The 72,089-nt window shown below is 36.4% G+C and overlaps 1 non-coding gene across 1 annotated transcript; it reads right to left on the bottom strand.

Moving 5' to 3' along the window:
• Positions 1-27,263: 27,263 nt before the first annotated feature.
• On the bottom strand, positions 27,264-27,375 carry LOC116527484. The gene has a single exon (XR_004258566.1). It is a non-coding gene; the product is annotated as a U5 spliceosomal RNA (small nuclear RNA).
• Positions 27,376-72,089: the final 44,714 nt, after the last annotated feature.

The raw sequence follows: 72,089 nt of genomic DNA, 5'->3' as shown, positions 1-72,089 counted from the left end.
TTTTTTTTTTTGGTGGTGAGAACAATTAAGATGATACTCTTCCTTCATCTTAAGGGGGCTACAGAGGGGCAGAGGTCCATCTTCTATAACTGCTTCCTGCTGAGTTTATGGGCATAGGACCTTCCTAGCACCAGAGGAGTAAAATTCTCTGGACACCTGATCTAAGAGGCCCAGAAGCAGGACCTTTCATTCCCCAGGTCAGCAGATAGGATGGAGTAGAAGCCTAGTGCCAGCATTGTCTGTACCTGGAACTGTTGAAATCTAGAAGACACAAACTTTACTAAGAGGTTAAACTAGCAAGGACCAAAGATTAGTGATAACAAGACAGCAGTAAAAACCAAGTGAGAGGTAAAAACCAGGTGATATTTGGGAAGACATTTTTGATAGTCAACCAGATATAGGTGGGGGTCAGTGCCCTGATTATATGTATGTAACAAAGTAGCTTGTTGTTGTTAATATATGTTCAGCAGGTTTTATTAATAACTGCATAGACTCTACCTTGTTCAGCTAGTTAATACTTTAATGCTAGCTGTTGTAGAGAAATACATTTGCCAAAGAGCCTGGGGTCATTTGAATTCCCTTTTAATGCCTGACTTGTACTTGTCACTAAGAATTTTAGGGTTTCACTTAAATTTTCTTTGGGTTGACTCATGACAGAAAAAGCTACCCCAGGATACTGCTTGTCCTATTGCTGCCTTGATTTTTGTCAGACTAATTTTATTAATTAATCTTATTGCTCATTTACTTCTGATATTATGGGTCTTATGGTTTAAAGACTGTACTCTCGGAGAAGCAAAGATGGACAAGATATCTTTGGCTTTATTCCAAGTTTTTGATATACGAGAGAAAGCTACTTCTAAAAGAACAGGTGGCTCCTGGAGTAGCCAGGAGTGGTCATGAGAGAGGACTTTTTTTTTTCCCGTTCATGGCCACAAACAAAAGTGAGTCCAGTTGAGGTGCAAATAGAGGCCCTACAGGGTTTGATTTCTATCCATTGCTGCCACGTTGGGTCTATAGAGATGATCTTTCCCTGCTTCAATCGGGCTGGGAGAACAATCTTCATTTTCCAGAAGGGAGTTGTACTCCCACCTTCCCAGATTAGGAAGTTGCTCTTGTTGTTTCCTGTATGTTCTGATCTGGGAGAAGGCACCATATATGGTCTCCTCACAAGTGGAATCCCATTTACCTTGCTGCAGCCTTGGGAACTTGGCAACTAGAGTTGGATCAGGGCATTGCAGGAAAATTTCTGCTTTTGTGTCACCAACATAACAGTGGGTAAAAAAGATAGAATCATTAGTACACTAGAGATAGATACTCAACTTCCCACGTTCAGGTAATAGTGTCAGTGGGATAGGGGATTCAGGTGGAATCCATTAAGTGGGGGAGAGTTCCATCTAACAAGTAGGGGTCTGGGTTCTTAGCATTTGCTGTGGTTAGTTAGGAGATCTGGAGAGATGGCCATGGGATTTTCTGGATAAGCCAGAAGATGGAACCCTCTATCCTGGGGATGTTGATGACAAATCTAGCAATCACGAAGATGATTCTATGATACTGTAACTTTTTAAATACTTACTATAGAGTTTCATTTCTATACACACTGAATTAGGGTAATTGGGGGAGCAAACAGGATTTACAGTGACAGCATGGTTTCCAGTTGGGCCTTAGATTATGGGTCTTATGGTTTAAAGACTGTGCTCTTGGAGAAGCAAAGATGGCCAAGACACCTTTGCCTTTATTCCAAGTTTTTGCTCTAGGGGAAACCCCCAAAGTCTTAAGCTACCTGACAAGGGAAAAAGAGATGCTTTCAAGGAGGAGGCAGCTGGCTAAAGTGATAGAGAAGAAGCATTTCAGTAAGGAAGAAGAGAAAAATTAATGCTTCTATTCCTATGCACAGCATCACATTATCACTCCTGGCTGAGTGTTGATTATTTTAAATAGGTAGTAGATGTCATCCAAAGATTTACAAGTGTAGGTCATGGAGTCCTACCTTTGTGCCTATGACCCGTAAGAAACAATTTTAATATTTTATAGACATACTCAAGTAGTTTTTTTCCTGAGGTTTAACAGTAGTGGGGGTGTTTAACAATACCTGATATGGCCTCTTTTAGTTTGGTTATAATCGATTTTCAGAAGGAACTTGGAGTTAAAAGACTCATAGTCAACTATATATTTTAGGTCAGATAGCATTGGAGGTGGTAAGGCACTCATTAGCCCTGAAAATTCTAAGTAATATGAGTAAAAAATTAAAACCTCAAATTAAGTTGACACATAAAGAAAAGCCAAGAGCATAGAATTAGGTTATATTGGGGAAAACACTACTCCCACAGATCTCTAATAAAAAACAATTTAGCATCAAGCCGCAGCAATCAGAAAAAAAATCTCAGGTGCTCATGAAAAAGCTAAAGGAGAGAGTTACATGAATCTGAGAAGATTTCAACAGAGATTTTTTTTGTGGAGATAGGGTTTTGCTATGTTGCAAAATTTATAGTAATTTAGTAAATTGGTACCTTAAAAACTGGTTTTAACATGTTAATACCAATTAACATTCTCAGAAATTGTATAATAAAAAATTTTCTTTTAATTACAGGTAGCTTAATCACATACAAAATGCCTTTCATAAATTCCCCTTTGTGAATCTTACCCCAACATATACATGCCTTCTCCAATATGCTGGGACTTTCCTAAATAACCAGTCATTTTACTGTAGGACAAAAATTTACTCTGCAAGATCCTTCTTCACACAAAATTATGTATTCTTTATATTTTTACTTGTAAAAAATGCAGTTTTATCAGTGACATTTTTTACAACTGTCTTTTTTTTTTTTTCTGCTCACTGGCTCCTTTATATTTTGCATCCCCATTTTAGTAACTTCCCAATTACACAGAAATTATTTTTTAACAATAAAGAATACATTTATTTGGCACATTTTATACAAACCTAAGAAGCAAGAAAAATTATTGGCATTTTATCAATGAGAATCACTTTATAATGTTAAGATTTTAACTGTATAAAAAACTCACTAACTATATATTCCACCTCCGTATATTTAACATTTTCACTTTTAAGAGTTTTATTTAGACCATCTCCAAGAACCAAGATATCACACAAAGCTAGTCACCACTTAAAGCCATTTTAAAGCCTATGAACATTAGTGATTTACATAGGTAAAATATTAAAGTTTTATTTTACAAGAGGCCCACAACATTCTCTCAAACTAGTAAATTTAGAGTAGTCTTGTTTAATTTATGAGTGATCTTTTATTTATCGTGTAATTTGAGAGCATGCTAGACACAACACATATCACAATACCTGCACATACACCTAAACAAACTCATTAAATAAAACAACTTATAAAAGACAACTGACTTCAAGTTATTTACAAAGTTGAGACCTATCTATGTGGTCAAATTTTGTTTTCCCCAATAGGTATGCAAGACAGAAAGAGTCAGGAAGAAGATCCTATTGAATCAAATAAAGAAGGGAGGGGGTAAACTGTGTTGCACTAGGGGAGACCCCCAAAGTCTCAAGCTACCAGAGAGTTCAACCAGCAATGGAGAGAATGAAGAAAGATGTGCAGGTGGCTGCTTGTCTGCCACTGCAGGAAGCTCTCTATTGAGCTTAGGGTGCAAGACTCACAGTAAACTTACCTGAGCAAGGCAGCTCACTGGAACTAGTGGAAGAAGGTTAGCTCTATTATTGATGGGGAGCTTTTCTCTCTCTCACAATTAGGACAGTTAGGACATTCTCATTGTCAGTGACCCTTTTGCTTATACTAGACTCACTGATTCTGTCCCAGAAGTCAACGAGTTGGGGACTCTTGTCTGAGTATCCCAGGTGCCAATCTTGTGACACTTTTTTGAGACAGGTGACCAGGAGGAGGTAGGAGACTTAAAGCATTTGCTAATAATTGCACTTTTTCCTCCTAATGTCAAAGGCAGATTGAGTAATGAAATGTATATCCAGTAGTGCTTGCCCTTCTGGGAAGCCTGGGCCTGCAGTAGTATATTGCTTGAGTGCCTCAACTAAACAATCCTGAAACAGAGATAGAGTTTCATCTTTTCCCTGAGTTCTTTCTTTAATCTTATTATAACTGACTAGCTAAACCATACACTTTTTTTCTGTACTTTTTTCCACGGTGCAACAAACAGACAGCAATACTTACAAGTCATCACAAGTTAAATCAAATAACACGGTCAACTTAACAAACTATTCTATAAAGTTTTCTGTATTTTCTGAAAACTGGACAAATGTTTCCTTGTGTGAAGCCAAATTATACACAAAAATGGCACATGTATTCAAAATGTTCCTTTATTTCCTTTTGTTTTTTCTATCTTTTTCTTTTAGATTTTCACCTAGCGAAGAGAAGGTATAATTACATGTAACAAGACAAAAGTGGATTATAAGTGTTTGCCAGTGAGTAGAATATGAGACAAGTTGTATTTTTAAAGCAAAGTGTTGAAGGTAAAATGTAAATAAAGTGACAACAGGAAAATGAAATGCAAGGTCAGGTGCAATGGTTCATGTGTGTAATCCCAGCACCTTGAGAGGCTGAGGTGGGAAGATTGCCTGAGTTCACAAATTTGAGACCAGCTTGGACAATGTAAAAAAAAAACTCATCTCCACAAAAAAGTACAAAAATTAGCCAAGCATGGTTACACATGCTTGTAATCCCAGCTACTTGGGAGGCTGAAATGGGAGGATCACTTGAGCCCAGGAAGCAGAGGTTGCAGTAAGCAGAGATTGCAACACAACACTCCACCCTGGGCACTACAGGCAGATGGTGTCTCCAAAAGGAAAAACAAACAAACAGAAAATATAATGCTGTTACAGAAAATGATAACTCAGGGCAGAAAACAAGAAAAAGCAAGACAAAGATCTCCCTAGGGTGGTCCTCTTATCCACAATCCTAGAAAAAAAGCCATTGTCAAAATCCCAGAGCATTCATGGGGCAGCCAAGAATATCAAATGCTGAAAACCCAGAGTACCTTAATGTTAGCCAATGAGGACCCCCACACCAAATGTCAGAAATGTCAGAGTGTCTGGGGGCTAACCAAATGCCGAAAACCCTGGAGCCTCAGGAAATGGCCAATAGTAAACCCAAAGGCCTAGTTAGGACCACAGAAAAGGGTGAACCTGGCATCCCAGAATAAATCCAATGGAAGACCTCTCACAACTAGGTGTCCCTCTGTTAATAATTGCCCAGGGAGTTAAAGGAAAAAAGAAGACTTCAAACAGGGCATTCATTTTAGGACTGAAAATAAAATAGCTGCTGTAGTCAGAGGGGAAAAGACCAGGGGAACGGGTGACAGGGACATATTTCAGGACACTTATCCCATCATCTTGCCATCTCTCACAATCTCACCATATCTATCTCTCTCCTATCATTTTCTTGACATCTTGTCTCTCCACTGATTGCTGCTGTCTCTACTGTCTCACTGCCTCTGTCTTGCTGTATTCATCCCTTTGTGGTTGCCAGATGATGCCAGACAGGTGAGCCCCAAATCTGGAGCTTACCCTGGAAGGGGTTCTTGGCTTTTCCCAGGAAACAATTCAAAGGTGAACCAGTAGTATTAGCACCTTTTATTGAAGCAGTAGTGTACAGCAGCAGCAGAGGTACTCTTCTTGCAGAGCAGGGCTACCCTATAGCCAGTTTGCCCAGAGTAGCAGCTCAGTGGTAGTTCTGCAGTCATCTTTATATCCACATTTAATTCCGTGCAAATTAAGAGGCAGATTATGCAGCAATTTCTAGAAAAAAGCATGATAACTTCCAGGTCATTGGTTTGTTGCCATAGAAAGTGATAGTAAATTACGGGTGTTGCCATGGCAATGGTAAACTGACATGGCACTGGTGGCCATGTCTTATGGAGAAATGCTTTTATTTCTTCCTTGTTTCAGCTAGTCTTCATTATGGTCCAGAGTCTAAGCCCTGCCTCCAGAGTGAAGTCCTACCTCCTACCTTGGAATTATTCTTGCATTCCAGGTAAAGAGCTGATTTGGTCATGGTATATTATCTTTTTAATGTGCTGTTGAATTAGGTTTGCCTATGTTTTCTTGAGGATTTTTGCATCTATGTTCTCATCAAGGATACTGGCCTATAATCTCTTTTATGGTATTGTCTTCATGCAACTTTATTATGAGAGTAATGCTTATCTAGTAAAATGAGGTTGGAAGTGTTCTCCCTTCTTCAGGTTTTTGGAAGAGTGTGAGAAAGATTATCATTAATTTTTCTTTTAATGTTTGTTAAAAATTACCCATAAAACCAAGTAGTTTTGAGCTTTTATGTGTTGGGAATTTTTTGATTACTGCTTCAATCTCCTTATTTGTTAGTAGTGTGTTCAGATTTTCTATTTCGTTACAATTCAGTCTTCATAGGTTGTATGCTTCTAGAAATTTATTCATTTTGTCTAGTTTATGTAATTCAAAGGTATATAATTGTTCATAGTAATCTCTGATATACTTTGTCTCTCTGTGGAATCAGCTGTAATATCTCATCTTTCATTTACAATTTTGTTCATTTGAGTCTTATGTTTTATTGCTTAATTATATTTGGCAATTGTGTCTGTCTGTCTTCAAAAAAAAGTAACTCTTAGTTTCGTTCTTTTTTTGTTGTCTTTCTAGTCTGTTTTAATATATATTACATTCTTTCTTCTACCTTTTGACATTTTTTGTAGTTTCTTGAAGTATAATGTTAGATTATTTATTTGCAATCTTTCTTTTCTTTAATGTAGGCATTTCTTACTGCATAATGTCCTCTTAGAACAGCTTTTTCTTCATCTAATCAGCTTTGCTATGTTATATTTTTATTTCAGTTTCCATTTTAGACTGGAGTTGGGTCACAGAGCACTGCAGAGTCCACTTTCAGGATCAAGATTGGAGAACTAGTTTCCTAAGTCATGGGTGAACATGACTCTTCTTGGGTTCCTTGGCAGGTTGTGCTAGTATCAAGCCCAAGGCCAAATGGGGCTGTACCTTAGTCCACATGAGGATGGAGCTATTTCTGGGTCTGTAACCAGGACCATGGTTGGTGACCTTTCTTCCTGGGTGCAGACCTGATTTATCAAAATGGCCTTCTATGGTCTTGGCTCCACCATGATTCTACAGCCTCCTGTATGGATCCCAAAGCTTCCATATGTTATTTTTGATCATAAACAGCTGCAAAAATTTTGCTGCTGTGGGGGAATATAATTGGATATATTCGGTTTCTTAGGTTTGTTGTTGTTGTTGTTGCTATTTTACAGAGATGTTATTGAATGCCAAGAGTCAGAGAGCAAAAGAGAGTGAGAAAATGACAAAGAGAAGGAGAACAAAAAAGAAGACCATCTTACTGAAGTATTCTGCTCTTTTTGTAATTTTGATCTATTCACTGAAATTTATATTTTGTTTATACATAATTTTTCATATTTCTTTTTGTTTTCTGACCAGGTTTTTATTTTGTACTTTGGGCATATTTAAGACAGTTGTTTTAAAGTCTTTAGCATTGGACATGCTAAAGACTTTAAGATGAGGCCATCCTTGGCCTCACCAAGGATGATTTCTGACAATTTATTTTGTTTCTGTTTTAAACGTGTATAAATTTAAGGGATACAAGTATGGTTTTCTTACATGAATATATTGCACAGTGGTGAAATCTGGATGGATTGTTTTGTGTGTGTGTGTTTCCTTTTATAGGCCACACTTTCCTATTTGTTTCTTTCCTTAGTATTTTTGTTGTTGAAATCCAAACATTTGAATGTTAAATATAGTATGGTAACTCCAAACATTTGAATGTTAAATATAGTATGGTAACTCTAGAAATTAAATTCTCTCTCTTCCACAGTTTTTTTTTTTTTTTTCATTTTTATGATTGTTGAAGGTTGTAGGAGTCCATTTGTTTAAAGACTTTTCCCAACTATATTTACAGGGTCTATATTTTTTTGTTATGTGTGGTCACTCAGTCCCAGTTAGGTAGTTTTTATTTGCTGTTGTTGTGATTTTACAGAATTGTCATTGAATGTCAAGAGTAAGAGAGAAAAAGAGAGTGAGAAAATGACAGAGAGAAGGAGAAAAAAAAAGAAGAAAAGAAATAAAATCTCTACTGGCCTTTGCAGATTGGCTGTATACTGAGGACTTGTTTCAAAAGTTAGGCAGGCTCCACTGAACCTAGCGATTAGCCTAATATGAAACTTGCAGTCTTCTTAGGTCTTTTCTGAGCATGTATCTTGCCCTGGGAGTGCATGGCTTTCTAAATTCCCCCATATACACAGATGCTTTTGAATGCCCTACTTTCCAAATGCATCTCTCTCATCAGATTTTCCTTTTAGGCTGTAGGAAGCATATTACATGTCTCAACCATAATCTTTTGCTCTGGATAGCTTCAAATTATCTGATTACTTACAATGTTTTTGAGCAATGCCCCCTGCGTTTCCAGCCTTCCTAAGTTGTGCATTAGGCAAAACAGACAATCACGTTGTGCAAGTTCTATAGATAGACACCAGGCAGGTTATAACAGACATAAGCCAGAATTGCCAATAAGATCTGCTCTGCTCTCTCTGAAACAGGGATTCATACCACTCAGAGTATATGGGTAGATGTCTGCAAGACTGGTGCCACATTACAGATGGGATGAGGCCTGGTAAAGGAAACATGCTATAAGACTTTACTTCCATTTTTAATTTTGCCTTTTTCTAGATTTAACAGTTACTGGTTGCTTAACCTTTGACTGTTTTCCAGAATTCTGAAAAAGTTGGTTCTGATAGTTTTTGCCTATCAGAAACTTTTGATGTTTCTGTATGATGTATCTACTCCATTTTGCTGATATAACGTTGCCAGGGATTTTTGAGTAGTTTATTTTCCTGTATCAGGCAAAGATATGAGAGGTTGAAGAAGCTAACTTAGGACCAAGACCACGATGAATATACCAAAATAATGTCTTTAAAGAGATCTTGAAAGCTCCCTTATTAAAACTTTATTGAAACAGATAACAGCATGACTGATATAATAGCAAGAATCCCAGATTCAGAACAAACAGAACTGAGTTATGCCCCTGGTCTCCCTGCTTACCACTTGAGTGTTCTTCCTTATATACATCATGAAGCCTTTCAAGCCTATTTTCCCTTTTCTAAAATTTCAATAATATTAATTACTTAACACTCTTATAAAGATGAGCTGAAAAGAAGAAAAAAATTGAAATCATGGTTAACATAAAAAATTCTATTAAAAGTAATTTATAATAACCACAACAATACATTCCTTTACCTAAGTGTTGTCACAATTTCCATCATAGCACATTAACTTATTCATTTATATTTTTCAACTTTAAAATTTTTATGTGAAGCTTATTTAAAAAAATCCAAGTGACTGTGTTAGAATTACGCAATGTTTTATATGTAAACAATCTGGTCAATTTATTAAAATCTCTATAGCTACAGGAAAAAAAAAATACACAAAAGGAAAAAGACTCAATGGACCTGTTCCTGAATCTCTGAGTACACTAGCTCCTCACACTTTGTTCTACTCGGGTACACATAACTAAAAATAGAAAAGAAAAAAAAAAGTAACATCAGCATCAGTGAATTATTTAGGTTTGGCTCAGAAAAGTTCATTTTAATTCACTTTAAATTGTACAGGGAACTTATCTCAAATAGCTCTCAAATTTAAATAAAGAGCTTACTTTTTTTGAGTTTACGTAGAGCAAACAATCCTTTCCATGTATGAGAAAATCAATGGCAAAGGAAATGTTCTCATAAAATTTGCAATACTTAAAAAATACCCAAGAAACAATTTTAATGCAACAACAACAAGATTCTTGGTTTATAAATGCTTCACTGTATGAGGGATTACTGTATCGCTGCTGTGCCTTTATTGATACATGAATTAAATGAGAGGACATTTCATGAGATCAGCAGGAAGTGATTGGCCTGCTGGCTTCAAATCACGAAGATGATTATTTCTAATAGCAGAGAGTACTATTGGCACACCAGTGTTACAGTGTGACAATAAAGGACATTTTTTTCAACTTTCTACTTCAGATACATTTTAAACACCCTAATATTCACATTTTTATTATAGAGGAAATGCTGAAATAGTTTCCCACCAAAGTATGTCCAAGATTCAACAATGATTTATAAGGATCAATCTTGTTTTGAAATGAACTAACCTGACTCCATCATAGAAACAAGCCTGACAAGCTCCAGCTTAGCTTTGCCCTCCCTGCCACACCCCCCTCAGGTGCATTACTGTGTCACGCTGTACTCAGAGCCTTGAATTGTTGAGGTTTGGGCCAAGCTGTTCTCAGTACCTGTAACTGTTGTAACCACATCCTGCTTAGCAAGTCTACCTGCTATTGTGAAAATCTCCCCTTGGTGATTGATTGTATGGAAAGCCCCCCTGCTACCCCCCTTGATGATGGTATGGAAATACTCTTAGTAACCAGCAACATGGGAACCTCCTGCCTCCTGGTTGCCAGCGTCCTCCTACTAACCTGCTTGTTCTGCTTGTAAAATTCCACTTCAACTAGAATCCCCCTCCCGTCTCTTCCAGGTTAGATATAAAAGGAAATCACATCCCCCTATTTGGGGCCAAGAAACTTTGAGCAAGAGCTGACTCTCAGTCACCAGCAATAAAGGACTCTCAGTTGGAACTCAGTATGATGCTTTCCTTCTAACTCGCTCAGGTATAACAGTTTCATCTTGTCTTCCTTATTCACCTCCACCACCAACCCCAGCATTCACATACACAGTGGATTATTTTGAAACAAATCCTAGAAAGACAATTATATAACTACTTCAAAATGTGTCTCTTATAAATCATTCTAATATAAGGACACATGCACACATATGTTAATAGCGGCACTGTTTACAGTAGCAAAGACCTGGAGCCAACCCAAATGCCTATCGATGATAGACTAGACAAGGAAAATGTGGCACATATACACCATGGAATACTATGCAGTCATAGGAAATGATGAGTTTGTGTCCTTTGTAGGGACATGGATGAACCTGGAAACCATCATCCTCAGCAAACTGACACAAGAACAGAAAATCGAACACTGCATGTTCTCGCTCACAGGCAGGTGTTGAACGATGAGAACACATGGACACAGGGAGGGGAGCATCACACACTGGAGTCTGTTGGAGGCGGCAATGGAGGCACAGTGGGGAGGGGTGGGGAGGTTGGGGAATGATAACCTGGGGAGAAATGCCAGATGTGGGTGACGGGAGGATGGAGGCAGCAAACCACCTTGCCATATGTGTACCTATGCAACAATCCTGCATGATACGCACATGTACCCCGAATCTAAAGTACAATTAAAAAAAGATAAAGGATCTATTTTCAATACAATGTAAAAACCATCATAACAACTAAAAATAATATTTCTATATTGTTTAAAAATATTTAATCGGTACTTAAATTTTCCCCATTGTGGCTTTTTTAATCTACAGATTTCTTCATTATTCTTTATTTTCCCTTGTAATTTATTCATTTAATACACTAGACAGTTTTCTTGTGGAATTTCCTGCCATATGAATTTTATGGTTGCACATCACCTTGCGTTATTTCATAAGTTCTCTGTCATAGGTATTGCTTGCAAAATTGTTGTTAACTTTATAGTCTTGAAATGATTCAGGTTGATTTTCATTACTAGGAGTTTCTGGATTCTACCAAGTCAGAAAAATGTAAAAGTAGATCATTGATGAAGGTTTAGGTAGTAAGGTCAACAATGAAATAGTAATTCAATGTACAAGGGGAAAAAAAGATGATATACTCTTAGAGAATACAAATCTCAGTGCACAGGCTCCAATTTACAAAAAGGGACTTTGTTCTTTACAATTCAGCATTAATTCTGACTTAAGCTTTTTGTCTTCGGCTGGTAAAAAAAAGTTAACTTTATCATTTTCAAGCAACTAGGCAAAATAGAGAATTCATAGTCAAAAGTAACATTTATCAGAGTAAACAGATGTTATATGTCTTGTACACTTATATTTGCAAATGAGTCACACTAACTCATGAGCAATATTTTCCTACATTTTTACCCAAGCTCCTTTTCACATTATGCATATATTTATGTAACAATTACCTAGAAGTGGAACTACTAGATTTCAAAGGTTGTGAATCTACATATTTATTGACTATCTAATATCTTTCTGAATAGTTGCTTTGGTTTACACCCCATTCAAAATTATCCCCATTTTTGGTAACAGTATTCACTGTTAAATTTTTAATTAGAAAAGAAATTACTGAGGGTCAATTTCTTTCAAATATGCCATCTCTTATTGTTATTATAATAATTTTATGAGTTAGATTACAAAGTCAGTTTGTAACTCCACACAACTTCAAGTTTTTAAAGTGTTAGTTGAATTTTAATCTGTCAATTCTAAACTCATACCCTAGGTACAATCCTTGGCTACTGTCTTAGGACTAACTGCTAAGAAAGTTTTTGAGAGTAGAAGAACAAGTAAGCTAGGCTTTTAGGAGTTGCTTTAGAAATAACAAGGTATAAATATGTAAGCTTATAGACTTCTATAATGTAGAGGACCTGAGATGATAGTAATAACCTTGACCTTTATCTGACGTTCCAGGTTAGGGATTTAAGTAAATAATCAAAATTCCACATTACAAAACTCTAAAGACCTTTTCATCTGGCATATACTCTGGTCAACAAAGAAGGGTGTGTGTGTGTGTGTGTGTGTGTGGGTGTGGGTGTGGGTGTGGGTGTGTATGTGTGTGTCTAAGAGACAGTGCTTAAGATATTTAATGCTTTATTCCCTCATGGAGGTGATTTTTTCCGTTATTTTTTGAAATAGGTGTTCTTTGAGGGATTTCAGACAATTTTTCCTTTTTGTCCCTACAAACAAATAAATCATTCTTTCCTGCAAGTTCGGCTTTTCATTTGTGGCAAATTTAAAAACCTGACTGGCTGAAAAATGGGAGGGTTTATTTTGCTTTCCTTTTTGTGAATGAGGCATTAAGTCTAAAATTGCCTTCGATGACAAATTCCTTTCATCCCTAATCCTTCATAGAAATACCTTAGTGAACTATAAGTGACAGAAAGCTTCAAAGAAACAGGTGAGCTCAGTCTTGTAAATAAACCCAATTGAAAAATAGAAGAAACAAAGATAGGCTTACCTTATAGATTTTTATTTTTTAATTGGGCTTAAATGGTTGAAAATGTAAAACAAAGTATAGTTAGTTGCCTCATCTGCTAATTATTTTGCCACCTGAGCTTAATTTTTTACCCTCTTTCTATTATTTATTTGGGAATATGAAGAAAAAATAGCCATGACTTTTAATTTCCTTTAAAATTGTCTGTGTCGTTTACAGAGAAAAATCTTTTAAGTGTTAGTATAATGATCAGCTCCGCTAAAATCTGATTAACTAACGTCTTAAGCTACTTTTATACACATTTACTTATTGGAAGATGTGTTGTTGACCTGTTACATTGTGCCAAGCCCTGAGAGATGTTGAGATAATTAAGATGATGGCCCTAGTCCAAGAGCTATACCAATACCTACAGACTTAAACATGGAAAATTGACTAGGAGTAGAAATAAAAAGCAAGTATAGTGAATTGTTTTGAATGACAATTAAAAGTTTTTTTTTCTTTTTTTTTCTTTTTTTTGCTTTTAACTAGACCTAAAGGAATGAAGAGGTACATGTGCTGAAATTAGAATAGAAATAAAAGTAAGGCGATATAGACCCAGGAAACACATCTGTAAGGTAAAATGAGTTTTAAAAGCACTGCAGAAATTGTTCTCTAAGACTGTGTGAAGTAGTTGATAAAGTGGACGTTCATGTTAATTTTCTCAGGTCAACTTGAAAACAATTTAAGGAGCAAAATGTAAATTTGAACTTGATCTCCGACAAAGGGAGGCAAAGATTGAAGTAATCGAAGAGAATTCCGAACTTCTTTATCAATATATTGGTTTAAACTAGCTTAAATTTTGATAAAGTTTATTTTCAAACATTCAACTTAAAATCTTGAAAAAAAAGTGAATATAAGCAACATTTTCTTTCATTTTTAAATATTTTAATTGGTAAATGAGCACTTATGTTTTCTAAATGGTTTGAGATATAATTCACATGTAATAAAATTCTTCAACTTAAAATGTATACTTCAATAATTTTAGTATATTCACAAAGTTGTGCAATTATCACTAGGACCTAATTTATAACGATTTTTTAATTTTAAAAAGAAACCCTCTACCCATTAGCAGTCACTTTTCATCCATTCCCAACCTCCAGCTACAAATCTACTTCCTTTCTCTAAAGATTTGTTCACTTGGAACATTTCATATAAAGAAATAGTACAATGTAAAGGTTTCCTGTGATTATTTTACTTCACATAGTGTCGTGTTTTCAAGGTTCTTCTATGTGGTCGCATCATATAAAAGTACTTTATTATTTGTCATTGCTTAATCACACTAGATTGTTTGAATACACTGCATTTTATTTATTCATTTATCAATTGATGGAGATTTGATGGGTTATTTCCACTTTTTGGTTACTACGATTAACACTCCTGTGAACATTTATGCATAGTTTATTGTGTGAATGTCTGTTTTAATTTTTCTCATAGTGGATTTTCTTGACCATGTGATAACTCTATGTTTAACGTTTTGGAGGAATTGCTGAGTTATTTTTCAAAGTGGCTATGCCATTTTACATGCCCACCAATAATATAGAACAGTTCTAATTTCTCATGTTCTATCTAATTGTTATCATTTTGTTTTACTTATAGCCATCCTCATGGGTGGCAAGTGGCATCTCAGTGTAATTTTTGTTTCCATTTTTCCTAATGACTAATAATATTGAGTATCTATTTATGTACTTATTAGGCATTTATTTTTCTGATTGACATGATTCTATTCATATAATAGACTCATTTTAAAAGAACTTTATTGAAATGCATTCATACTCCAAACAATTTATCCATATAAATGTGCAGTTCAATGGTTTTTAGTAAATTATATTATTTTTAGAAATTTCTGTGAAAATATCTACCATATAAAATTTCTCAACTTAGTCACTAAGTGTATAATTAAGTAACATTAATTGCATTCATAATGTTGTCAATTTATATGTTGAAATCCTAACCCCCAAAGTGATGGTACCAGGAAGTCAAGTGTTTGGGAGGTGATTAGGAGCTAAGGGTAGATCCCTACTGAATGTTGTGTAGCCATCACAGCTATCCATTTCCTCACATTCCTAATAACCCTGAAAAGACTGTAATCGTTAAGCAATAATTCCGTTACCCTCCCCCAAACCTGGTAATGTGTTTTGTAGTTTTTGTCTCTAGAAGTTGACCATTTATGTATCTATATAAGTGAAATAATAGAATATTTGTTTTCTTTGTCTAGCGTATTTTACTTGCCATATGTTGTCAAGGTTCATCAAGTTGTAGCACATTTCAGAACTTCATTCCTGGAGGATCCAAGATGGATGAATAGGAACTCTGGAGTGCAGTTCCCAGCAAGAACAATGCAGAAGGTGAGTGCCCACCACATTTCCAAACAAATTTTCACTGCCCATAGACCAAGAGATTCCTGGGCTGAAAAGCACCATGAGTTTTCAGCACAGAGGTTTCAGCCAGTGCCAGGTTGGCACACAGAAACTCAGACAAATCTGGGCAGCCATTTCAACTGGTGCCTGGAACGCCTGGGAGACAGAGTTGCCCATTCAATTGAACGGGAGGGGGCAGAGAGAGGGAGCCAGGCGATCTGGCTCAGTGGGTACCATCACCACACAACAAACAATCTGAAATACTCTGGATTGAGACTTTCACAGCAAGTTCAGCTGGACACAGGATGGTCCAGCTCAGTGTGGGGAAGGGAAACCACCACTACTAAGGCAGTTCACACAGCAGCTGGGCAGAGCCTGTGGCAGCTCAGCAACACCTCTGCTGGCAGACCATGACTAGACTATTCCATGTGGGGCAGCGCATCTATGAAAAAAGGCAGCAGCACAACAGGAACTTATAAATAAAGCTGACCTTCCTAGGACAGAGCACCTGGGAAAAGAGGTGGTTATGAGTTCCACTGCAGTAGACTTAAAAGTACCTGCCCAGCAGCTCTGCACGGAACAATGGAGCTCCCAGCATAGCGTTTAAGCTCCTATAAGGGACAGACTGTCTCCTCAAGCAGCTCCTCAACCTCCATATACCCAAAGAGACACTTCATAAAGGAAAGCTCAGGCCGACACCGGGCTGGTACCCTTCTGGGATGAAGAAAACAGAAGAATAAACTGGCAGCAACACTTACTGTTCTGCAGACCCAGCGGGTGATCCCCAGGCAAACAGGGTCTAGAGTGGACTTCCAGCAGTCCTGCAAGCAGCGGGCCCTGTTAGAAGGAAAACTAAGAAACAGAAAGAAATAACTATATCATCAACAAAAAGGATGTCCACTCAGAGACCCCATCGGAAAGTCACCAACTCCAAAGATGACAGGTGGATAAAGCTACAAAGACGGGAAGAAACCAGCCCAAAAAGGATGAAAACACCAAAAATCAGAATGCCTCTCTTCCTCCAAAGGAACACAACTCCTCAACAACTAGGGATCAAAGATGGATGGAGAATGAATCTGATGAATTGACAGAAACAGGCTGCAGAAGATGGGTAATAACAAACTTCTCAGAGCTAAAAGAACATATGCTAACCCAATGCAAACAAACTAAGAACCTAGAAAAAAGGTTAGATGAGATGCTAACTAGAATAAACAGCTTAGAGAAGAATATAAACAACTTGATGGAGATGAAAAACACAGCATGAGAACTTCACAAAGCATACACAAGTTTCAATAGCTGCATCGACCAAGCAGAAGAAAGGATATAAGAGATTGGAGATCAACTCAATGAAATAAAATGAGGAGACAAGAATAGAGAAAAAGAGTGAAAAGAAATGAACAAAACTTTCAAGAAATATGGGATTATGTGAAAAGACCTAATCTACGTTTGATAGGTGTACCTGAATGTGATGGAGAGAATGAATCCAAGCTGGAAAACACTCTTCAGGATATTATCCAGGAGAACTTCCCCGACCTAGCAAGCCAGGCCATCACTGAGGTCCAGGAAATACAGAGAACTCCACAAAGATATTCCTGAAGAAGAGCAACCCCAAGGCACATAATCATCAGATTCACCAGGGTTGAAATGAAGGAAAAAATGCTAAGGGCAGCCAGAGAGAAGTACCAGGTTATCCACAAAGGGAAGCCCACCAGACTTACAGCAGATCTCTCTGCAGAAATCCTACAAGCCAGAAGAGAGTGGGGGCTATTATTCAACATCCTTAAATAAAAGAACTTTCAACCTAGAATTTCATATCCAGCCGAACTAAGCTTCATAAGTGAAGGAGAAAGAAAATCCTTTATGGATAAGCTATTGCTGAGAGATTTTGTCACCACCTTAGGTGTGTAAGCCTGTGTAAGCCTACCATACAAAAGCTCCTGACAGGAGCACCAAACAAGGAAAGGAACAACAAGTACCAGCCACTCCAAAAACATACCAAATGGTAAAGACCATTGACACAATGAAAAAAAAAGTGTCAACTGGCAAAACAACCAGCTAGCATCAAAATGGCAGGATCAAATTCACACATAACAATATTAACCCTAAATGTAAACAGGCTAAATGCCCCAATCAAAAGACACAGACTGGCAAATGGAATAAAAAGTCAAGACCCATTGGTGTGCTGTATTCAGGAAACCCATCTTATGTATAAGGACACACATAGGCCTCAAATAAAGGGATGGAGGAAGATTTATCAAGCAAATGGAGAGCAAAAAAAAAGCAGGAGTTGGAATCCTAGTCTCTAATAAAATAGATTTTAAACCAACAAAGATCAAAAGATACAAAGAAGGACATTACATAATGGTAAAAGGATCAACACAACAAGAAGAGCTAACGATCCTAAATATATATGCACCCAATACAGGAGCACCTAGATACATAAGGTAAGTTCTTAATGACTTACAAAGAGACTTAGACTCCCACACAATAATAGTGGGAGACTTTAACACTCCACTGTCAATATTCAACAGATCAATGAGACAGAAAATTAACAAGGATATAGGGGACTTGAACTCAAATCTGGACCAAGCAGACCTAAAAGACGTCTACAGAAATCTCCACCCCAAATCCACCACACCACATTGCACCTACTCTAAAATGACTACATAATTGGAAGTAAATCACTCCTCAGCAAATGCAAAACAGCGGAAATCATAACAAATAGTCTCTCAGACCACAGGGGAATCAAATTAGAACTCAGAATTCAGAAGCTAACTCAGAACCACACAACTTCATGGAAACTGAAGAACTGGCTCCAGAAAGTCAACTGGATAAACAATGAAATGAAGGCAGAAATAAATATGTTCTTTGAAACCAATGAGAATGAAGACACAACGTACCAGAATCTCTGGGACGCATTAAAAGCAGTGTCTAGGGGGAAATTTATAGCAATAAATACCCACATGAGAAGTGAGGAAAGATCTAAAATTGACACTCTATCATCAAAATTGAAAGAGCTAGAAGAGCAAGACCAAAAAAACTCCAAAGCTAGCAGGAGATAAGAAATAAAATCAGAGCAGAACTGAAGGAGATAGAGGCACAAAAAAAAACTTAAAAAATTCAATACATCCAGGAGTCGGATTTTTGAAAAGATCAACAAAATAGACAGACTGCTAGCCAGATTAATAAAAAAGAAAAGGGAGAAGAATCAAATAGATGCAATAAAAAACGATAAAGGGGATATCACCACTGATCCCACAGAAATACAAACTACCATCAACGATCACTACAAACAACTCTATGCACATAAACCAGTACACCTGGAAGAAATGGATAAAGGCCTGGACACTTGTGCCCTCCCAAGCCTAAACCAGGAAGAAGTTGAAACCTTGAACAGACCAATAACAAGGGCTGAAGTTGAGGCAGCAATTAATAGCCTACCAACCAAAAAAAGTCCAGGTCCAGATGGGTTCACAGCCGAATTCTACCAGATGTACAAATTTCTTTTAAATGTAGATATCTAAATTTTATAGCACCATTGCTGAAAAGACTGTTCTTTCCACCGCTGAGTCATGTATTAGTTTGATAGGACATCAATAACAAAATACAACAAATTATTTTTTTTAAACAATAATTTGTGTTTTCACAGTTTTGTTGGCAAAACCATGCTCCTTTTGAAGGTCTTAGTGAAGAACTTAATTCAGGTCTTCCTCCTAGCTTCTGTTACTTTCTTGGCTTGTAGTAGTATGACTTCAATCTACACATTGCATTATCTTGGTATCACTATGCCCAGATTTTCCATTTTTATAAGGATACCAGTCATATTGCATTAGGTGTCCACTCTATTCCAGAATGGCCTTATCTTAACTCATTACATTTGCATGGGACTTGCTATTGTGCAAATGTTTGTGCTCTCCCTTACAATTTGTATGTTAAAATCCCAACCCCCAAAGTGATGGTACCAGGAGGTGAAGTTTCAGGGACATGATTAGGAACTGAAGGTGGACCCCTATTGAATGAGATAGTGCCTTTATAAAAGAAGCCCAAGAGATACCTACCTTTTCCACCATGTGAAGATACAAGGAAAAGACAGCTATCTGTGAACTAGAAAGTTGTCCCTCACCAGACACTGAGTCTGCTGGTGCTTTAATCTTTGACTGCTCAGTCTCTGAACTGTGAGGAATACATTTATCTTATTTATTATTTGTTATTTATTTCTGTTATATTTAATACATTGGTTATTTATTATTTATTATGCTCTTGCTTATAAATAGTATAGCATACTATATTTATATAGAGATAAATATATAGCGTAGTATACTATAGATATGCAATCTGTTGTGATTTGTTAGAACAGCTCAAATGAACTAAAACAGGCCTTATTTCTAAGTAAGGTCACATTTTGAGGTACTGCTATTAGGGTTTACAGTGAATTTTGGAAGACGGAATTCAACCCATAACACTCTGCACTCTGGTCCTCCCAAATTCATGTCCTTCTCACATGCAAAATACATTCATCCCATTCCATCATTCCCCAAGTTATTAACTTATTTCACCATCAGCTCTAAGCATAAAATCTCATTGAAATATCTTCTAAATTCGATGTGGGTAAGACTTACGTCATGATTCTTTGTGAAGCAACATTTATCTCTATCTGTGAAACCAGGCAACAAGTTAATCCACTTCCAATATGCAGCAGTATTTAAGGAGGATTGATTCTAGGACCCCTGTGGATTACTACGCCTATACATACTCAAGTCCCTTAGCTGGATCCATAATCACAGCTATAGGAGGCAGGCTGGCCCACTGTATAATGATAAGACACATATAGATATTCTGATTCATATCACGGTAAATTGGAAGAAGGAAAGGGATCATAGGTCCCAAGAAAGTCTGAAAACTGTCAGAGAAAACTCTGTTAGGTTTTAAGGCTTGAAAATAATTCTCTTTAACAAAATGACCTGAGCTCAGGCTCACGAGAGTGACAGCCACCACCTGCCCTGGGTTGCAGCCCCACTTACTGGAACTGAGGAGGTAGCTCCAATCATTCTCATTCTTCCCTTTTGTGAAGGATAACGTGGATCAGCCTGTTTCTTACCAATAGTATCCCCAAAATCTAGCAGCCTTTCTTCATTGTGTCTCAGTTCTCTCTCCTTAGTTTAACCTGTCAGGGTTTCTGTTGAGATGGTTGATTAAATCCTCAGGTTACAGGTTATATGCCTAATCTTTAGTAAATGGTTGTTCAGCCACACCCTTGGTGTTTTCTCCAGAGTACATTCTTTCAATTTTTAAAAAATGGTGATAGACTGGTAATTGGCTATTTACATTAAAAAAAATCTTTGAAGTTCTGGTTTCTTTTTGCTTGTGATTTCTTTTTTCAATTTGTCTCTCCCTCTCACATAAGTAGCAAGGAGAACCAGGCTGTGAATTAAAAACTTGGGTTATAAATCTCCTCAATTAAATATCAAAGTTCTTCAGTTACATGTTTTACTTTCCACAAAATGGTAGAACACACATCAGCCTAGTTCTCTGTCACTTTCTAAGAGGATTACGTCTCCTCCAGAGTCTAATAAAATTTACCTTATTTCTGCCTGAGACCTTACCAGAAGTAACTTTAACATTCATATTTTAGCAGCATTATGTTTATGATAATATGTGTATTCCCTAAGACCATAAAAACTTTCCCTCCAGGTTTTTTTTTCTTTCTGAGCCCTTAACAAAATTGATTTTCACATCCATATTTCTATCAACCACCTCTTTATCACAATCTAGGCTTTTTCTATCATGCATCTCAAAACTCCCAGCCTCTATTGATTACACAATTCCAAAGCCACTTCAATATTTCTAGGCATTTATTAGAATAGTACCCCAATTCTTGGTATTCATTTTTTTTTTTTTTTAGGACGGAGTTTCACTCTTGTTACCCAGGCTGGAGTGCAATGGAGCGATCTCGGCTCACCGCAACCTCCGCCTCCTGGGTTCAGGCAATTCTCCTGCCTCAGCCTCCTGAGTAGCTGGGATTACAGGCACGTGCCACCATGTCCAGCTGATTTTTTGTATTTTTAGTAGAGACGGGGTTTCACCATGTTGACCAGGATGGTCTCGATCTCTTGACCTCGTGATCCACCCGCCTTGGCCTCCCAAAGTGCTGGGATTACAGGCTTGAGCCACCACGCCCGGCCTCCATTTTTTAATTAATTACATCTGCAATCACCCTATTTCTAAACTTGGTCACATTCTGAAGTACTGTGGATTAATACTTGCACATATAAATTTTGAGGAAGACAAAATTCAAACCAAAACAAATTATCTTGGCATCTTGGTGAAAAATTGCTTGACTACATATTTGAGAGTGTATTTCTGGGTTTTTAAATTCAAGCTTTTGGTCCATATGCCTATTCTTATGCCAGGGCCACATGGTTTCAATTACAGTTGCTTTGAAATAAGTTTTGAAATCAGCAGGTGTGTTTTTAAACCTTGTTCTTTTGTTTCAAGATAGCATCTGTTTTTGAGAATCCCTGTACATTCTACATACATTTTGGACTGGGTTTTCTTAATTTGCAAAAAAACCCAAAAACCCAAAAAAACTGTGTGTTTTGATAGATATTAAATTTAATTTGTATAGCATTTTGGGTAGCATTGCCATCACAAAAACATTAAGCATTCTAATGCATAAAATGGGATATTTACCCATTTATTTACATCTTTAATCTCATTCTAGAATAGTTGATAGAAGTCTTACCTACCTGGTTATATTTTATATGTCTCACCTCCCTGGTTACATTTATGTCTAATTATTTTATTTTTTAGATTAGATGCTATTATAAATTGAATTGTTCATTTAAAGTTTTTTGCAGATTGTTTCTTTCACGTGCATAGGAATATGATTATTTGTGTGTTGGTTTTATAATCAGAACTTAGATTAATTTATTTATTAACTCTAATAATTGTTTTGTGGATTTTTTGGGTATTCCACCTATGACCTATAAGATCATAATGTCTGTATCAATTGAGATAATCATGTCATTTTTGTTCCTTGATTCTATTAATGTTATATTTCATTCATCTTTGTATATTAATCCATTCTTTGCATTCCAGGAAAAAATCCCACATAATCATGATGAATTATTCCTGTAATATGCTGCTAAATTTTATTTGCTAATATTTTAAGCAAATATTTGCAAATTCATAGGGGATATTAGTCTGAATTTATTATTTTTTTCCTTGTAATATCTTTGTCTAGCTTTGCTACCAGGATAATGTTGACATAATAGAAAAAAAGACGTGTTACTTTTTCTTCAATATTTTTGTAAGAGTTTGAGACTAACTGGCATTAAAGTTTTCTTTACCTGGCTGAGTTCGCCAGTGATGCCAATGACCCTGGGTTTTTCCTTCGCTGGGCATGCAGTTTTTGATTATTGATTCAATCTCTTCACTCATTGTATGTCTATTCAGATTTTCTATTTCTTCTTGAGTTAGTTTATACAGATTGTATGTTTCCAAAAATTTGCCCTTTTCACATAGGTTGTCCAATTTTTAGTGTATACTATTCGTAATATTCTTTTAGAATCCCTTTTACTTCTATAAAACTAGTGGCAACTTCACTACTTTTAGTACTTGTTTGCTAATTTGAGTTTTCTTTTTTTTAGTTTAATATAAATAAAATTTGTCATTTGCTTTTCTTTTTCAAAGAACCAATTATTTTTGCTTATTTTCTCTATTGCTATTTTCTCTCTTTTTTATTTATCTCTTCAATAACCATTATTTCTTTTCTTCTTCCTTCTGCTAGATCTGGGTTGAGTTTAATTTCTCTAGATACTTAAGGTTGTAGTTAGGTTATTGATTTGAGATTTTTTAAAAGTCTGATTGTGGTATACTATTTTGATTTCCTTATTTTTCTCTTTCCTGTATATTTTTCCAGCCTTAATGAGGAATAATTGACTAATAAAAATTGTATATATTTAAGTATATAAATTGATATTTTAGTATAAATATGCATTATGGAATAATCTCAACATGATGCTAATAAACATATCCATGCCCTCACATAGTTATCACTTTCATGTTCTTTTCTTTTTCTCATGGTGAAAACACTGAAGATCTACTATTTTAGTAGATTTTGAGTATACAAAACAATACTGGTAACTATAGTTACATTGCTGTAACTTAGCACTCCGGAACTTTTTCATCTGACATAACTAAAACTTTGTACCCCTAAGTCAACATCTTCCAATTTACTCCTCTCCCCAGCCTAGAAACCATTATACCACTCTGTTTCTGTGAGTTTGGCCATATAAGTGAAATCCTGCAATACTTATCTTTCTGTATCTGGCTCATTTCACTTAGCATAATTTTCTCCAGGCTTATCCATGTTGACATAAATGACAAAATTTCCTTTCCTTTAAAGGCTGAATAGTATTTGTGTGTGTGTGTGTGTGTGTTTGTGTGTGTGTGTGTGTTTACATAACATTTTCTCTATCTATTCATCCACTGATGGATATTTAGCTTGTTTCCCTATCTTTGCTATTGTGAAAAGTGCTATTGTGAAAAGATATCTGAGAGCCCAGATACCTACTTACGACAGTGATTTCATTTGGATATATGCTTAGAAGTGAAATTTCTGGATCACATGCTAGTTTTATTTTATATTTGGCTAAGGAATCTCTCTACTATTTTCCATAACGACTAAACCAATTTACTTTCCCACCAACAATGTATAAGAATTCCCTTCTCTCTCTATATTCACATCTTTTTGTCATTCTGCTGTTAAGATTTGGTGCTATTTCTGGAAATGTTTCTTATACAGAGGTGGATAGCAATGATAATCTAATTGTGCACAGAAGTGACTGTATATAATTTTAAGTCCAAATTAAATGGATCTCAATTCAGCTTCCCTTAGTGGATCTCTGAAATGAATTCTGAATCATTGGCTGTGGTTACAAAAGGACAACACAAAAGATTCTGTGTTGTTGGAGCGAAGTGTCTTTACGGTGGTGGTAGTCATAAGTGAAAATAATATATACAGCCAAATACACAGGGGAGACAGAGACAGAAAGAGAGAGAGAGAGAGGGATTAGTACATGTAAAACTGGGAAAATCAGGACAAAATCAGTGCACTGTATCAGTGTTAATATCCTGGTTGTGAAATTGTACTGTAGTTTTTCAAAACAGTTCCCTTTTCTCCACAACCTCAACAGCACTTACCTTTTGTCTTTTTGACAATATCCACTGAAACAGGGATGCAGTACTATCTCATTGTGGTTTTACTTAGCATTTCCCTCATGATTAGTGATGTTGAGCAGATTTTCACATACGTTTTGTCTATTTGTTTGTTTCTTTTGAGAAATTTCTTCTCAAGTCCTTTGTCCATTTTTTAATCAGATCATTTGTTATTTGCTATTAAGTTACTGAAGTTCTTAATAAATATTTTGGACATTAACTCCTTATCAGATCCATGATTTTCAGGTATTTTGTCATTACCTTTTCAAGCTATTTCTTGCCTCTTTTGCTGTGCAGAAACTTTTTCGTTTGATGCAATCCCAGTTGTCTATTTCAGTTTTGTTGTCCATGCTTTCGATGTCATATCCATCAAATCATTGCCTAATCCAATGTTAAGTAGTTTTTCCTTACTTTTTTCTTCTAGGAGCATTATGGTTTCAGGTCTTATACTTAAATATTCATTCTATTCAGACTTGACTTTTGTATACAGTGAGATATAAGGGTTTAATTTCATTCTTTGACATGTGGATTTTCAGTTTCCTCAATAGCATTTATTGAAGAGACTGTCATTTTCCCATTGGTCCCCTTGTCAAAAATCAATTGATCACAAATATATAGATTTTTTTCTGGCCTCTCTATTTTTTTCCATTTGTCTGTATATCTGTTTTATGACATTACCATACTGTTCTAATAACTCAATTTTGAAATTAATAAATGATCCTCTAGCTTTGTTTTTCTTTCTCATAATTTCTCTGACTATTCAGTATCTTTTGTGGTTTCATATGGTATTCAACTGGTTTCTTATAATTCTGTTAAAATGCACATGTATTTTGAAAAGGATTGCATTAAATCTATAGATCACTTTGGGTAATATGAACACTTAAACAATGTTAATTCTTCCAGCCTGTAAACACAATATATCTTTCCGTATGGCATGGATTCTGGCTATTTGTTAGCTGAAGCTTTAGATGTGAGATTTAAATCTTTCCTCAGATTTGCAAATTTTCAGCCATATTTCCTCAAATATTTTTTTCTTCCCCTTTCTTTCTCTCTTCCCTATCTGGTATTCCTATAATGTATATGTTGGCAAGCGTGATAGTATTCCACTGGTCATTCAGCTATGTTTATTTTTCTCATTCTTTTTTCTTTTGCTCCTCCAACTGGATAATTTCAAATGTCTTATCTTCAAGCTTGCTGCTCCTCTCTTCTGCTTATGTTAATATAGCATGGAATTTCTCTAATACGGTTTTTATTTTTGTTTTATTAAAGAAATTATCAAAATTTCCAGAATTTTTCTGTTTGTTTTTATGTATATGTTTTGATATTGTCATCTTGTTCAGATGTTGTTTTGTCTGATTTATTTGGTTATTTGTACATGTTTTCCTTTAACCCATTAAACATATTTAAGGCATCTTATTTAATATTATTGACTAATAATTTTAATGTCTGTGCTTCCTCAGGGATTCTTTCAATCAAATTCTTTATTTTCTGTAAATGCGTTGTATGTTCTTATTTCTTTATGTTTTAAAATGTTTGTTTATTACTGGAGAAAATTCTGAGTAATATGTGTGGTAATTCTGAAAATGTAATGCTCTTATTTCTCAAGAAATGCTTGTTCCTTGCTTGTTTATGCCTGAAGCAATCCTACTGTGATTTTCCAAACTATTTTGCAATCATATTTTGCAAACCATTTATTTCCAAATGATTTTACATATTTGTTGTGTATGGTCGCTAAAGTTTCTGTTCCATTCTTCCATTTTGTCTTCAGTCATCAGTTACCTGCCAATAATTCCCTTAAATTTCTGGTTCCCAAGATGGTAGGGAGCGAAATTCCTGCCTCTTTGAATCTCTTCCTGTCTGTGAATCAATTTCACCCCTTTGAGATCGAAACAATGACCCTATGTGATCACAAGCAGCAATTAGCTATCAAAACACACAGCCTTGATTCCTGGAGGACAAGGTTTCGTTTGCCCATTCTGACTCCAGCAAGATGACCTGAATGTGGTTTATAGTTCTGTGCTGTGGGATAAGGGTTGGAAGCTGATAGACACTACTGTAAGAGCTGAACCTGACCAAAATTTGCCAGTCTTTTCACTGACCTCTCATCAATCTCTTCTCTAGATGCTTCAAGTGTTCTATTAGACCCAGAGTTTCAAAATAGTTGCTTCAGACAGATCCTGTGAATCAATTTTTTTGATGTTGGAACAGATTCCTAAAGATTTCTACTTCTCTGTGTTTTATGAAGTCACTACTGCTTATTTTTAATTGGGTACTTTCCCTTTTGTTTTTAAGATGTAATTGAGAGTTTTTAAAATATATCCTGGACACCAAATACCTTATCAATGTAGAATTTATAAATATCGTCTTTTATACATGAGTTGTATTTTCACTCTTTATTGATTGTATTTGTTCAGTAAAAATATATTAATTTTGATGAAGTCTAAATTATCTTCCTTTTAGTGTCATATCTATTAAACCACTGTATAGCTTAGAGTTATGAAGATTTACACCTATGCTTATTTTCTTTCCTTCTTTTCTTTTTCTTTTTTTTAATCATTTTTTAATCTAACCATACCAAAACAAAGCATCAAAAAATTAGTTAAAAACTCATGTTCCTCCCCATGGAAATCTTTGATAAAAGGTGAAAGATTTATGCAATCTGAAGAGAAACTGGAGTATTACACCTGTATTTTGTTACCTGGGCTGCAGTGCAGTGGCATGACCATGCCTCAGTGTAGCCTCAAACTCCTGAGGTCAGTTAATCCTCCCACCTCAGCCTCTGGAGGGTGGCTGGGACTACAAGCACAGGCCACCATGCCTGGCTAATTCTTTGTAGTTTTTGTGGAGACAAGGTTTTACTATGTTGCCCAAGCTGGGCTTGAACTCTTGGACTCAAGTTATCTGCTCTCCATGGCCTCCCAAAGTTCTAAGATTACAAGTTTGAGCCATGGCACCCAGCCTACACCTATATATTTTACAAAGAAGTCTATAATATCATCTATTTAATATATTTAATATTATCATGTATTTAATATATTTAACATATATTAAAGTGTTGGTCCATTTTTATTTATTTTTTTTGTATCTTGTTTGCTAGAGGTTCAAATTTATTCTTTTGTATGTGCATATCTTATTGTTTCAGGACCACTGGTCAAGAGAGTATCCTTCTATCACTGAGAGATCCTGGCACTCTTGTCAAAAATCATTTGACCATAAATGTTAGGTTAGTTGTATATATTATTGAAAGGGGGGCTCAAAAATTTCCAACTATTACTTTTTATTTTTAAATTTCTCCTCAGACTGTATATATGTTTATGACTTTTATGTCTTCTTGATGGAATAAGCCTTTTATAAGGAGTTTGCCTTTTAATTATTAAAATATTGGTTATGTTTAAATTTTAGTTTTAAATTATTTATTGAATATCTAATATGTGGCAGGTACTGTTAAAGACTTTAGAGCATAAACAATGAATAAAGATGTAAAAAATGTTGTTTTTATGGAGCCTGCATTTCAGTTGAAAAGCCAGATTGTAAGTATTATATGTAAGTAAGTAATATGCTAATGTAAAAAAAAATGAACAAGATCAGGAGATCATCACCACTAGATAGAAATGACTGAGGGATTGAGAGGATTGCAAACTACATTGGATAATGAGGATAGAACATAACAAACGCAACTGAAATTTATTGTTAGGATAATAATCGTGGATTTACTGTTTGCAATACTAGTGCACATGGAAAAGAAATGAAGGTATAAGAAAAAGAAATGAAAATTAATTTGAGTAACTCATACCTGCAGCATTGTTTTAAGAATATCATAGGCACCGTTGTACTGAATTTCCATAGCTCTGTGGGATGGTACTCATTATTATCCTCATTACATTGGATAGATTGAGGATTAAGGCATTTGTTACTTGTTTATGGTGGTGGTATAAAGCAGGGGTTAGTTAGGTAAGTTAGGCTGCTAAGTTTTTGATAGAGGCAGGAGGCAGACAAACGCCTAGGCATATAAGGAAGGGTCCCCAGAGAATCTCTATCCCACCAAATAAGTGTTTAAACCAGATGTTTTGTACAGATACAGGAACCTGCACAGCATCTTGCTTGGGCATGCCTACAACAGACTGGAGGCCCAAATTCACTTAGGGAATAGGGTAGAGCCACAAGGAATTCACATCTTATGCAGAGGAGGAGCCTGGTCTCTTCAGCTCTTGTGGGAATTCTGGTATTCAATTCGTAAGGTGGAAACCTGTGTGCAAGACTCTGGTCTTTGCTGAGAGCATTCCTTTCACTTAATGAATTTCCAACTCCTCACCTTTCGGTGTGTCTGCGTTGCCTCATGTTTCCTGGTTGTGAGACAAGAGCCCAGATTTAGCTGAACTAAGGAACACAAACATCCTGCATCACTTTTACATGATTTTGTTAAATATCAAATGTGTTCCATACATATTCTATAATATATTCCAAAAATTTGTTTTTAGACAAAATCTCTCATCACATTTATTTTAAATGAGTCTCTCAGAAGGGAAATATAAAAGCACTGGAAAGCTAAGTTTCCATTTAGAATAATTTTAGTTAAAGTAAGATTCCAGAATATGTCTACATTTTGTTTAAATAATTATTATTTATGCAACCTTCTGTTTGTTTCAAAATATTAAAAATAGAATGTGAGTCCCAGTAAGTAAACAGCCTACATATAGTACATATAGTACCTACTAGTATGTCCAAATATTCAGCCTAGATATTATTAGCATTTTAAGTTACTTCCATAATACTGAAATTAAGAAACAGTAAAATTTCCATTCCAAGAGATAATATTATTCATGTTTATTAATTAGGTACAGTCACAGAACAATCTTGTGTGTGACTAGATACATTATTTTTGGCATCATCTGACATGTCTGCCTCTTTCAGACTTTTTTTTTGTAAGTATTCCAGTACTTTTAGGCATTGGATTTCAAACATATTTTCAAGCACACATTTTTTTCAGTGTGAAGCTTCTTAAATTATTCATTAGATTATCATGCATTAATTTGACTTACTTTCATGAATAAGTTCATTTATATGTCATTAAATGGGAAACAAGATAAAGTCTGAAATATAATGAAATCACAACTTTAACTCATTATATTAATACTCTTATTAGGATAAGAAACTTCAATTAAATCTACAATCTGTCAGAAAGAAATAAACATAATGAAAGAAAGACTTTACAAGCTACATATGTATAAAAAAGAGACATAAGATGGTAATTATATTTTAATATTAGCTAATCTTCTTTAGGACCTGAAAGAAGAAATGAATCTTGTCGATATTATTATTCCACTTAGAAACACACAGAAATAAATAAATGTATAGGAATGTAAAACTTTAAGGGACCTTCACTGTTTTATTACCTTGACTATTTACTTCTGGAGGAGGAAGAGTTCTTCATTTGAGAGTGATGTTGGTGAGTCTTCAATGCAATTGGTAGGAATTTTGGTACAATACTACCATATTTGAAAACCTGTCAAAAGTTTATGTATAAATCTAAACAATAAAAATCAGGTACAACTACTCATTTATTTATCAATTTGCCAAGGGAAGGCTTTGTTAGATTCTAGGTAAGAATGTGGGGGCAGAGCTGGGTTGGGATAACAAATAAATATGCATAAAGATCATATACCTCTTCCTCCAGAAGTAAACAGTCAAGGTAATAAAGCACATGGCTTCACATCAAAACAGCATTGAAGATGAACGTTGAAGGTTGATACAGTCTAAAAATGCGTAAAACTGGAGGAAACAATGAAGGTACCTTAAAGGGACCTGGGATTCAATCTGTGAGATGGGGGGCCTGTGAATAGGAACCTCTCTTCCTTTGCTGAGTTTTTTTTCCTTTTTTCTTTTCGCCCAGCACCTTCCATAACCCCCTCATGCTTCGAAGTGTCTGCAAGCCTAATACTTCCTGGCTGTGAGACAAGAACCTGGTTTTTACTACAAAAACTGGGTTCAAGAAACTTTGGACAGTTTCTTTAAGCTTTCTGAATATTAATTTGTTCGATTATGTGACTCTAGTTATACTCACTTCTAGTGCAATGGTGATTAAAATATATTGTAAGACAAAGTGCCTAATGCTTGTAATTACTAGTATTCAAAAATAATGATTTTATTTATTTTGAATGATCCTCACCGCTCTCAGAGTTTGCATTGTTGTTTTAAATGAGGGAAGGGGAAAGCAGTGAGCTGGGGAGGGGAAAAATTATAAAATCAGTGTAGCTCAACAGAAACCAAGTAATGAGGCATTTCATTAACCCATGAGTTTGGAATGGGATCTTATCACTGTATGAATTTTCTTTTTCTTTTTGTCTAGATGTATGTATCTAAGCAATCACAGAGGAGAAATTAATACATTCAAAGGAGATCCAAAATTACCCTGTCTCGGTAACGCAATTTTTCTATTATTTGATAGGCGTATTTTACACAAATATTTAGTCTTTAATTAACCGTCGATGGCATCAATATTTCTGAGATAAGTCATAAAAATGTTAGCTAAAAGCTGCATCAGCACTTTTAAGAAGACAAAAAGCCTGAAGGAAAATTCAGACTTTATTTTAAACTGAAAGGATATACCTTGGTCAACTGTTAGAGGTGTAAAATAAAATGTTTTCCTTCAAAATATATTCATATTAAATTATAGCACCTTTCCAGTCCCTGAAGAAGCACCAATGATATATAACAGATTGAAGTATGTGCCCTTATTGCTTTCTGCGCTGTCTAAATGCTTATGGTAGCATGTTATGAATACATGTTTGTGGAATTGAACTGAAATCAATTTAACTGAATTGAGGAAAGAATCACTACACAGTTACCCAGTGGCTACCCTCCAGAGTTTGAAAGCTCAGATAATTTTATAAAAATATTCTTATTGTCTTTCAAAGTGTAGATTAAGAATGGCAACATTATCTTGTTTTATTTTTCTTTTAAATTCTGATTCCAGAGATTCATTAGAAACAAAGGAATCACCTTTGGGCCTGCTGGGCATAGGGATGGAGGAGAGATAGCATTAGGAGAAATACCTAATGTAGATGACGGGTTGATGGGTGCAGCAAACCACCATGGCACGTGTATACCTGTGTAACATACCTGCATGTTCTACACATATATCCCAGAACTTAAAGTATAATAAAAAGATAAAATCTATTTAGCAAAACAAAACAAAAAACAAAGGAATCAGAATCTCAGGCCATCACTCTTTTAAAAAGCTCTTCAAGGTAGTTCTTGGGTGCAGGGAAGCTTGAGAATTGTCTTGTCAACAGATAGAGTCTCTTTTATAATGAAATAACTTGCTCTCCACCTTTGCAACAGCCATGATGAAAGCCTAAGACAAACATACCTTCACATATATTTATATACACATAAGTGTGTGTGTGTAGTCTATGATATATGGAACTAAATATAAATTAAACGCCTATCTTTGATGATTTTATAATACACTCATTCCCATGGGTGGCAGTGTGTCTTCTGCCCATGCTCAGGCTCTGGTACCACTGCCTTGCTGTCTCCTGCCTGCAACATCTACATCACCATGAGCATCGTCCTCTTAAGGCTGGCCCTGAGCTGTGAGTGTGTGTATGTGTTGGTTATTTCCTGTAAAATTTTAAATATTATTCTTTTATATACTTTTTCCTTCTACTTTCATTTTCTTTAAATACTAAATAACACAAGAAGTGCTGCTGCTTATGCATTTACTGACCACCTCCCACATGAATGCATTTTAATTCAATATTTGGTCTAGGTTGTGATTCTGTCTCTGACTGTAATGTTTAAGTAACAAACGTATAATAAAATTGAATAAATTGATTGCAATACCTCCACAGCCAGCTCAGTGATTATGCCTATAGTTAGACTAGATTCTAGACTTGACTAGAATACAATGAATATTCCTAGCCTTGGAATAGATTCTAGACTTCAACTAGATTCTAAAGACCTGCCAGTTAGTCAATGGAAGCTACCTGTTGGATGAAGAACAGTTATCTAAAAGTTAAACTAGGAGGTGATATGGAACTTCAACCTGGATTTGTGTACCATGCTGATAATAGCCATATCTTTAGTACTTTTCTTTCGTGTATAATTCTACCCCAACCATCCGTTCCACATCTCCACCTATCTGCATGACATCACTATCACCATCCTACCTGATTATTATATTATAGCGCCTCACAGCGGCTCCTCCTCATGATTTCTTGATTTCTTTTTAATCAACTGCCATTAAAGATATCAGACCATTAATTTCAAACATTATTATTACTTTTAATTAAAAGACTTTTTTTTGCACATGTAGGCTTACAGTGAAATTGAGTGGAAAGTACCTCACCTTCCTCCTCAAGTTTTTTTTATTACAAACATCTTTCATTAGTGTGATACATCTGTTACAATTGATGAACAAATATCAATACAGTATTATTAACAAAATTTTATAGTTCACTTTAAGGCTACTTTATATTATATGGGTTTTACAAATGTGTAATGACATATATCTGCTATTATGATATTTTGCAGAATAGTCTCATTGTCCTAAAAATCCTCTGTGCTTCGACTATTCATCTTTCTCACTCTCTTTCCCTATGTCCTTCAAATCCACTGATCTTTTGATTGTCTCCATAGTTTTGCCTTTTCCAAATGTCAAGGAGTTGGAATAACACAGCATGTAGCCTCTTCAGATAGGCTTCTTTCACTTAACAATATGCTTTCAAGTTTTCTCCAAGTCTTTTCATGGCTTGATATTCATTTATCATTTATTTTTATTGCTGAATAGTATTCCATTGTACGGATATACTACAATTCGATGATCTGTTCAACTATTGTAGCATAAATACCTCAGTTTTCTCCAAGTTCTGGCAATTATGAATAAAGCTCCTATAAATGTTTATGTGCACTTTTTTGTGTGGACACAATTTTTTACTCATTTGGATAAATGCCAGGAAGCACCATTGCTGGATCATATAGCAAGACTATGTTTAGTTTTGTAAGAAACTGCCAAACTGCCTTTCGAAGTGACTATATCATTTTCCATTCCCAGCAACAATGAGTGAACAATCCTGCTGCTCTCCAACTTCATCAGCATTTACTGTTGTTAATGTTTTTGGATTTTAGCCATTCTTGTAGTTACGTAGGATTAAGTCATCATTGTTTTAATCTGCAGTTCTCTAATGACACACGATTTTCAACATTTTTTCACAGACTTATTTTCCATCTGTATATATTCTTTGGTGAGGTGTCTATTGAGATATGCTGCCCATTTTATTAAATTAGGTTTTTTTGTGTGTGGAGTTCAGAAATTTGTGTAAATTGTGGTTACTAGTTCTTTTTTAGTTATGTGTTTTGAAAATATTTTTTTGCCTAGTGTGTGGTTTGTCTTTTTATCTTAACATTGACTTTTTCAGAGTGGAAACTTTTAGTTTTAACAAAGTTCAACTTCTTAACTTTTTTAATGTATTGTGCTTTTAAGGTTGTATCTAAGAAGTCATTGCAAAACCAAATACACCTAAATTTTAGAATAAGTTTGTTAACATCTGCAAAATAATTTTCTAGGATTTGATTAGGATTGCATTGAACCAACAGACCAAGTTGGAAGGGACTGATATGTTTACACTATTGAGCCTTCTTATCAATGTACATAAAACATCTCTCTATTTATTTAGTCTGTGATAGATCTCATCTGAATTTTAAAGTATTTCTTATATGGCTCTTGTACCTGTTTTGTTTGCTGTATGCCTAGGTATTTAATTTTGATGTGAATGTAAATGACATTGTATTTTTCATTTGAAATTTCAGTTAGTCATTGCTGGTATTCAAGAAAGCAATTGACTTTTTTGGTATTACTTTTATATTGTGTAGCTTCTCCATGATGACTTATTAGTTCTACGAGGATTTTCTGTTGTTGTTGATTCTTTGAGGATTTTTTTGCATATATAATTATGACATCTCTAAACAAGACCAATTTTATTTCTTCCTTCCCAATATATGTTCCATGTATTTATTTATTTATTTTGCCTTATTGGATTCACTTGAAATTCTTGTACAATGTTGAGTAAGACCAGAGGGAGTGGTATCCTTGCCTTGATTATGATCTTGGGGGAAAACATGCAGCTTTTCATCATCAGATATGATGTTAGCTGTAGGTTTTTGTAGATGTTCTTTTTCAAGTTAAGGAAGTTCTCTATTCCTAGTTTGCTGAGCATTTTTATAATTAATCAGTGTTGAATATTGTCAAATAATTTTTTTGCTTCTATTGATATAATTATATTTCTTCTTTAGTCTCCTGATGTGATAGTTTGAGATTTTTTAAATGTATAATTGACTTTTGAATATTGAACCATCTTGCATACCTGGAAGAAACCCCACTTGGCTGTGGTGTGCAGTTTTATTTAGTTATTAGATTAGCCAAACATATTTTAACTACATTTGGTCTTTTCCTAGTCAGTATTTATTTTTAGTAAATTTAGCTCTAAAAAAAATCTTTCCTGTCTGTGTGCAGTGGCTCATGCTTGTAATCCAAGCACTTTGGGAGGCTGAGGCAGGAGCATCACTTGAAACCAGGAATTCAAGACCAGTCTAAGCAACATAGAGAAACAATATGTATTAGTCCGTTTTCACACTGTTGATAAAGACATACCCAAGACTGAGCAATTTACAAAAGAGGTTTAATTGTACTTATAGTTCCACATGGCTGGGGAAGCCTCAGAATCATGGCAGAAGGCAAGGAGGAGTAAGTTTCGTCTTACATGAATGGCAGCAGGCAAAGAGAGGATCAGGAAGATGTGTGAAAGTGGAAACCCCTGATAAAACCAGCAGATCTCATGAGACTTAATCACGACCCTGAAAACAGTATGGGGAAACTGCTCCCATGATTCAATTACGTCCCACCAGGGCCGTCCCACTATGGGAGTACAATTCAAGCTGAGATTTGTCTGGGGACACAGAGCCAAACCATATCACACTGTCTTTAGAAAAAATAAAAAGAATTAGCTGGGTGTGGTGGCATGTGCCTCTGGTCCCAGCTACTCAAGAGGCTGAGATGGGAGCATCACTTGAGCACAGAAGGTCAAGGTCTTCATGAGTCATGATGGCACTACTGCACTCCAGCCTCCGCAGCAGAGTGAGACCATGTGTCAAGAAAAAAAATTTTTTTTTCTTTTCTTTGTATCACCGTTATCGCATTTTAGTACATATAGCTTCTGTAAACCCAAAATATCTGAGACAGGTCTCGATCAATTTAGAGGTTTATTTTCCAAGATTGAAGACATGCTGAGGAAAAAGAAACACAAAACCGGGGACAATCTGTGATCTATGCTTTTACCAAAGAGGGTCTGTGCCCATCAATATTTGAAAAGGAAAGCCCAGGCAGTATGGAAAAGAAGAAAGAAGAAAAAGGGAAATGTAGGTAAAAGGGGAAAGTGGTTGCATTTTTTTTTGTTGGTTTGTTTGTTTTGATGCTTCCGTCAGTGTTCACTGAATCCACGTTTTAAATGTGAAGGAGGGGAAAGAGGAATAGCCGATTACGTATTCCTCTCATGCTCAGTAAACGAGCACTTTATGTAAGATAAAGTAAACATAGAAATGCACCTGTGGAGACATCTGGCCTTCTACTTGCAGCTATTTGTTTGTGTGACTCAGCTTTCAGTTTAATGTTTCCCTACAGCATAGCGCATTCAGGGTCCTGAGATTTTATTTTCCTTTCGCAACTCCTGAAATAGTTTAAATCAGACTCATTACAATAGCTTTTAATCACTTTCTGCCCTTGCCCCATCTTTCTCTCTGCCCCTGGACATTAATCATTTCTGCAAAGCAACATGTGTGGCAATGTCTTATTCCCCTGTCTGGCATGCTTTTCCCTGATCAACAGGATTCCCCCACCCTGACTCCTGGTTGTCTTCTCCAGGAGGCGTTTTCTAACCACCCTAAGGAAAACTGCAATATCATCTGCCACCAACATTCCCTTTTCTCTTCTATGTGTTATGCTTCTGTAATATTCTCAGCATCTGAATTAGCTTTCTATTGCTGTCATAAGTAATTTCCACAAACAGAGGGACTTAACAAAGTAAGCTTGGAACTCTGCACTGAACTGAGCACTGCACAAGGCTGTGCTTCTTTCTGGAGTTTCTAGGAGAGAATGCACCCCTTGCCTTCTTCAGTTTCTGGAGCCACTCACGTTTGTTGACTCATGGCTCCTGTTTTCAAAGCCAGTGATGTATAATCTCTTGGATTCTGCTTCTCTCATCATGTATCCTTCAACTGCAGCGGAAAAAGGTACTCTGCTTTTAATGATTTATGTGGTTAGATTGGCCTCAATTGGATGATCCAGGATACACTTCCTACTATTTTAAAGTGCATAAACTTAATCCTATCTGCAAAGCTAAGTTTTCCTGTAAAGTAACATCTTCCTTGATTGTGGGATTAAGAGATGGTCACTTTGGTGGGGGCATTATTCTGCCTACCATCCCATGTAGAGTTCTAAGCTTTCTATATTCATTTTTATTGTATTTCCAAAAACTAAAATGTAAATGGGTGAATGGGTATAAAAATGTGATGTGCCCACACTTCTTGCACCTTTGGAGTATTAATCCAGATCTTGAACTCTATTTGGTCCTGGGTGCCCACTTAAAGGCAAACTCTGTTGTCTTATCCACCTAGAGGTTTGGGATACAGCAACAAAATAACATTATACTCACTTTAGTTGGAACCATTTAACTAAGATAATCTTAGAGAAACTTTATTTAGGATAGACAATAGGAATTCCAAAAAGCTTGCAGGAGGAAGCTATAAGTTCTGGGTAATGTAAATTTTATAGAGACCTGGTAGTTGTTTTAAATTTTGTGTTTCTATCTTGATTTTCACTGTAGTTCCGGAAAGAGCCTGGCACATATAAATAAGGTACTTAATAAACGCTTGCTGAGTGAGTAGATATCACTACTTTGGGTACTAGTGCTTTGGGTACATGTCTAAACTTGCCATTGATTTGTACATTTATTAAGGTCAAGGCTATGCTTTATGCTAGCATGTCTTTTTCATACCCTGCTAAATGATCAGTATGAATCAGTGTGTGCTGAGTAAACAAGCTTAGAATGTAACGAGCTAAAATGTCTTCTGAATTTAAAAAAAAAATGGCATTACAATGCCAACTGCAATATTATATTTGGCTAAAACCAAAATGCCAATAAGCAATAGGATTGTTTCTATGAGAATAATGCAATCCCAAAATTGGTTCAAAATGTTTTGTAAATTATTTGCTGGTTGGCATTTTGTATGTTCTTAAAATCATCTAATTTTCCAAAGACTTCCAAAATAGCTTCTCTATGAGTATGCTCACACCCCAGCAGTTACTTATATGTTTCCAAGGCTCTGAGGTCACATTCTTTTTTTCCTCTAATGGTGTCTCCTCTAAGTGAGTCTGCTTCTATCTCAGGACATCAAGGAAGAACAAACATAGTTATACCTTTAATTGGTAAAATGCACTTAAATCTACATTATGCATCTTGCTTAATAGCTTAATTTCCCTTTTGGTAGAATCCCAAGTACTTAGTTATCTATTGAATATTAGGTCTGGGGGAAGACAAAGTTGGTGTCTATAAACTTCCTCATTCTATGCCTGCACTTTTCACATTTTCTTGTCTCTGCTGACACCTAGGTGACGACATATATTGACTGGGGACTCTGCCCTATTAACTAAATTCAATGAAAATGGAAACTGATGTGTTCATCCCAGCAAGGAAGGGCCTTTCTGTTGCCGTATATTCCATAATAAACAAATGCAATATTTACAGCAAGAGCAACCTCCATGGCTTCAAAGGAAGTTGTTATTACCAGAATATCCTCTTTCTCTGACAGGACATATCCATACTCCTGTTATTTTATCTGTAGCACAAGGAGGAAAAAGGAGTTGAAGACCTTTTGAATACGTAATATATGCCAGCATCCTATGAAGTTTAAAATAAGGAACTCTTTTTTCAGTTGCTTGTGGGAATACTGGTGTCAACTATTACATATCTGCATTTGAAACTTACTGCTTCCAAAACTTACTGTATATATGACCTTAAGTAAAGTTTTACCAGTCTTCTGCAAACCTAGTTTCCTCATCTGTACATTGAAAGTGTAAAATGATTCTTACTACATAATGTTTTAATTAGAGCTAAATTAAATAATTGATCTAAAACAATTACATGGCTCTGCTCAATAAATTGCATATTTATGACTATCTTGTGCAATTTTTCACAATATATAAAAAAGACTTCCACCAATTCACTTTACTTACTTGGTTTTAATATACATATTTTAAAAATTATATGTCAGTGTTCTAAAATAGTCCCCTGTACTTTACACACCCTGAGGGTACCACACCCATTCCTGTTGAGAAATAATCTGAATCATATTGATTGCTCAGTAATGGTCACATTGTCACATTATTTTCATCAAGACTGATCACCTCCAGTGAAGGACGAGTTAGAGGCTAGAAATGATCTCTCTTAAATGATCTCACATGCACATACACATATACACAGCCTTGCTACCAGGAGGATAAAAGAAGTATAAAACAAGACTGCAAAGCATACAAACAAGCATTTTCTTTTCAAATAGAGACCCAGAACTTACAGCTTTCTCCTGCAAGCTTTTTGGAATTCCTATTGTCTATCCTAAGTAAAGTTTCTCTAAGATTCTCTTGATTAAATGGTTCCATCCAAAGTGGATATAATGTTATTTTGTTGCTGTATCCCAAACCTCTAGGTGGATAAGACAATAGACTTTGCCTTTAAGTGGGTGCCCAGGACCACATAGAGTTCAAGATCTAGATTAATATTCCAAAGGTGCAAGAAGTGTGGGCACATCACATTTTTATACCCATTCACCTGAGAGGCGGAAATAACTGTACCAATTTATAGCCAACCATTTACCTCATGTATAAATATCACTCACTTCAGTTATGAAAAATTATTCCTATCTGCTGTCATGCTAAAGACAAAATCTCTGATGAAGGTTGAGATAGCAGGAGTTCAAGAACTTTAGACATAGAAATCCTTATGCTAACTGTCCAACTTTGGTGTGTATAACCCTGATTAGGGTAATCCAGATTTCAACTCATCAACCTGGATTTGCAGGTTAAGATTAATTTATAAACAAATATATTGCACTATTGTCTCTTACTATTTTAAATTATACATTGTTAAAGTGAATTACAGGCAATTAACAACTTCAGAACCTGAAAATATGTTATCTCACATAGCAAAAGTAACTTGGTAGATGTGATTAAATATTCCATCCCTGAGGTGGTAAGATAATCCTGGGTTTTCCAGGTGTGCCAAATCTAATCGTGCAAGTCATTAAAAGCAGAGAAGCTTTACTAGCAGTAGTGAGAAGGAGAAAGAGAGGTGTGAAAATGGAAGAAGGGTAAGAGCAGAGTCCCTGGCTTTGAAGATATAGTAATACAAAGTTCTCATTTACACCTAGCTTTCAAATCATGAGTCTTTTATGAAATAGTTACCTATGAAGAGCCATGATTATATGGTAATACATTTAAGATGTGTGTTATGAATTTTAAATGTTGAGATGGTGAAATCTGCAATATCATTTCATACCTTAGGATGCATTAGTGAAACAGAATCGCTTACAGAAAAATGGGACAGTTCTGGAAGAAGTCTTAGATCTTCCTATCAGTGCGGAATCAAATGTGGGAAAGGATACATTTCTAGCTCAGGCAGAGGTGTGAGTGTCCAGTGCTCAAAATTGTGTTAAGAAACCTTGAGTTTGCTTATCTTTCCTTCTATAATAAAAGTTTCTAATTGAAAATATAGTGCATATTAAATAATTTCTTCTCAGTAGTTTTAAACTGGCAAATAGTCATGACTCAAGAAGATGTTAACTTTAAAGAAACCGAATTAAATGAACATAAATTAATGTGAAGAGTGTATGGCCCAAAGAAGGCTTGCCTGCAAGTAAGAATGCAATTCATTCTGACAATTGCAAGAATATATTTATTTTGTAAATTCAGGGAAAATTATTCTATCCAGAATTAATCAATTGCTACTCCCTTTACCTCATGGAAATGCTGCTGCTCTCATTGTTAAGTGTCCCACTGCACTGGGATTACCTGATTATCTTCCTATGTCTTCCAAAATGTAAGAGAGATGAAAACCCTGGAATTCCATCTTAACAGAATTACCACTACTGATGAGTGATTTGTCAATCACTCCATGTTGAATAACTAAATTCTTCAATACGTAAAAAGTAAATTGAATTACCACACAATACTGATCAACTACAACTACAGTTTCTTTCTAGATTTGTATTGGTTAGCTGAAATAAATTGTGACCTACATTACCTATTTTCATACCTCACCAATAAGAGCTCATAAATTTGTTAGTACTCTTGTTTATCTTTAATTTTGTAATTTTGCTACATTTTCAGTCTATTTTCAAATTCTTCCCTATAGATGGGAAAAGTTTCTAGGTAGATATCTCCACTTGCCCCTTTCTTCAGACCATTGTCTTATCTGTGATTGGAAATGTCCACTCTGATTATTTGTCATTTTTGTCTCCAAAGACAGATGCCCGAAGCACCACCAAAATCATTCATTTTACACCGATACGAAAACCTCTGGTGAGATTAGAGTTTATAGAGTGATGGTCAACAGAGGCAACAATATGTAAACAGAATCTTTAAAAAGCACTATCATTGGTAATAAAAATGAAGATTTCAATATATTTGTATGATGTCAAATATGATGATGTTGCTGTAGTATTTATCAAGATATTATTCTGCAGTATAGCAACGTTACTACAGAATTCATCATGGCAAAGGTTGGCCTTCCAAGCCATAGACCACCTTTTCTATTTTATGCTTTTCCCCATCCCAGTACAATGGCGCTATGAACACAGCAATCTGTACACATGCCTAATGAAACAGTGTCTCTGCCTGCTTTGAGGCTTTGATCTCCTTGCCTTGATATCTGGGATATCCTGCCATATCTTACGCTTCTACATGAAATCTCTCTAAATTCCCAAGACAAGGTGTAAAACACCACTACTTATTTGAAGAATTATTTTCCCCAGATTAAATTATTCATGAGCACCTGTTTCTCAGCACATTGAACGTATTTCTATATTATTATTACTAATTTCCTTGAGAGTAGGAAATAAATATCTTGATCATGTCTGCACCTCTGCTTTGCAATAAATCTTGACACTAAGTAAAAAGCACAGAAAATACTTGTTGAAAATTTTTGAATTGAATCAAATTGAAGTGAATTGACCTGATTAAGGCTTTTAGAATTGCCTGGGATGAGTTGGCCGCCTAAGAGTTGTTTTTCTTTTTTTAAACAAATGAATGCAGGCTTAATTCAGCATTAATTTCATTTTAAATATTATTATTGATGGGTCTCTAATTAAAATTGCTTCACCTTTACATTTACTGTAATATTGTTCTTGTATAGTTATCAATTGAAAATATTTATAATTTCCCCTTAGAGGTAAATATAAAATTATAAGAACCCAGAGGATGCACTGAATTTTAGAGGCTAAAGTTATTTTGGAACAGTCAATTTTGTTCCACTTTGTTGCTTTGCATAAAGTGGTAGACATGATTAAATGTGCTTTAGATATTGAGATTAATTTAAAGGAAGAGAACGCCAATATTCTTGTCTTTCCATGTTGAAAATATAACACATCCAGGACATGCCTTCTGAAAGGAATAGATAGGGATCTCTGAAGTGGCCTTTCCCATGAGTGGCTGCCATCTCAAATGTGACCCTTACCTCTCACAAAATGCAAAGAAATCTCCTTCACAAGTTACTACTTGACTTCCAGAATTCTCCCTTGGCTTATTTTCTGTATGAAGAACCTGTACTCCTCCTCTAAACCCAGCTCCCGAAATCTCCTCCCTGTGGGCTGGATCTGTTGGGGAGAAGCCATTCCTCAGCCTGCTCACAGGTCCAACAAAAAAACTCTTTATACGTTGTTTGTAGGGCCCCATGCCTCTTCATTTGCTTCTTCCATTAGAACAGAAGCCATCCAAAAGAAGAGATTTAGTCATTATGGTCATTACCTACCACATGGTAGTCATTGCCTACCACAATGTCTATAATCTTTTTACATATTTTTGTGTGAAAATGAGTAAAAGCCTGAGTAATGACGTGGTCTGCTAAGGTGAGCTTGCCATGACATGTAGGTGCTGTATCTGACATTGCAGATATTGGCAGAAGTAATCAGTAAGCAAAAGGAGAGCTACTGAACCAAGCAAATACTGTCAGATACATTTACTCTCCACCATCCAGATGGCAGACAGCAGAGAAAACACTACAGAAATGGACTTCTCCAGAGATCCAAGAGGTGCTGATTGCAAATGGACTCCAGGCCCTCTGGGTATGCACTATATTTGCTTTCCTGCCTAAAGCAGGTACCAATTATTGACCCCATGCATTTGGTAAGCCAGTCTTCCAGCTAGAGGAGAAAGTTTAAATCTAAATAGATACCTCTATTTCAGCCTGGAGGTAGTTTTTCAGATTTAGGGTCTAAGCCAGAAAGAAAATAAAAAAGAATAGCATTATGAGAAGACTTAAGAAAATCAAGACCAGTTTTAAGGGAATGGTGAGTAAAAAAGACAAACACAAGTAGGGACAGCTCATTCCCACTGTCAATCATAGGGAAAGGCCCTCCGCAGACAGCAGGAGAAAGGTACCTGGAGACAGCCGCTGTTTGAACTTCTCAAACTGAGTTCCCATTTTACACGTCAGAATGTCTTGAAATGATTGAGACCACTCTTGGTCTCAAAAAATAGGTCAAGATATGACCCTTGCATAGAATACATGCTGAAGATGAGTGAGCATATTTTCTAAAGAAGTTCATCTACTTAGATGGCACTGACTGCATTTATTTACCTTTTGCTTGGCACTAATGTTCAGTAAAGTCTTACCTGTCATTCTCAACCTGGCTATGTCCTGTCAGAGATAATTGGAATACTTGCTTGTGTTCACAATTAAGCCAGATTGACAAAGGGCAGCATGGTGTGGCTGCCTTATTTTTTATTTATTCATCTACATTTATTAATTTAAGACAGGATCTCGCTCTGTCACCCAGGCTTCGGTGCAGTGGTGCGACATAGCTCACTGCAGATTCAAACTCATGGGCTCAAGTTATCTACCCATGTCAGCCTCTGTAGTAGCTGGAAATGCAGGCACATGACTGGTTTAACTACACAGAGATGTCCAAAGCACTCATGTAACACCCAGTATCTAGGTGGTCTGCAAAGGTTGATTTTTCAATTCATTTTTGTAATTTTATTATGAAAGGAAATATGTCTTCCTTAAAAAGGACACAATCTGAATTAAGTCTGGATGGCTTATTTTTTCTTGATTAGATTTTTGTGAATCTGATTACAATAATAGATCCAAATAAAATAAATATTCTCACAAACAAATTTTGCATGTAATTTCATGATATTCATAGATCCATAAACTTAATCATGAATAACAAGTAGAAGCACTGCACTGGGGTGGAAGAGGAAGCAGAAGCAACTGTTGCAAAATACAAATTCAAAGTTCTCACAAAATTTAAAAAGTATTACCCACCATTCCAAGCTTTAAAAGTATGTTTGGTGAACCAGGGGCTTTGTGCTAGAGAAACGGAGGTGAACCTGTGTTCCTCTGGCAGTGTCACTCATGTCTCAGACTGCCTCTCTAAAAGTGTGTCTGACAGAGGATAGTATCACTACTAATGGCTTCATCTCTGTCATACTCAACATGTAAAGAAAACATGGTGGAACTTGAATAAATAATCTCTACACAATTAATGCAAAATGAAGCCAAATTTGTAAAGGGAGAGAGAGAGAGAGAGAGATTCTGTTTCCTGGCTTTAATCTAAATGAAGAAAACAGCAAATTTCTAAAAATATACTTAATGTCGCCCGTATACTGATGAACTTGGGAAGAGCAAAGTTGATAATACAAGATTTTTGAATCAAGAAAACTGAAATAGCTAGGGATGTAAGCAGCCGCCCCATATTTCTTTCCAGAAGAATTTTTAGAATGTAAACTACACAGTCTGACTCCAAAATTGCCTGGGGAACAGTTTCTGATTTACACAGAAAAGTTAAGCAATGTGCTGAGGGCCTTCCAGATCGTTCATTCCCAAGGGCATGTGGAGATGACTCAACAGCAGCTTGAGGTTTCTTGGCTTCTTTTCTACAGAAAGCACAGCATCGGGGCTCAGCCATGTGCATCCTCTGAAATATACTGCACCCTTTCCTTTTCCCTCATCAGATTGATCCTCTCCCTGCTGAAGACATGCTTTGTGAAAGCATGTGGCCTGTCCACCTGAATTTCTGAATTGGTTGAGGTTTCACTGATCATGCTGATGCAAGTTCTCTCTTCTTCTCAAGAGTGGACAGGGACTCTGACTGCCTCCTAGAGCTGGTAGCAATAGAAAAGGCTCAAAGACTTCTCAACACCAAAGCAATAATTGACAAGTGAATGATTATGGACATGCCAGGGCACTGGGCTTTATGAAAAGCATCAATTTTTCACCGAGGAAAGGAAAGCTGCTTTGGGTCATTGTAAAAACATGTAAGATGGTGGCCAGAATTTAATGGGCAGCATATGGAGTCACAGCAAATGGAATGTCTCAGCTGCGCATTTGCAGTCCTCACCACAGTACTGCAGCCCAACTGTCTGACTCATGCAGAGACTGCTGGGAAGCAAACAGGTATTATGGCTTCCAGAGAAACATCTCAGCTAGCTGCAGCAGCAGCTGTACAGCTGGGTGAGAGATGAGAATATATACCAGAAAATAATAGGAGTAGGGTGCAGGCTGTATGCCAGAAATGAGATTACATCGAAAGGTGGTAGAGGATGGGTTCAAGCCTGGAAACTACTAATTGGAACAGAAAGAGCAAAGGATTGGAACAAAAGAGGAGTCATAGCCAAATTCAAAGCCTGGGAGCAGACTTCCATGTAATTTAAATATCGTTTACAGGAGCCTTGAAAGTCATTTGCAATTTTTCTCTTGACATACAATCCTGGCCTCATTCACTGCCTTTCAATTATTTCTTTTTCTCCAGCTATGCTAGTTACACTGAGCATATTCATTATAAGTTCATGATATTTCATGTGATAATAGTTTTCCATGCTAGAAATTACCCTTCCCTATTTCCTAGAGCTGGCAGTATTCCCACAGCACTTTATAATCCGGTTCAAGTATTTATGCCTCTCTTAAGACTTTCTGCCTCTTCTACTGAAAATTCAAGGATGTGTCTTGTGTTCCCAATAGTTTTTTCAATGCCTCTCTTAATAATTATATTGCACACTCTCATAAATAATTGAAGCATGCGATGGAAGCTTGTATGTGCACATGTACGCACATGCGTGTGTGTGAGTGATGGAGTGGATGTGGGTGTGCCTGAGTGGTTATGTGTAGCTGAGTGTGCATGTGTATGTGTGTGTATCTGTCTGCCTTATCTCTTCTAGAAGGTAAACTTTCTCAAGGTAATTTCTGTGTTTTATTTATCTCTGTTTCCCTAAACATTTCCATAGTACATTGCACATGATAAATGTTCAACTCACGTTCATTCAATAAAGAAGTTAATACATTAGATGTTTTATATTCTAGTAATAGAATTTTAAAAACATTTGCATCCATACATGAAAATGACAATCCAATCTCTAGTCTCCTAATTTGAAAGCTAATCTTGATTGCTTTCAAATGTGTATTTTTTTTACGAGCAACTCTTTGACCAATTTCAGTTATCTGATCTTCCCCTGCCAAAGCCCATGTATTCATGTACTTTCATGATTTCAAATACGTAGCAACACCTATCTGTCATGGTAAAGTCATGGAATCACCAAAAAAAGAAAAAAAAAATTCCCCAACTTTATTACACAAAATTGCCATTTAATGATGACATAAATAATATAAAATCATTCATATAAATAATATAAGACCAGAAGGTAATAAGTTGGAAACAGAAAAAAATATAGCTAATAAATGAGTAAACATTAAATCTCTTTCTTGGAAAAATCAATACAATAGAAAAACCTTCACTACACATTAAAAAATAATAAGTTTGATGAATGGAGAATGTACAGTATAAGAAGTAGGAATATCAAGCATTAAATAATTAAACAAAGAGAGAAATTATACATAAGCTTACACATACTCCAAAATGCAACTCCATAAGTATTTACTTTACTTATTATTAAACAATATATTGGTAGTATACAGTATAAAATGCCAATTTGCATGGAAAAAATAGTGAAAATTTTTAATTATTTGTTTCTCAATGTTTTGTTTGATTCTGCCTGGGTTTTAAAGGGTATGCAATCTTACTACTAAGAAAACTGTTCAAGATCCATAGACAAAAGTAAAATAATTTTAAGTTGTTTGTTGATGTGAGCATAATATTGATATGAAACCTATAACCATTGCCTAAAAATGAAACTCAATTCTCATTTTTAAATGTCAATGTAAAAATGATATTTATCATCAAACAAAATCTAATAACATATATACCACATTATAACCAAGTAGAATTTATTCCAGAAATACAGCCTAATACATCAACAAATTTTATCAACAGAGTTCTGAGAAGAAATAAAAATAGCCTTGCACTTTTTAGATTTGAACTTGGATGTGTACACAATTGGAAAGACTATCAGCACCACCCTAAGGCCAGGAAAAAAGATAGAAAACTGCCAAGTAACCAAGGTTTTTGAGCCCATTGGAAGATTAAGGTAGAAAGGATTCCGAGTTCATGTGTTTGGCCCCCAAGGTTAGAGCAAGCATCTTCCTGACAGCATTTTATCATCTAAAGTCCAGCGAAATGCTTCCCCGTGGTGGCCAGTGGCTGGCTGGCTCAACTGTCTGTTGAAACTGTTGCAAGGAAAAGAGGAAAAATCTTGGCCCGGTTCAGACCTTTTCCTCAAAGCCATCCCCCGCCAGACTGCTTGGTGTCAGAGATCTGCATGAAAAGTCCTCTACCCACAGGAGCAGGGAAATGGGGCCACACAGAAATGGCCTCAAGGGGACTCTGCTCCATGTGGGACCAGGCGCATGGCTGATGCTGAGTTGTTAGCACTGCATTATTGAAAATGCCAACCAGAATCTAGAATCTGTGGCCAGTGAGGTTTTCCCGACAGTGGGTGAGTATTTGGGAACTGTTTGAGCCTTATAGTCCAATACTCTTTGTTCAGATTTTAGATTCTCAGAATAAATGTTTTTCACAGAAAAAAAAAAGGCCCACATACAAGCTTCCATCTCATGCTTTGATTATTTATGATAGTGATACTTATATGTTCAGAGAGGCATTGAAAAAACTCTTGGGAACACAAGACACATCCTTGAATTTTCAGTGGAAGAGGCAGAAAGTCTTAAGAGAGGCATAAATACTTGAACTGGATTATAAAGTGTTGTGGGAATACTGCCAGCTCTAGGAAATAGGGGAGGGTAACTTCTAGCATGGTAAATTATTATCACATGAAAATCATGAACTTATAATGAATATGATGAGTGTAACTAACATAGGTGGAGACAAGGGAATAACTGAAAGGCAGAGAATGAGGACAGGATTATATGTCACTAACTCTTAATCTGGAGAGAGATTGGCAACTGCAGAGAATAAGAACTTGACAATTGCTTACGGGGATAAATGTCTCAGTGTGGTGTTGGCCAGCAAGAAGATTCAGCTAGGAATATTCAATGACTTGCTGAAGGTTTAGAGAGCTAGTGCTAGAAGGGAAGTTTCTAGGGGCTACCACTTAACAGGGTTTGCAACTTTTTGGATAGTTTTCCTTCAGGAGCCCCACCAGACTTTCCCAGGAAAGAATAAGGGGAAAGAAAACACTCCCACTGTGGCACCGCCACTGCTGTGTTAGTTCTCCTTCCTGGAGTGTGGATTGGCCTGGTGATTCGCTTCTGATAAATAATGAATCAGTAAAGTAGCCGCTTTGTGATAGACACCACCCTATCGAAGTGTTCATTATGAACACCCCAAATAATAAGTCATGTTGATATCATATACCCCTCGATAAGAAAAGCACTTCCCCTTTGTGATCTTTTTCCATAGAATACATAAGCCCAGTCTAATCATAAGCCAATACCAGAAACAAACCCAAACTAAGGAAGATCCTACAAAAATATTAGCCCAGTCTAATCATAATCCAACACCAGAAACAAACCCAAACTAAGGAAGATCCTACAAAAATATTTGCCCAGTACATTTCAGAAATATCAAGGAAAAACAATGAAAAGCTAAAAAGCCACCTCCATTTGGCAAAAACTAAAGAAAGAGGAAAAGTAAATGCAATGTGGTGTCTTGGAAAGTATCCTGAAACACAGAAAAGAACATAAGGGAAAATAGCAAAATCCAAATAATGTTTGCCTTTCAGTTAATTATATTATATCAGCACTGAGAGCTTTGATAAATTAACCACAATTATGTAAAATAACACTAAGGGAAGCTTTACTCTCCTTACAACTACTTTGTGAATATAAGATAATTTTTAAAACTAAAAGTTAACATAATTGTCTTGACAATATGGAATAATTCTCAAACTCAGCTATTGTAGAGGAGATAAAAGTTAAAATTACATTGAAATAACAGCCATCATCAACTGGCAAAAATAAAAACCTGACAGCAGGTAATATGCACTTAGGTTGTATAGGAACTGACACTAACGTATATTTCTGGTAAGAATGTGAAATTATACATTCTTTATGGAAAATATGTTGGTGATATCTGGAACAATGCCATATATATTTACCTCTTAGCTTACAAATCCTACTCCTAGAAATTTATAACAATGTATAATAAACAAAAGTAATAGTTTCTCTTAAAACTTTCTTTATAAGAGCAAAAATTAAAAGCACATCAAGTGTCCATGAAAATGAAGTTGATTGTGTAAATGGAATCATGCAATGGTGTATTATGCATCTATTAAAAAGGATGAGAAGAATTTGATACAAGTTCTTGGTCACTAGAGCACTGAATTTTATTCAATTAAAGAGAGTCAGAACTTTATACAGCATACTATATTTTGTATCTGTAGATGAAGGAGAGGATAGTAGAATGGAGAGTGTAGATTTCCAATAGAAAATCTGTAATCAAATGAATAAATATTACTTTAGTAGCCTATAATAAGCTCATGAACTTTATTACTTCCAAATATGGAAAGAAGGAAACCATTTATGAGTAGTTTTATTTATTACTTTATTAGTGCTTATAATAAATAAAATATTTTATATATTATATATAACATATGGATTATATCAAATAATATAGTTTATAATAAAATAAAGTAGTAAGTGGAATTTAGAAAGAAGATATAAGGAACAGAGATGAAGGTGAGACTTCTTTAAAAATATTTTGCTAAATAACATTGACTTGAAAATCCTTTAATTATTTTACATATATAAAAATTAAGATTTAAGAAGAAAGAACATGTGTTATTATATATTAGAAATGTGCTGAAACTAATTTAAATATATATTTTGTGATAACATAACAATGAAGAAAAATTAAATTTCAGGAAACAACATTTTGATTATGTATCCTTGGTGAAATATAAGCTAGGGGTACAGAGAAATCCTAAGCTTTAATTAATAAGCTTATTAGTAATCTTAATTTATTATTGTAAAATCATTTTATTTTTATGGTAGAAAAATGTAAATAATTAATATGCTATACTTGTTAGTTACCAATATTTTCAGTGTAAGAGAAAAAAGAAAACAGCACAAAACAATGAAATTAAGTAAAACCTATATATGTAAACATTGAATTAAAAATACTAATATGGACTTGTGTTTTATTTTAAAATACACTTTCTAGCTATGACTGCTGAAGAAGTATAGTGACCATGACAACCCAATGGCAAAAATCATACCTAGTGACAAGTTCATGGCCTCTAAATAACATTTCTTCAATCAAGAGCAGGTACAGAATACTTTGGATAAATGATTAATTCCATATCTGGGGCAGAAAATATATGCTATCAACTGGTTACCTTACTATGCCAGAAAGAGAGAAGGCTATCAAAGATGAATACGGCCATGAGAAAAGGACGTAGGGTTCAGCATAAAGGGTCCCATTACAATGGAAATTTTGTGCATAAAAATATTAATAATAAATGCCCTTGTAAAATGTTAGATGCATGAATAACCTCTGAGGAGTTTAGCATGGCTTTAAAGAAGAGAGAGAAAAAAAGAAAGGGAGAGAGAAAAAGAAGGAAAGGAAGGGAAGATGAAAGAAAGGAAAAAAGGAAGGAAGGAAGGAAGGAAGGATGGAAGGAAGGAAGGAAGGCAGGCAGGCAGGCAGGCAGGCAGGCAGGCAGGCAGGCAGAAAGGATACTATGTTGGTTTTAAAATGTGTCCACAGTACTCTCCTCTCTTTAAGAGGTGATGCCTAATTTCCCTTCTCTTGAATGTTGACTAGGCTCAGCGACTCACTCCAGATGAAAACTTTACAACAGAAATGGCAGTGTATGATTTTGGAGACTAGTCATGGAAGGTACAGGTGCCTCCTCCCTGCTCACTTTCTCTTTTGGGATGCCTCACTCTGGGAGAAGGAAGCCATCATCTTCTGAGCAGTCTTGCAAAGGGCCTCCAATGGCAAGGAGCCAAGGTCTCCTGCCAACAGCCAGCAAGGAGCTGAGCCTTTCAGGCAACAGCCATGAGCTTTCTTGAAAGAAGATCCTTACCTCTCAACCAAACCTACTGATGCTGCCAGGCCTGGCCCACAGCTTGGCTGTAACCTCATGAGAGCTCCTGAGCTCTCAAAACCATCAGTGAAGCTGCTCCCAGATACATAACACTCAGAGATTGCCTGACATAGCAAATGTTTGTTGTTTTAAGTTGCTGTGTTTGGGGATAATTTGCTACATAGGAATAGATAATAAATGGAGATACGGTTGGAAGCAACTAAGGCATGGAGCCCTCACTCATAAAACTAGGCTCAGCAGGAATGATTAAGGCTTTGATTTATAATTCAAGTGTGAACTATATTTCTGGGTAATCAAAGACCAAGTTGATAGAGAAAGTTAAATTTTACAGAAGCATTTCAATTAACAAATATGGAAAGAAGAAAACCATCAGAAAAACACATTTTGCAAGCCCTAGGTTAATGATTGATTTAGGCAACCATCAATAACAAGTGCCAACATTAGATTAGATGAGAAAATTTTCAATGGTGGCACTATTGCTGTCACCAAAGGAGCCCACTGTTTAGTTTTAGCATAATAACTAAATTGATGTGTGGCCTATATTTTCTTCTTGTTCTAATCAACTAACAGAAAAATTTTTTGACAAATTTTTTGTCAAATTTTTGACAAAATATTTGTCAACTTTTTGACAAAATCAGTGAAATTTGAATATAGTATGAGGAATTACTAATAATATTACAAGGTATGAATGTGTCATGTGGTTACACAAGAAATGCCCATATTTTTGTAGATGCAGATTAAATATGTATGCATGAATTGATATAATATCTTGAATGTCTTTTAAAGTAAAGAATCAAAGAGATTAATCTATACTGAGACAGGTAGTCGTATCTGTTGTTAAAATTATATAAAAAATTACATATAGAATTATCACCAAATTCAGGAGAGCTTTTATGACTCATATGGGGGTCTAGGGAGCTACGAACACAAAGGAGTATCTCAGGGCTTCTGGAGCATTGGTTGCATTCTGTTTCTTAGTGTATTAGTCTGTTCTCACGCTGCTAATAAAGACATACCCAAGACTGGGTAATTGATAAAGGAAAGACATTTAATTAATTCACAATTCTACATGGCTGGGGAGGCCTCACAATCATTGTGGAAGGCAAATGAAGAGCAAAGGGACATCTTTCATGCCATCAGGCAAGAGAACTTGCATAGGGGAACTTCCCTTTATAAAACCACCAGATCTCATGAGACTTGGCTATCACAAGAACAGCCTGAGAAAGACCTGTCTCCATGATTCAATCACCTCCCACTGGGCCCCTCTCAGAATTATGGGAGCTATAATTTAAGATGACATTTGGGTGGGAATACAGCTAAACCATATCATTTAGCCTGTATTATCTGGACATTTAATATATATTTATTTGTTATATGATACTTACAGGTTTTACATACAATCCTCTATGTGAGCTCTAGTTTAAAATAAAACTAAAACTGAAAACCTGCATTTGGTTATGAAATATAATTTGGACTGATGGTGAGATGTTAGTAAAAGTTCAACTTTTCTTAGCAAGAAGTGAATCTAATACGCTCCACATTTGAAAAATGAAGAAATAGGTATTTAGGATTTGAATTTCCAGTTGTGCTATTAAGAACATGAAAAACTAAAAATATAAATAGTTTAAAATATTTACTTCTGAGTAGTGAATCTAGGAGTGAATGAGATTTTATTTACTTTCTGTAACATTGAATTTTTTTTTTCTGTATGTATTTTTTCTTTTTATAAACAAGCAAAAACATTCACAAGGTAAAGATAGGAAGGGACTCCAGAGGAGCTGTCATGGCTGGCCAGTCAAGCTTTATGATTGTAGCACTGGGCTATACGTAGCATCTACGTGGGTTGTAGATAACACCAATACCAGGATCATCCTCTCCACCTGAGACTTCTTCCATTCCCATGTTCTCGCCACAATCCTGATTTTTCTGTGCGCTTATATTTTCCATCAGCCTTCCCTCAGTCTTTTTGTTGTTGTTTGCTTTTTTTTTTTTTTTAAGACTGAGTCTCACTCTATTGCCCAGGCTGGAGTGCAGTGGTGTGATCTCAGCTTACCGCAAACTCTGACTCCCAGGTTTTAGCGATGCTTGTGGCTCAGACTCCTGAGTAGCTGGGATTATAGGTTCCTGCCTCCAAGCTCAGCTAATTTTTGTATTTTTAGTAGAGACGGGGTTTCATCATGTTGGCCAGGCTGGTCTCGAACTCCTGACCTCAAGTAATCCACCCACCTGGGCCTCTCAAAGTGCTGGGATTACAGGCATGAGCCACCGCACCTGGTCTCCCTTAGTTTTTATAGCCACTGCTCGGCTTGAATTTTTTTTCCAAATATTAGCTCTTGCATAGCTTTTTTCATGGGTTAGACTTCTCCTTGGTTCTCCTGATTTCCAGGATGCCTGGGCTCCAGCCAAGAACTGACTTTTTGGAATTACTGCACCAAAGAACATCTTATTTGGGACAAAGTGTCTGGCTTCCAGAGTCCTACCAGAACACAGCAGCTGAGAACCACATAAACAAAAATAAATCAACACAAACTTCCTGGGCCACACAGGTTTTTCTGCCTGGCTGTTTTATGCTTCAAGTAATCCATTGAAGAGTGAATTAGTGAATTATTCTATGGGTAAGAAATAAATAAGCAAACACAAACTTATGTTATATTATGGAAGCTTATTTAAGAAAGACATAGTGACTTTAATTGAAGCCCCCCTCTCTAGGGAAAATTGATAGGTGTTTATTTCGTTATTGTCACAAAACTTAGTAGGTCACTAGTTTTTGAGATCATTACATTACAAGCACTGATCCAATAAAATGTCTTTTATCTGAAGAATGCAAGTCTTTTTAATTATTGGTCTTAGAGAAGCTTTAAAATGAGATAGTAATCTTACTTTCCCTTGAGCAATATACTCATCTCTTGAAACCGCTTGCTGTTATTGTCACAAGTAGTATAAATTAACTTAATGCTGCCACACTGGACACTATAATCTGCACCCTGTGGCTTAGCAATGTAGAGCCAATCCCTAATCAGGATTATTTCTGTAAACCAATGAGAATTCCTGACAAACAGCTTTGCATCAGGCCATTCTTCATCCCCCTTTTTTGCTTTTAAAAATCCACTTTTAACCCCCGCCACTCAGAGTGTGTATTCAGGGCAACTTGAACGTATGTCCCCAATTGCAGTATTTACACTTGGCCCAAATAAACTCTCTACTTATATTAATTTTGCCTCAGCTTCTTCCTTTTAAGTCGACAGAACTTTTGTATAAAATTACATCTTCTTGAATTATTCAGGAAATAGTGTTGAGGAATTGTTAACTATTTAGGAGAAATATTTATATTTATACAACCTTGAAATGTTCATTTTATTTTAAAAATTACTGAAGAAATAATACCTAAAGTGAAAGTTCCCCATGCTTAAAAAAAAAGCGCAGCTTTAGTTTAAAAATTAGTATTTACATATTTATTTTGAAGAAGGCATCTCAACATGTTTCCCAGGCTGGTCTAGAAGCTCCTGGGTTGAAGCTATTCTTCTGCCTTAAGCCTAGTGAGTATCTGGGATTACAGGTATGAGCTACCATGCCTGGCTCAAACTGATATGGGAGTGGGGCAGGGAAGTGCTGGGTGGAAAAAGGGGGGGTCCCTGGCGAGGGCTCTACCCTCAGGCTTGTGTTCATGGACTAGGTGAGGACAGGCGCTCCTGTTTTTGAGCCCAAACGTTGCATTTTCCAAGATCACCCTGGCCTGCCACATGCCCCCATATTGTGCCTATAAAAACCCTGGGACTCTAGTGGGCACAGATACAAGTGGCTGGGTGTCGAGAGGAACACACTGGCAGAAGAACCCACAGGCTGCTGGACGTGGAGAGGAGCAAAGGAGTGGAAAAACACACCGACAGTCACTAGCAAACGTTTACAGTCCATCGATGGTGGGATGACCTGAATCTGGGCCAGGGGCAGTCAGAGGATAGTTGGAGAGAGTCCAGCCACTGAGCGGCTCCACTCCAGGGGAAGACCACCTTCCCACTCCATCACCCTTCTGGCCTCCCCATTCACCTTGCTGAAAGCTACCTGCACTCCATAAAACCTTGCACCCATCCTCCAAGCCCATGTGTGATCCGATATTTCCAGCACACTAAGGCAAGAACCCGGGATACAGAAAGCCCTCTGTCCTTGCAGTAAGGCAGGGGGCCTGATTGAGCTGATTAACATTAGCTGCCTGTGGACTGCTAAGCTGAAAGAGTGCACTGTAACACAGGCCCACTGGAGCTTCGGGAACTGTAAACACTCAACCCTAGAAGTTGCCGTGGGGTCGGTGCTCTCCACAACCTGCCTGTCTGTGTGCTCCTCCTAGGTCTATGAGCAGCAGGGCACCAACAAAGTGAGCCACATCCCCATGGCATGCCCTGCAAGGGGGATAAGGGAACCTTTCCCATTTCAACACGTTAGGATTTATTAAATCTACTTTGAAATCGTTTTTTTTCAACGTTGCATTATCCTGTAGAGCAAATAAAGGAGGTAGGTTAAAGGATTTGAAAAAAGTTTGTTATTATTTTTTAATCTGGGAAAACTATAGAAACTCTGATTTTTTAGTGACAAAATGTTTTGTATTTGTAAAATTAAATAAAGGGTGAAAACAAACCTACAGAGACAGAAAGCAGGTTAGTGGTGCCTGGGACTGGGGACAGCAATGCGGATTGACCACAGACAGACATGAGGAGTGCTTTGAGGCTGTCAAAAATAGTCTACCACTGTGTGCTGACAGCGGAATTTGATTGTGAGACCTTTCCAGGCGGGTGGAACCGTGAGTCCATTAAATCTCTTTTCTTTGTAAATCACCTAGTCTTGGCTATGTCTTTATTAGCAGCATAAGGAAGGACTGATACAGAGACGTTTTACAAAATGCCTGAGTAGTACTCTTCAAAACTGCCGTGGGCATCAAAAATAAGAAATGTCTGATAAATTGTCATAGTCAAGAAGAGCCTAGAAAAATATGGATAATAAATGTGATGTGATATTCTGGATGAGATCTTGAGAAAAAAAGGATATTAAATAAAAACTAAGGAAACCTGAATAAAATATTAGCTTTAGTTAATAACGTTAATATTAATCTATTCATTATAGCACATGTGCCAAAGGAATGTAAGAAGCTATTAATAAGTGATACTAGGTATATTGTATGGAAACTCTTTTTGTGCGCTATTTTCTCAACTTTTCTACAAATCTAACACTTGTCTAAAAACAATATTTAGAGAGTGAAGAAAATTGCTAAACAAATAGAATAAAAGTATGTATAACTGAAGAAATATATATTTACAAAATATGCTACCATGTTTTCCTAAAATAATCAACATTGCTTTCAACTTACGATTATGTAGATACCTACATAAACTGAGACAAAATTTCTGAAAATAAATTAAAAGCTTTAATTGTATTCATACATTTACCTAAGTATTCTACTTTAAAATTCCTGATCAAAAATACTTTCTGTCATTATTTTATTACTATCAATAATAAGGATTATTTTAGGAAATTCCACTACATTTGTATAATGGAGCACTATACGTATTAAATTGCCTGAAAATAATTCTTTATGACAAAGGGAGATGCTGATTACCCAAACGGCTATGGTAAGAGTGGTGTATATCAAGTGATCCCAAATAAGTATAAACCAAGGACAATGGAATATTTACAGCATTATTTCAACATGGGTTTTCTTAGGATGTTTGGATTGTGACTGGTGATTGTTTTCTCATTTATAATTTCTTGCTATGCTACAAATTATCATATTTTTGTAATATAGGAGGAAAAGCTAGTGAATGTAAATGTTCTAATCTTACTGAGTTGAAAGCCCCAGGCCATTCTTTATTAATAATAGATTGTGTCGATAAAATTTTTAGCAAAACCTTTGCCTTAAGATGATTTATTTTCCTCCTGAAAGATCAGATACCCTGTCAGAATACAAAACTAATTGCAAATTCCAATGGTCAACCCAACCAGACCATCACCTCTTCGCTCCTCCCTGATCACTGTGTTATCTCTGTCAACTGTAGTTTCCCGAATGCCCCCCAAGGACCCAGGTGGCTTCCTTTCCAAACCCGCAAATTTCAGATCATCCAAGCATGCATCTGGGACAGAATTTTACAATAAGTATAGAAAAAATATAAAAGTCCATTTAGATGAATAATAATATAATGCCATGAAATTGGAAAGAGATTCAAAGATCAAAGACAGTGGTAACTTGTGACCTGAGTATTTTTTTAAATTGTATTTTAGGTTCTGGGGTACATGTGCAGATCATGCAGGATTGTTGCATAGGTACACACATGGCAATGTGGTTTGCTGCCTCCATCCCCCAGTCACCTACATCTGGCATTTCTCCCCATGTTATCCCTCCCCAACCTTCCCACCCCCCGGCTGTCCCTCCTTTGGCCCGCTCAACAGACCCCAGTGTGTGATGCTCCCCTCCCTGTGTCCATGTGTTCTCATTGTTCAACACCCGCCTATGAGTGAGAACATGCAGTGACCTGAGTACTTAGTGGAAAGTGCAGTTGGGAAGTAGATTTGAGAGTGTGTGTCAAGGATGAGTCTGCAATATTTTTTAGGATACTCAAGTCTTGGAAATTCATTTACTCAACAATAAATTATTCAGCATATACTGCATGTAATACTCTTCTGGGTACTGGAAATTACCTAGTTCAGGTGTGTAAGACCAAAACAGAAGAAATATGGTGACAAATACATAGAAACATCTGTAGATGGAAGAAGTTTTAAAAAGTTATAGTAAGTACCTTTATAAACTAAAAGTAGAGAATAAGAGAAAAGGAAGTATTGAAAACAAAAGAGAAGGTAGTACCCTGTAAGGGAATTTCACTAGAGAAGTATATTGGTCCAGGTTGGGTGTGGTGATTCATGTCTATAATTCCAGCACTTTGGGAGGCCAAGTCTGGCATATCACTTGAGGCCAGGAGTTTGAACATGACAAAACTCCATTTCTACTAAAAATACAAAAACTAGCAGGTTGTAGTGGCGGGCGCCTGTAATCCCAGCTACTCAGAAGCTGGAGTAGGAGAATCGCTTGAACCTGGGAAGCAGAGGTTGCAGTGAGCCAAGATTGTGCCATAGCACTCCTGCCTGGGTGGCAGAGTGAGACTTTGTCTCTAAATAAATAAATAAAGTAAAAAGAAGCGTATTAGCCCATTTTTGTGTTGCTGTACAGAAATACCTGAAACTGTAATTTATAAAGCAAAAAGGTTGTATTTAGCTTATGGTTCTGCAGACTGCATGCCAAGCACAGTGCTGGCATCTGCTTCTGGTGAGGCTTCAGGAAGTTTATAATCATGGAAGGTGAAGGGGGATCTGATGCATCACATGGCCAGAGCCAGAGGAGGAGAGAAGGGGGAGGTCTCAGGCTCATGTAAACTAACTGAGTGAGAACTCACTTATCACCAAGGGACACTAAGTCATTCATGAGGGATCTGTCCCCATCATCTAATGCCTCCCACTAGGCCCCACCTCCAAATTTGGAGGTCACATTTGTTTACAAGAGATTTGGATGCAACAAACATCTAAATGACATCAAGAAGGATGTGGTCCATGGCAAGCTGCTAGATGTTTAACAACGTGAGCAGCCTTTGGTGCTCAGATTTTAATGTCTCACAGTCGATGGCTGAATAAGAAACAATTAGCAGTGTGCCTGGCACAGTGGGTGATTGGTGAAGGGTCACACCAGGACCTGGATGCCTAGGAGCCATCCCATGGGGAGCCGAGTTGGTTAGCTCTATTTACTTGTTTTGATGCATGCTGGTTACTAATTGTCTCCACTTTCTTTTCCAGAACTGAATAAGCCATGCTTCCAATAATCTATTTGATTAATGTTGTTGTTGTCTTCATTTGATTCATTTTCCTAAGGTCTATTCCTCCTCAAACATCATCTCCAACTTGGCCATCTCGGATGCAGGGGCTCGCCTCCTCCTGAGAAATAATCTTCAGGGCCTTGGGACAGGAATGCATTTTGAGAAAGCTGGTGTTCTCTTAATGAACTTCTCTCCTAGCTCAGCTAATTTCTTGTTCTTAATATTGTCTTCCATTTCCAGTGTGAAGATCGATCTCCTTGGCAGGAAAGACAGAAACCAAATAGGAGTTTGAGCAGCCCTGCTTTTCTGAAGTCTGTCTGTTAGTGCTGCACTTGTAGTTACACCTGGAAATAGAGACTGTAGCCAGGTGTACAGACTTTGGGGTCAAGCTGCCTGTAAGAAATTGCCAGCACTGCTGCTGAGAAGCTGCGCAACCTTAGGCACATTACTTAATATTTTTGTGTCTTAGTTTTTTTCTAATACAAAACAGGAATGATACCATCATTATTGGCTATCTAGAATTTTTAAGAATTGAGTTGTAAAGCATCCAGATGTAAGGTCATTGACATGTAATTTTAAATATTGTTGCATTCTGGATTCCCACAATCACTTCCATTTTGTTTCCTACAGATTTTGAAAATGTATTAATTGATATACTATCAGTAAGATATTATGTTGGATAGGCGGTCAAGCTGTCTTCTATATGTTAAGAATTACCTTCTGATACTTGGAGTTTCTCATGTCTTTTTATTTTCCCAAAAGCAAAGGACTGTTGTACAGAAATAAAAATGGGCACAACTAGAGATATTGGACTCATAATAGTTGCAAGTTTAATATTGGGAAAAACATGGGTTTGTATAGAAATTTATAGGCTAATTTTGCAACAAAAGAATTTGAATAAGGATAGAGCTCTTGAATATTCATGAAAATTTGTTCATTTTTATTTCTTTTCTTATTACGCTATACATTAAATATCATTAAAACACAATAATTCATATAAATGGATGCTTTGCAGCTGACAAATATATTTAAGTAAATAAGACACAGAGAAAAGTTATACAATGTATAAGGAAGACATTTAAAATTAACATCATATCACGAAATAGTAAAAATATTAATAACTTTTTATGTCCTGCATTAATATACCTGTAAAACAGTTAAAGGTGAAGAGAAAAAGGCCATTTCTTTATTTATGTTTTCATTGTAGATTTGATGGAAATAGAATTTAGGAACAGTATCCTCATTTAATGTGGCAAGTGTTTTGAATAATCAGAAAAGCATTTAAAGAGATTTTCATATTGAAGCATGTGGAGAAGCATGGATTGAAATGAGGAGATATAAACAACAAGCTGGGGGAATTCTTGACAAATGAGAACATCTCAGTTCTTTTGCGTAGGTTCTGACAATTCTGTTGATGAACTGCTCCTTTGGAGTGCGTAGGCTATGCTCCAGGTAGGAGTTTAGCATTTGGAAGACAAATTAATCTTTGAAGTTTATGAAAGTAACCTATCCCTTCACTTAGCAACATCTCTTTGCTGGATATGTTGTGTGGAATGGACAAGATGCTGGACTATAGCTTTGTGTACTGACCCATTAAATGTGCGATAGATTTAAAGAAAAGCGATTTCACAGCAAGATGGATGAGGAAAGTTAATGATAATAGGAACCCTTTCCTGAGATGTATTATATGCTAATTTCTGCAATAAAAACATACGTGGCTTATCATATTTAAATCTTCCATTATTACTGTGAAGTACCCAATTAAAGATGAAGAACTGAGTCCATGAAGACCTTGTAATGGCACCCACCACCCAGCTAGTGAGATGGAGCTTCAGACAATGTCCATGAACATGTTAGTATATTGTATTTTACTATATGGAATTTTACATTTTATGCAAAATGCTTACATGTCATTCTGTGAAAATTCTTTAAATACCTAACCTATCTATTATTATTTTTAAGTATATACATATAACACAGCTATCACTGTAGGTTATTTTATATTTTATACATAATATTTGCATGTACATACTTGAAAATAGTGCTAAGTTATATTAATAAGTATATACATATTTTTCTGCGACAGAATCCCAGTTTTGGAGTCATGAATCACTTTTTCCTTCTTATTTAGCATGATTTGAGTTTAACAGATACATTTATTCTAAGGGTAATGGGTGTGATTCAGCTAGGGAGATAGGAGGACCAGCTTCCTCTGGTCTCAGGGATCACTTAGATATGGGCACATGTCTCACATTATAAATAAGGTAATACATGGAAATGGCACTATATCTATTGGAATGAAACATGCTGTTTTCTTCTGCAACTTTTTTTCTGCATTGCTTAATATTTATTAATCTGCATTTCTAAAACTTTGCGCTGTAGTCCATGAGGAACAGAAAGCTAGGGCTGAGATTTTGATGAAAGAGAAACACTAGGTTGTGGAGTAACATTAGAGGAACACACTTTGTTGATGTTCAATCACCTCATCACTGTGGATATCATCAATAAAAGAGATGGTGACACTGAATTTCTCTGTGCTTTTCTGGTCCTCACAGTGAGACTCAAAGCCTGTTCTTTGCACACATCTCCAGCACCCTTCTATTGTTAGTGCACAGCAGCCAGGGTGGGACCCCCTTTTATTTGTCTCTTCTCTTTAGTCTCCTATTTCCTGTTCCTCACATGTTCATTCTTTCAGTGGTACATGCTCTTCAGCAGCAACCTGAGACATAGTGTAAGGTAACAGTGTTTTTGGAGAACCTGCCAATGTAAACATATCTCTATTCCACCCCTACTTGACTCATGCCTGCTGGACATAGAATTGTAGGTAGGAAGCCATCTTTCTTCAGAATTTTGAAGGCATTGCCTTACAGTCTTGTAGCTCTTATGCTGCTGTTGAGAAGTCATCTTTTTCCGCTCTATGGAAACTTATCGAATCTCTTTGTTCCAGGTATCATACAGCTTCTTTCTTTCTTTCTTTCCTTCCTTTTTTTTTTTTTTTTTTTTTTTTAGACAGAGTTTCACTCTTGTTACCCGGGCTGGAGTTCAATGATGCGATCTTAGCTCACCGCAACCTCTGCCTCCTGGGTTCAAGCAATTCTCCTGCCTCAGCCTCCCGAGTAGCTGGGACTACAGGCGTGTGCCACCATGCCCTGCTAATTTTTGTATTTTTTAGTAGAGATGGGGTTTCACCATGTTGACCAGGATGGTGTCGATCTCTTGACCTCATGATCCACCTGCCTCAGCCTCCCAAAGTGCTGGGATTATAGGCATGAGCCATGGTGCCTGGCCTCATATAGTTTCTTAAAGGTGCACCTTCTTTTATGTCTATTTAGAACTCCATTTTGGACAATTTGTGGACCCTTTTAACCTGCCTATTTAGTTAAGTTTGGGGACATTATTTTGAACTCCTTATTGTAACATTTGTAAATTTTGTTTCTGAAACTTCTGTTATTTGAATGCTGATGGTCATTGCTTATCCTTTCATTCATTACTTTGAAAAAAATATTTTTAAATTCTTCTTTACCATTTCTGTACCTTTTTGCTTTATTTTCTGGAACATCTTATCAATCTTATCTTCCAAATCTTCTTTTGATTTTATATGTACTTTATTACTAATGATGTTTTTAAAAATTATTTAATAGTTTTTTATTCTTAAGTGTTAACTTAAAAAAATCTTGTTATTAATGACAGTTTCCAATATTGTCTTCTCTTTGTAGTTTTTATTTCCTCATGTCACAATTATTTTTTTCATTTCTTTAGAACCCTGTCTTCCAAAAAAGAGAATATCCTAATGTATCTGGTAAAACTTGATGCCTTCTCCTGAGTTAGAGTGAGCAAGTGGAAAGCTGACATAATGTTCTGAACATATGGACGAGGGGGTGGCTTCTCTCTGAGCTTCACATAGGGTGATTGAGCAGGCTCCTCTGTTGGGGAATCTTTGTGTCTCTGGGACAAGGTTGAGTTCTCTAGAGAAGTGTCTTCTAGTCTGTGTATGGATGGCAAAATCTAATTTCCATTGTTCTAGAACTTGAGTGGAAGGAAGGTGCTGGAGGTACAACATTTAACACACATGTGAACATGTTATCCTCTTGGTTTAGGTGAGGTACCTTGGCCTCATCTGTGCTACAGTGCCAAGTAGAGAAACCATCTGTATTATCTTCTTTAGAGAACACCCCAAATGTTTATTGCAGGGGAAAGGACAGTCATCAAGGAACATGGAAGAGTGAAGGTTTTTCATGATCTTCCCAAACAGCTTTCACCTATTCCTCCTTGTTTTGGTTCTTAGTCCCTCTATTCTAAGTGCTTTAATGATTCTATGGGGAATATAAAGATTGTCAACTAACCTTCGATAGTGGTGGTTTAGGACTGCTGAGCTAGTTAGAACCTGTCTATCTGCCTCCCAGATAAGAGGTGTTATTTCCTCTCCTGCGGTTGTATCCTCACCTGTTCTATTCTCTATTGCTACTGTGATAGCGACATTCACATACTAACGGCCTAACCCTCAAGGTGACTGTATTTGGAGATAGAGTTTTGGGAGGTAATCAAGGGTTAAAGAGTTCCTAAATTGTGGGACCATAATCTGATAGGACTCCTGGAGTTGTAAGTGGAGGAAGAGACACTAGAGCTCTCTCTCTCTGCCACATGGGGACACAGCAAGATGACAGCCATCTGCAAACCAAGGACAGCCATTACCAAACACCAATCCTGCAGGAACCTTGATCTTGGACTTTCAGTCTCCAGGGTGTGAAAACATAAATGTATGTTATTTAAGCCACCCAGGTTATTTTATGTTATTATGGAATACTAAGAAAACTAATACAGTGGGGTTATGACATTTTATAAAAATATATAGTTATTTGTAAAATACATAAACTACATATATATACATAACTATATATATAGTATTAATATATTACTATGAATTTCTTCCACCTGTATTTTGCTTTCTCTTTAAGTGAGGTCTACTGTAAATATCTATTATATGATAGATAGATGTATATTTATGATCTTTGGTGAGGGTTTGAGAAGGAATGAGACCAGATGACTGTATTCAAAGTGATGTATTAATCTAGATCCCATAAATACATTTTATTAAACCTTTGTATTTTGAGACATTGTTGGGGTGTGTTCTAAATGTAGTTTTAATTGATTATGCTTTTTGTAAGTTGCTTAGATTGCAGCAATTGAATTGAAGCTCTAAAAATTTATAAGAGATTGAATTAGACTATAAGCAAATGTTGAAAAGAAAATAGCAACTAAATTTTACTGAGTACTTGTTGTGACTGGTACCATTAACATACAGATGTATTATGTCAGCATTCTAATTACCTAAGTGGTATTTAACACAAAATACATGCTCAACAAATATTTCTGAAATTTAGATTAGTAATAAATGAATAAGGATAGATGCCACATTAATATAGACCCAAAGCTGGCCCCTTAATTCTTCCCCTTTACCATGACCTTCATGGCTATAATCACAGTTGTTCCCTTTTGATGAACTTTCCAGCTTTTCAATAGATTTGTTTTGGTTTTAGTGGGGATGTGGTATGGTCAAGTGAAAGCAATTTTTATATCCCCTTCTGAGTTACTTTGCTCATACATTTACAAAAATCTAGCCAATATTGGATAGCTAATATCTAAATATATTTATATTTCTTTTCTCTTGATACCTCTTACTACAAGATGGAAGCTGATTACTTGAAGTCCCAAATAATTCATTTTCTATTAAAAGTCAGATTGTCTAATTGAGTGAACTAGGACAAGTTTGTCAGCATCTCTGAAGCTCAAGTTCTTTCTCTGTAAATATGCATGATTAGATATGTCTTACAGGGCATTCAGAGGATTAACGGAAATGACATTTTAGAATATGTTTTTAGGATTAGCTACCCAATAGGATCTTAATTAATTATTTCAGAATTAGTGACAGGTATGTTTCTTTTTTTCTTAAGCTTTCTGGAAAATATTGTAATTCTATTACTCCATTGATAATTTAACGTATTACTCTCAGTTTCTTCTACCTGTATTTTGCTTTCTCTTCAAGCAAGGTCTCTTTCTCTTCGAGTGAGGTCTCTTGCACTGGGAAACATTTGGGTATCAGGATCAAAAGAAGAAATGGAGTTCATAAATATTTTATCATCAAAGGCAAAATCCACTTGAATGGATTAATCCACAGTACTTGGAAGTATCAGGAGGAAAGGGGGTCTTTGAATTCCTTCGTGTGTGTGTGTGTGTGTGTGTGTGTGAGAGAGAGAGAGAGAGAGAGAGAGAGAGAGAGATGTGCACGTGTATTTACTGGTGGAGGTGATGTTTTTATAAGACTAAAGAGGCAGATTTTCCTCCCTCTGGTGAATTTGGAAGCATATTTCCTTGACTTACCTCCAGGAAGAGGCAAGTCCTAGGGATACTTAGTGCTCACTTCACTTGAGAGTCTGTGCATGCCCCTCCAACTCTTGTTTGCCCCTTAGCCTTGCACATCCTTCTGTAAGTGACACTTTTCTTCATCTTTCTTTATCATCTTCATTACAGTAAGGCAACCATGATGGTTTTTGTGGAAATGGGTTATGGCCAAGTATTTTCCCCCAATTATGTATTTTTCCTCATTTTTCAAATACTACCTAAGCCACCGGGATTATTATATGACCCTACAAAGTGGAGAGGTCTAATACATATTTAAAATTGAATATATGACCAAACTATCAAAATGAGAGTTTTTCAAATGTGTTGAATAAAACCAAAATTGCATTTGTATAAATTTGTAATTTCAAATATATATCCACTCCATACATAGAAGTATTCAAATAGCATAAGATTATTATAATCATTAAACAAACAAAAAGTACATTCATAGCACCTACTATAAAACCTTAGGCATATTATTTGACAAGTAAATGGTAGCTGTTCTTCTTGGATTTTTTTCTTATGTGGTAAGTCCTCACCTAACCTCATCAAGGGGTTCTTGGAAATTGTGACTTTAAATGAAACAATGTAGTGTACAAGGAGACCAGCCTTACCCTAGGCTAATTGATATAAACAAGAGTTATGTTCCTATGACATACAGTACATTATTTCACTTAAAGTTGCAATTTCCAAGAACCTATCAACAAAATCAAGTGAACTGTATTGTGATGTATATTGGTACAAATAATGTATTGTCTGTTTTAAGAAAAAGACAGTGAGTTACATCCATTTACTTAACTGAGAAAGATACATGGAAGCTGTTCCAAGATCCAGATACAGGCTGAGGCTATGGTCAATGTGGACTATCCCTCACTTTGATTCTGAGTTGCTACAGAGCCAGAAAGTCAGGTGGTCAGTTGTGTTAGTCTTTACTTGCATGCTTATGGCTTTGATAATTTTTATTATATATGTTTACTGTTAAATTGACTCATCTTGCAGAGCTATTTACAATAGTTTTCTTGGCAGGGCACGGTGGCTCAAGCCTGTAATCCCAGCACTTTGGGAGGCCGAGGCGGGTGGATCACGAGGTCAAGAGATCGAGACCATCCTGGCCAACATGGTGAAACCCGGTCTCTATTAAAAATACAAAAAATTAGCTGGGCGTGGTGGTGCGTGCCTGTAATCCCAGCTACTCAGGAGGCTGAGGCAGGAGAATTGCCTGAACCCAGGAGGCGGAGGTTGCGGTGAGCCGAGATCAGGCCATTGCACTCCAGCCTGGGTAACATGAGTGAAAAACTTTCTCAAAAAAAAAAAAAAAATAGTTTTCTTGATATTGCTTCAAGTGTGTGTGTATACTGATTCATGTATGATGTGCTATAACATGTGCCGTAATAATAGCAGGTGTGCTATGAGACAGCAGGTAGTAACAGGGAGGGTGGGTTTTGCTAGACAAGAGGAAGATAACCACATGATATGTTATGAATAGCAGGCACTGAATTTAACTCTGTATTAGTGTGAGAGTGAGCCGTCTCATCTCTCCAGGTCTCTGTTATCTGAAACAGTATAATAACAATACCTTACACAGAAACTAACCTCCTGACAAGCTCACTGCCTCTTCTTAGTGAGGGCTTTTGAGTTCTGTATGATTTTTAAAATGAAAACCGTGGGTGAGAAATCCATCACTATTATCTAAGATGCCCATCCAAGATGCCTTTAAATAACATAGTTCTTTAACCATAAGTTATTGAGAAACCATGCAATATTGTAATTACCTTAATTCAGTAAGTGGAAGTATCTTTCAGCCACAGAATAATTCCTTTCCTTTATAAGGCCTTTTCATGGAGCTGCCTGACAAACTCAAGAGGTTAGCTGGCAAATACTTCACCAGCCGACCTCAGTATGTACACACTCCATTCTCTCTGAATGCTGAACTAATCGACTGATTAGGGTAAGTCATCTGACCAAGAAGTACTTGTTAGGAAATCACTTCTACATTGAAGACAGTGATGACTTACAAATGCTGAAGGGTAAAAGAAAAAAAAAAAAGTGCACGGTTTCTTTGACACATCTGAGAAAAGAAGCAAAAGAAACAGCTGTTTAATGTTGGATACGTCACACTGTAGGCAGATAAAGGGTGCTCCTCAAGCAGCGCTGCCTTTGAGAAGCAAACCCACCTGTCCAAACCCGAAGAATGGACTTAGAGACCCAGAGAAGGGGGAAGGTGAGACGTTTAATGATGGTCTTGCAAGATCAGATGTCTGATCAGCAGGCACACTCAGCAGTTTCAACAAGCAATTTATCCCTTAGTGCGCAGGTCCCTCCCCTGGTTCCTTATAGGCTGAGTACTATGGGGTTACAGTCTTTCCTGAAGTTGCCTATTGATTGTGGGGTAGAGCCTTTAGGTGTTTTTTTTTTTTTTTTTTTTTTTTTCTTTTTTAGAGTTGTCTGGCATCATTTTTTGCATTGCAATCCTAGTTAGCTCAATGGTTCTTTTTGACTTATGACCTAAGTAGCTGGGCAGGCCGATAAGAACAGACAAAATGAGCTACTTTGCAGGCTAGTAAACTTTTGTCTTTGACTACACCTCTTTGGTTCAGGTGAAGGCAGCTAAGAGGGGGCAGGACGGGGGAGACCAACAAGCAAGCACTGAGTATCCAAGCAGGGGCCTAGTGTATCCTGTTTCTTCTGTAGTTTGCTGACCTAGGCCAATCAAGGTACTTCGTCTTAGAAATGGACCACTGTGTATATTATTTCCTTCAGTGTCCAACCAGAAGTAGGAGGAATACACTCTACACTCTTTGTAGACAGCATTCCCATAGCAGTCAAAAGATGATGTCTGCAGTCTGCAACATTTGCAACTCTGTGATTCTGAAATGGGAGATCTACCTAGACATGATATAACATTGACCCTGACACATGCAGGCTTCAATTAAAAATTAAATTATATCTATTATAATAAAATACAAATTGAGTTGAAAAATAAAAAAACAAAAACAGAGGATGTGAGTTTATATGCTCTAGTGAGCTATGAATACCTCTTCTGAAGTTAGACTGTCTGAACTATCAGCAATTGTTTTAACTTTCTGACCTTCAGTTGTATTATTCCTTATCTGTGAAATAGGGATAATTCTAATATGTTCTCCTCAAGGTTGTTGTGAGGATCAAATGTCAGAGTCTTTATCCGCACTTGAAGGCAGTGATGATATATACTAAGGTGAATCATTATTCTCTTCAATAAATTATAAATATCTACAAAATTGATGGTGACATAAATGCAAAAAAAAAAAGGTTTTGGAGTGATTTTGGAGAGAGAAATAACATAATGCTGGTGAGGTGCTCCGTGGGAGAAAGTTAAGAGAGCTGAGAGATGAAAGTAGACTCAGATTCATGCACCAAAGTTGAGAACTTGAATGATCACAAGCTAACATGAGGTCCAGAATGTGATTGTGAATAAGGAGGATGGGGAGCCTTAGGAAAAAGGAGAGCTGAACTGAATGGCCCAGCTTAATTTAATGAATACATTAGCTTCAGACAATAACATCCAAGCATCACCCTGGGGAATTCAAGGTCAAGTCTCTCAGTAATATCTGTAAGGGAATTGCTTTTACAGATAGCATGATAACGCTAGGAAATAGGCTACAGGAACATGATGGATTAATTGTATTAAGCCCTAAGAAGGCTATTCGTTTTATGATGGGATTTTCAAATACTTGAGATTTTAATACATATTCTATGTGTAAGAAATCATCCTAATTTAGCATCATAATAATTATGTGACTAAAAAGTGAAAAACAGGTCTGTCATCTAAATAGTAAGGATATTTATCCAAATATCAGCAAGCCAACTACTAAGTACAGATTATGAAAGTATACAATATGGCAGATGTGGGAAGGTAAATGACAGGGGCTTAATCCTTTAAAGGAATATTAGAAAATTGAGGCAAAAAGGTTCAAGAGTCTACTAGTTTGACTCATGGAATTAAAAAATTAATATTAATATTTTGACAATTTATAAAATCTGTTCACTATCACCAGTTTCCAAGCACTTTCACAAGTTGGAGAGGAAAATGTTTCTTTTTTACGGTTAACTGAATTATTTAGTAAATCACATGGTCACAACTTAAAACTAGGCCTTGTCAATACAAATTATTTATCTGTGTTATTCTCTGTCTCCTGGAATGTTTTAAGTAACCTGAAACATCTTTCTGTCTATTAGCTATCTCCTTATGGAAGCCAGTTTTCATGGAGACAGACATTGATGAGTGTGCAAGAGAGTGGGACCAGGTATAAGAAATTTGGGGTGCAGGAACCCCAGTCAGGATATTGCAGAGGAAATATGAGTACTGGTCCTTTTGTTGAGTTTGATTAAGAGGAAGATTTTAAAATTCTGTTTAAGGGGCTAACATGATTGACTTTCTCAAGGACAGATCAGAACTCACTCACTACCTACTCAACGTCAGTGATAACAATGACAATAACAACAACACTAATGGCTCACATGTTTGAGTACTGACTCCCCTCTTCTAAGTGCTTCATCTAGAACAACAGCTCCTTTAATTCTCACATCAAACCTTCACATTAGTATTAAGCCTAGTTTTCAAAAGAAGAGACCAAGGCAGAAAGAGGTTCAGTAACTTGCCCAAAGCTACTCATTTAAGCAGAAGAATGCTTAATTTAGATCCTGTACCACTCTGTAGTACTTCTTCCTAGTAGTACAGGTATCGATCGACTTACGACCTATGCGACTTACGACCATTCCACTTTACGACCACAATCGCTAGCCACGACTACTCCACGTCTGGCAGCGCAAACGTTGCCCAGTTAGGCATATGACAGTGTGGACTGGTTTCCGGCAGCACTACCATCTCCACGTGCATATAGCCTACTCCACTTACGACCAAATCGTGTTACAACCGGTCTGTCTGAACCAATCGTGGTCGTAAGTTGAGCACTGGCTCTATGTGTACTACCATAGGAGTCTTTTGTGGAACCTGAACTAGACTCACTCCTTTGACCTGTTTATAAAACAAACATGACAAGCAACTGTAAAATTTCAGAATAGTATTATCCTTGAAGAAGGAATAGGATAATTTTTTGAAGAAATAAATGTCTTTGTTAAAAGCGTATAATATGGAAGAAGGCTAGAAGATCACCATGTCTAGCCTCATTTTACAGGTACCAAAATTTCCCAAGCTAAAGTTGTCTGCCCTTTCTTTGCATTCTCTATTCCTTCCACCTCACGCAAGGGCCGGAAGAAAGTCTGCTGGAGGACACAGTTCCACTACTTGGCTTCTGCCTGGCTTTAAATTTTGTTTCCATAACATCTGGTCACCAAAGGCTACAATTAGCCTTTGTGCCCAAGTGGCTTCAATTCCACAGCATTTGTAGCCAATTCCCTATTGTGTCATCAAGTTCTGGGAGACTTAACTTATACAAGTGTTTACCCTCTGGGAGACAAACCCATTTGGAAATCAGCCTGAGTGATTGAAATGTTGACTCCCTACCTATATGCTTCTATTTTATTAAACGTGTTCCATGTATCTCTCTGTCTCTCACACACACACACACACACACACACACACACACAGTGCTGACTTGTATATTTCCTCCTGACTCTCAGTTTCGTCTACAAGAATAAACAGAGTGCACAGCATAGTTGGTGTTGGAGTTTTTCTGCAATTCTTGCCAGGACAGGCCCAGACACAAACGAGTTGACAACAGGGCCTGTCATATCTTGGCTGGGAAAGTTTATCTGCTACTATATATTTTTTAAATTTCCTTTGCCGTTTTTCAAATAAATACTAATAGTTGAAAGGAAATTTCTGTCTGCGTCTGTACTGGACTCTCCCTGGGGGAGAAATACTGTCAACACTATCTGCGAACAAAATCAGCAGGTGAAAAGAAGAAAAACCAGCAAAGAGCATAAGCCTTGAAAGTTATACAGGAGAAAATATCAGCAAATTTGGTGCAACGGAAAAACTAGGAAATAACCAGTGTCTTTCCTTAGGAAGGCAAAGATCAGTGTCTTTCTTTAGGAAGGCAAAGACTGCCTATTGGTACCAACCACTTATAGATATTTGCATGATATGTGCTGTATGTATAGCATTTACTGTTTGCAAGCTACCTACACAATCTTTCTGCCTTTTTACTGGAGATGTCAAAACTAGAAAGAGCCTTTGGCATTAGGCATAATTTGAAAATGAAGAAACAGTTGTAGGAAGGTTGTGATTTATGACTATCAAAGAATTGGATCTTTTGAATGAAATCTGAGCCTGTTCTCTGACAAGAAGAGGCTTATCTTGGCGAGTTTTGCCCTTTGGCCTCTTTGAACTGTACCTTGCTTGTCTCTCATAGACATCATGGTTGGCTGAGAAGGTAGAGTCTCACATCAAAGTAGACTCATGTTCCTAGAGAGGCTATAAA

The sequence above is a fragment of the Sapajus apella genome, unplaced genomic scaffold (genome assembly GCF_009761245.1).
Source record: "Sapajus apella isolate SASKATOON/1434 unplaced genomic scaffold, GSC_monkey_1.0 scaffold54, whole genome shotgun sequence".
Lineage (NCBI taxonomy): Eukaryota > Metazoa > Chordata > Mammalia > Primates > Cebidae > Sapajus > Sapajus apella.
This window is presented reverse-complemented; position numbering and strand designations above follow the sequence as displayed.